Consider the following 72089-nt stretch of genomic DNA (forward strand, 5'->3'; position numbering starts at 1 on the left):
ACAACTTGCGTATTAACTAGATTTATCTTCAAAACTGTCCTGTATCAAATTATACTATATTTCATGTTATATGTAATATAGCGATGTTGTAAGTTTGAAGAATATTTATATGTGATATATTATTATAATCAGTTTTTCATATGGAATTGTAGTAGTTGAATTGTATATTAGCTACTAAGTATGAACTTAACGGGTAGGTAGTACCTGAATTTAAACTTATAAAACGCTAATATGAAGAAAAAGCTTTTATAAATGAGTTCATATTATGCTACGAAATACTATTGATTACTCTTAAATTTTATATGATTAACTCAATTCTTTTGGCTATTTTTGAAGGAAATGGCACCGGCGACTCGTCAGAATTTGAACATGAGCGAGGAAGACTTCCGTGTTTTCCTTGATGCGAACATAGCCGCAGTACAGGCTGCAGTGCAAAATAACAATAACTCTGGATCTAGCAGTGGAACTAATTCCACAAGAAATCATGTAGGATGCTCCTACAAAGAATTCACTGCCTGCAAACCTTTGGAATTTGATGGAACCAAAGGACCAATTGGATTAAAACGGTGGACCGAGAAAGTCGAATCGGTGTTTGCCATAAGTAAGTGTACTGAAGAGGACAAAGTTAAGTACGCTAGAAATATATTACATCGACATATGTTTCTTGAATGCAGTTTTTACACAATATCATACAAACATGGACTCCAAATCTTGTCCTTATTTTAGTATGCAACAACAGAAGCTCTTAGTATTCTCCTGAGAATAAACATGTTTTAGACGTCAACAAAAATGTTGGTGAGTTATAGGTTTAACCTATATATATCAAATCGTAATAATAGACCACAAGATTTCATATTTCAATACACATCCCATACATAGAGATAAAAATCATTCATATGGTGAACACCTGGTAACCGACATTAACAAGATGCATATATAAGAATATCCCCATCATTCCGGGACACCCTTCGGATATGATATAAATTTCGAAGTACTAAAGCATCCGGTACTTTGGATGGGGTTTGTTAGGCCAAATAGATCTATCTTTAGGATTCGCGTCAATTAGGGTGTCTGTTCCCTAATTCTTAGATTACCAGACTTAATAAAAAGGGGCATATTCGATTTCGATAATTCAACCATAGAATGTAGTTTCACGTACTTGTGTCTATTTTGTAAATCATTTATAAAACCTGCATGTATTCTCATCCCAAAAATATTAGATTTTAAAAGTGGGACTATAACTCAATTTCACAGATATTTCCTTCCTCGGAAATAAGACTTGGCCACGGATCGATTCACGAACCTATACAAATATGTACATATATATCAAAGTATGATCAAAATATAATTACAACCATTTTTATTATGTTTTAAATATTTGAGTGTATTAAGTCAGCTGTCCTCGTTAGTAACCTACAACTAGTTATCCACAGTTAGATGTACAAAAATAAATCGATATATATTATCTTGAATCAATCCACGACCCAGTATATACATGTCTCAGTCTAGATCACAACTCAAAGTATATATATTTTTAGAATCAACCTCAACCCTGTATAGCTAACTCCAACATTACTGCATATAGAGTGTCTATGGTTGTTCCAAATAATATATATACATGGGTCGATATGATATGTCAAAACATTTGCATACGTGTATATGGTATCCCAAGATTACATAATATATTAAAATACATGTATAATACAATATAAGTTAGCTAGGATATGATTTGTATAGATTTGTTAAACATTTCTCGTAGTTAAAATAATCAAAAAATATCCAATCTTGTTTTACCCATAACTTCTTCATTTTAAATCCGTTTTGAGTGAATCCAATTGCTATGGTTTCATATTGAACTTAAGTTTATGAATCTATACAGAAAAAGTATAAGTTTGTAGTTAAAATTACAGGTTACAAGTCATTTTTGTAAAGGTAGTCATTTCAGTCGAAAGAACGACGTCTAGATGACAATTTTGGAAAACATACTTCCACTTTGAGTTTAACCATGATTTTTGGATATATTTTCATGTTCATAAGAAAAATCATTTTCCCAGAAGAACAACTTTTAAATAAAAATTTATCATAGTTTTTGATTAACTAACCCAAAACAGCCCGCGGTGTTACTACAACGGCGTATATCCGGTTTTACGGTGTTTTTCGTGTTTTCCGGTTTTAAATCATTAAGTTAGCATATCATATAGATATAGAACATGTGTTTAGTTGATTTTAAATGTCAAGTTAGAAGGATTAACTTTTGTTTGCAAACAAGTTTAGAATTAACTAAACTATGTTCTAGTGATTTCAAGTTTAAACCTTCGAATAAGATAGCTTTATATGTATGAATCGAATGATGTTAAGAACGTCATTACTACCTCAATTTTTGTGGATAAACCTACTGGAAAATAGAAAAATAGATCTAGCTTCAAAGGATCCTTGAATGGCTTGAAAGTTCTTGAAGCAGAATCTTGACACGAAAACAAATTCAAGTAAGATCATCACTCGAAATAAGATTGTTATAGTTATATAAATTGAACCAAAGTTTGAATATGAGTATTACCTTATATTAGAAAGATATCTTGTTGTAAATAACAAAGATTTCTTGAGGTTGGATGATCACTTTACAAGATTGAAAGTAAGCTAGCAAACTTGGAAGTATTCTTGATTTTATGAAACTAGAACTTATAGAATTTATGAAGAACACTTAGAACTTGAAGATAGAACTTGAGAGAGATCACTTAGATGAATAAAATTGAAGAATTAAAGTGTTTTTAGGTGTTTTTGGTCGTTAGTATATGGATTAGATATAAAGGATGTGTAATTTTGTTTTCATGTAAATAAGTCATGAATGATTACTCATATTTTTGTAATTTTATGAGATATTTCATGCTAGTTGCCAAATGATGGTTCCCACATATGTTAGGTGACTCACATGGGCTGATAAGATCTGATCATTGGAGTGTATATACCGATAGTACATACATCTAAAAGCTGTGTATTGTACGAGTACGAATACGGGTGCATACGAGTAGAATTGTTGATGAAACTGAACGAGGATGTAATTGTAAGCATTTTTGTTAAGTAGAAGTACTTTGATATGTGTCTTGAAGTCTTTAAAAAGTGTATGAATACATATTAAAACACTACATGTATATACATTTTAACTGAGTCGTTAAGTCATCGTTAGTTGTTACATGTAAATGTTGATTTGAAACCTTTAAGTTAACGATCTTGTTAAATGTTGTTAACCCAATGTTTATTATATCTAATGAGATGTTAAATTATTATATTATCATGATATTATGATATATTAATATATCTTAATATGATATATATACATTTAAATGTCGTTACAACGATAATCGTTACATATAAGTCTCGTTTCGTAATTCTTGAGTTAGTAGTATTGTTTTTACATATGTAGTTTATTGTTAACACACTTAATGATATATTTAAATATCATTTTATCATGTTAAATATAGTGTATCAATATCTTAATATGATACATATGTATTTAGTAGACGTTATTATAACGATAATCGTTATATATATCATTTCGAGTTTCTTAACTTAGTAATCTCATTTCTTATGTATATCACACATTGTTAATATACTTAGTGAGATACTTACTCATCATAATCTCATGTTAACTATATATATAATCATATATATGTCATCATATAGTTTTTACAAGTTTTAACGTTCGTGAATCACCGGTCAACTTGGGTGGTCAATTGTCTATATGAAACCTATTTTAATTAATCAAGTCTTAACAAGTTTGATTGCTTAACATGTTGGAAACATTTAATCATGTAGATAATAATTTCATTTAATATATATAAACATGGAAAAGTTCGGGTCACTACAGTACCTACCCGTTAAATAAATTTCGTCCCGAAATTTTAAGCAGTTGGAGGTGTTGACGAATCTTCTGGAAATATATGCGGGTATTTCTTCTTCATCTGATCTTCTCATTCCCAGGTGAACTCAGGTCCTCTACGAGCATTCCATCGAACCTTAACAATTGGTATCTTGTTTTGCTTACGTCTTTTAACCTCACGATCCATTATTTCGACGGGTTCTTCGATGAATTGAAGTTTTTCGTTGATTTGGATTTCATCTAACGGAATAGTGAGATCTTCTTTAGCAACACATTTCTTCAAATTCGAGACGTGGAAAGTGTTATGTACAGCCACGAGTTGTTGAGGTAACTTAAGTCGGTAAGCTAGTGGTCCGACACGTTCAATAATCTTGAATGGTCCAATATACCTTGGATTTAGTTTCCCTCATTTACCAAATTGAACAACGCCTTTCCAAGGTGAAACTTTAAGCATGACCATCTCGCTAATTTCAAATTTTATATCTTTTCTTTTAATGTCAGCATAGATCTTTTGTCGACTTTGGGCGGTTTTCAATCGTTGTTGAATTTGGATGATCTTCTCGGTAGTTTCTTGTATTATCTCCGGACCCGTAATCTGTCTATCCCCCACTTCACTCCAACAAATCGGAGACCTGCACTTTCTACCATAAAGTGCTTCAAACGACGCCAACTCAATGCTTGAATGGTAGCTATTGTTGTAGGAAAATTCTGCTAACGGTAGATGTCGATCCCAACTATTTCCGAAATCAATAACACATGCTCGTAGCATGTCTTCAAGCGTTTGTATCGTCCTTTCGCTCTGCCCATCAGTTTGTGGATGATAGGCAGTACTCATGTCTAGACGAGTTCCTAATGCTTGCTGTAATGTCTGCCAGAATCTTGAAATAAATCTGACATCCCTATCAGAGATAATAGAGATTGGTATTCCATGTCTGGAGACGACTTCCTTCAAATACAGTCGTGCTAACTTCTCCATCTTGTCATCTTCTCTTATTGGCAGGAAGTATGCTGATTTGGTGAGACGATCAACTATTACCCAAATAGTATCAAAACCACTTGCAGTCCTTGGCAATTTAGTGATGAAATCCATGGTAATGTTTTCCCATTTCCATTCCGGGATTTCGGGTTGTTGAAGTACACCTGATGGTTTCTGATGCTCTGCTTTGACCTTAGAACACGTCAAACATTTCCCTACGTATTTAGCAACATCGGCTTTCATACCTGGCCACCAAAAATGTTTCTTGAGATCCTTGTACATCTTCCCCGTTCCAGGATGTATTGAGTATCAGGTTTTATGAGCTTCTCTAAGTACCATTTCCCTCATATCTCCAAATTTTGGTACCCAAATTCTTTCAGCCCTATACCGGGTTCCGTCTTCCTGAATATTAAGATGCTTCTCTGATCCTTTGGGTATTTCATCCTTTAAGTTTCCCTCTTTTAAAACTCCTTGTTGCGCCTCCTTTATTTGAGTAGTAAGGTTATTGTGAATTATTATATTCATAGATTTTACTCGAATGGGTTCTTTGTCCTTTCTGCTCAAGGCATCGGCTACCACATTTGCCTTCCCCGAGTGGTAACGAATCTCAAAGTCGTAATCATTCAACAATTCAATCCACCTACACTGCCTCATATTCAGTTGTTTCTGATTAAATATGTGTTGAAGACTTTTGTGGTCGGTATATATAATACTTTTGACCTCATATAAGTAGTGCCTCCAAGTCTTTAATGCAAAAACAACCGCGCCTAATTCCAAATCATGCGTCGTATAATTCTGTTCGTGAATCTTCAATTGTCTAGACGCATAAGCAATTACTTTCATTCGTTGCATTAATACACAACCGAGACCTTGCTTTGAGGCGTCACAATATATCATAAAATCATCATTCCCTTTAGGTAATGACAATATAGGTACCGTAGTTAACTTTTTCTTTAACAATTAAAACGCTTTCTCTTGTTCATCTTTCCATTCAAATTTCTTCCCTTTATGCATTAATGCAGTCAAGGGTTTTGCTATTCTGGAAAAGTCTTGGATGAACCTTCTGTAGTAACCAGCTAGTCCTAAAAACTGGCGTACGTGTTTCGGAGTTTTTGAGGTTTCCCACTTTTCAACGGTTTCGATCTTTGTCGGGTCCACCTGGATACCTTCTTTGTTCACTATGTGACCGAGGAATTGAACTTCTTCCAACTAAAATGCACACTTTGAAAACTTAGCGTACAGTTTTTCTTTCCTCAATACCTCTAGCACTTTTCTCAAATGTTCTTCGTGCTCTTGATCATTCTTTGAGTAAATAAGTATGTCATCGATGAAAACAATGACAAACTTGTCAAGATATGGTCCACACACTCGGTTCATAAGGTCCATGAACACAGCTGGTGCGTTAGTCAATCCAAACGGCATAACCATAAACTCGTAATGACCATAACGCGTCCTAAACGCAGTTTTTGGAATATCATCCTCCTTTACTCGCATTTGATGAAATCCAGAACGTAAATCGATTTTCGAATAAACCGACGAGCCTTGTAGTTGATCAAATAAGTCGTCAATTCTCGGCAATGGATAACGGTTTTTGATGGTAAGTTTGTTCAACTCTCTGTAGTCAATACACAACCTAAATGTACCATCCTTCTTCTTGACAAACAAAACAGGAGCTCCCCATGGTGATGTGCTTGGTCGAATGAAACCACGTTCTAATAGTTCTTGCAGTTGTCTTTGCAGTTCTTTCATCTCGCTGGGTGCGAGTCTGTAAGGAGAACGAGCTATTGGTGCAGCTTCTGGTACAAGATCTATTTGAAATTCAACAGATCGATGTGGAGGTAGTCCCGATAATTCTTTCGGAAATACATCGGGAAATTCTTTTGCGACGGGAACATCATTGATGCTCTTTTATTCAGTTTATACTTTCTCGACGTGTGCTAGAACAGCAAAGCAACCTTTTCTTATTAGTTTTTGTGCCTTCAAATTACTAATAAGATGTAGCTTCGTGTTGCCCTTTTCTCCGTACACCATTAAGGGTTTTCCTTTTTCTCGTATAATGCGAATTACATTTTTGTAACAAACTATCTCTGCTTTTACTTCTTTCAACCAGTCCATACCGATTATCACATCAAAACTCCCTAACTCTACTGGTATCAAGTCAATCTTAAATGTTTCACTAACCAGTTTAATTTCTCGATTCCGACATATATTATCTGCTGAAATTAATTTACCGTTTGATAATTCGAGTAAAAATTTACTATCCAACGGCGTCAATGGACAACTTAATTTAGCACAAAAATCTCTACTCATATAGCTTCTATCCGCACCCGAATCAAATAAAATGTAAGCAGATTTATCGTCAATAAGAAACGTACCCGTAACAAGCTCCGGGTCTTCCTGTGCCTCTGCCGCATTAATATTGAAAACTCTTCTGCGGCCTTGTTCATTCGTGTTCTCCTGGTTCGGGCAATTTCTAATAATGTGGCCCAGTTTTCCACATTTATAACAAACTACATTGGCATAACTTGATCCGACACTACTTGCTCCGCCATTACTCGTTCCGACACCATTTGTTCCTTTCGTTCTGTTAACCCCTGGTCCTTAGACCTCACACTTCGCCGCACTATGACCATTTCTTTTACACTTGTTGCAAAATTTGGTGTAAAACCCCGAGTGATACTTTTCACACCTTTGGCATAGCTGCTTCTGATTGTTATTGTTGTTGCGGTTGTTATTATTGTTGGGATGATTATTGTAGTTGTTGTTGTTGTGCCATTTGTTGTAGTTGCGATTGATGTTGCGATTGTTGGGATAGTTGTTGTTGTTTTGGTGATTCTTATCACCGTTTTCCTCCCACTTTCTTTTGACTAACTTCACGTTGGCCTCTTCGGCCGCCTGTTCTTTAATTCTTCCCTCAATCTGGTTCACTAGTTTGTGAGCCATTCCACATGCCTTTTGTATGGAGGCAGGTTCGTTTGAACTTATATCTTCTTGGATTCTCTCCGGTAACCCTTTCACAAACGCGTCGATCTTCTCTTCCTCATCTTCGAACGCTCTCGGACACAATAGGCACAATTCTGTGAATCGTCTTTCGTACAAAGTAATATCGAATCCCTGTGTTCGTAACCCTCTAAGTTCTGACTTGAGCTTATTGACCTCGGTTCTGGGACGGTACTTCTCGTTCATCAAGTGCTTGAATGCTGACCACGGTAGCGCGTAAGCAGCATCTTGTCCCACTTGCTCTAGATAGGTATTCCACCATGTTAACGCAATACCTGTGAAGGTATGCGTAGCGTACTTAACTTTGTTCCTCTTCAGTACACTTACATATGGCAAACACCGATTCGACTTTCTCGGTCCACCGTTTCAATCTAATTGGTCCTTTGGTCCATCAAATTCCAAAGGTTTGCAGGCAGTGAATTCTTTGTAGGAGTATCCTACACGATTTCTTGTGCCGTTAGCTGTATTGTTAGATTCAGAGTTATTGTTGGTATGTAGCGCAGCCTGTACTGCGGCTATGTTTGAAGCAAGAAAGGCACGAAATTCCTCTTCGCTCATATTCAAGGTGTGTCGAGTAGTCGGTGCCATTTCCTTCAAAATAGTCAAATGAAACAATTTAATCATACAGAATATTAAGAGTAGTCAATAGTATCTCGTAGCATAATATGAACTCATTTATAAAAGCTTTTTCTTCATATTAGCATTTTATAAGTTTAAATTCGGGTACTACCTACCCGTTAAGTTCATACTTAGTAGCTAATATACAATTCAACAACTACAATTCCATATGAAAAACTGATTATAATAATATATCACATACAAATATTCTTCAAACTTACAACTTCGCTATATTACATATAACATGAAATATAGTACACTATGATACATGACAGTTTTGAAGATAAATCGAGTTAATACGCAAGTTGTTCAGCAAAGGAAATAAAGACACGTAATTCATAAGTCCAGAAACAAGTCATGCATTCTGGATTTACTAAGACGACTTCCCATCCTTGGTCTTGTGGAAAATAACTGTTATGACCATTAGCTAGGCAGCATGTTGTAATGTCGTCAAAAGGACGAGGGTTTCGTAATGTCCAACAGCCCCGTAATAATCTAAAAACCTTGTTTCTCACCCCAACTACTGAATCCTTCACTTGTGGGAAAGTTTTATTTAAAAGCTGCAATCTGATGTTCTTTTTCTCACTTTGGTAAGAAGCGAACATCACTAACCCGTAAGCATAACATGCTTCTTTATGTTGCATGTTAGAAGCTCTTTCTAATTCACGAAATCCTATGTTGGTAAATGTTGAGTCAAAATAGGTTCTTAACCCGTAGCGTAAAATTGCATTTGGGTCCCCCGCATTTAACGCTTTAAAGAAAACACGGCGTAACTTAAAGTCTCCCCAATGTAATATACACCACCTATCAAAGGAAAGCCTTTTATAAACTAAAGCATTTCTGGAAAGTCTTTCAAATGTTTGACAAGTTAATTTCGCCATAACTAAATGTGCTGATGAATTCTGACCGACTCTAGACAAGATTTCCTCAATCATATCCTCTGGTAGGTCTTCTAAAATATTCGGTTATCTACCCTTAACGTCCATTTTGTTTTTATACTGTAAAATAGACAAGGATTAGATTCGTAATAACAAACAATACAAGCAATTTTTACATAGAACATAAAAGTACAAGCACACTACAATACATTTAATACACAACATGATTACAACCTTCTAATCTGAATCACTTTTTTCTTCTTCTTCGGACTTGGTTCATTTTCCTAATTTTCTAGGAATGTATGATGTTCCTCTAATACGAGTCATCGTTTTCGACATTGGTTTAGAAAAACCTGATGGTTTAGAGGTTCCCGGGTTATTGTCCCGATATTGAAAATACGGGTGTTGATGGTACATATAAAGTTCATCGGGGTCGGAATCAGATTTATCTATTTTGATGCCTTTTCCCTTATTATTTTCTTTTGCCTCATTAAATTGGGTCGGGGTAATTTCTATAACATCATCGGAATCCTCATCAGGATCCGATTCATCGGAAAATTGGTAATTTTTCCAATATTTTGCTTCCTTAGCGGAAACACCATTGACCATTATTAACTTTGGTCCATTGGTTGAGGATTTTCTTTTATTTGACCGGTTTTCTGTGGTTCCTACTATTCCTCCCTCCGGAACCTCTTCGTCTTCCGGTTCCTCTTCTTCTGGTTCCTCTTCTTCCGGTTCCGTTTCCTCTTCTTCCGGTTCTTCAGGAACTTGTGAATCTTGCCAATATATATTCGACTCTTCGTTATTATTAGGTGAGTCAATGGGATTTGTGCTAGAGGTTGACATCTATCACACAATATCAAACATGTTAAGAGATTAATATATCACATAATATTTACATGTTAATAATATATAGTTTCCAACAAAAATGTTAAGCAATCATTTTTAAAGAAAACATGGTCGAAGTCCAGACTCACTAATGCATCCTAACAAACTCGATAAGACACACTAATGCAAATTTTCTGATTCTCTAAGACCAACGCTCGGATACCAACTGACATACAGTTGGGGACAACCACCGTCCCACCAAGTGTCTTCCCAGCTAATCACCTGGTGACCACTGAGTGTACCTCAGATACTGATTTTAGGGCCTGCCTCTCGGCTACTGCCAACCCTCGTAAGGGATCGCAAGGAGTAAGAGCCAATGCTTCGTCACATGTAACACTGTGAGAACCTCCTTTACGACTAACCCGCCACATATGGACGACGTTATACCAGCTCTGATACCAACTGAAATGTCCCGTTCATATTGATTATAAACGTTCCATATTAATTGATTTCGTTGCGAGGTTTTAACCTCTATATGAGACGTTTTTCAAAGACTTCATTCATTTTTAAAACAACCATAACCTTTATTTTATCAATAAAGGTTTTAAAAACATTACATAGATTATCAAATAATGATAATCTAAAATATACTATTTACACACGACCATTACATAATGGTTTACAATAGAAATATATTACATCGACATATGTTTCTTGAATGCAGTTTTTACACAATATCATACAAACATGGACTCCAAATCTTGTCCTTATTTTACTATGCAACAACGGAAGCTCTTAGTATTCACCTGAGAATAAACATGCTTTAAATGTCAATAAAAATGTTGGTGAGTTATAGGTTTAACCTATATATATCAAATCGTAACAATAGACCACAAGATTTCATATTTCAATAGACATCCCATACATAGAGATAAAAATCATTCATATGGTGAACACCTGGTAACCGACATTAACAAGATGCATATATAAGAATATCCGCATCATTCCAGGACACCCTTCGGATATGATATAAATTTTGAAGTACTAAAGCATCTGGTACTTTGGATGGGGTTTGTTAGGCCCAATAGATCTATCTTTAGGATTCGCGTCAATTAGGGTGTCTGTTCCCTAATTCTTAGATTACCAGACTTAATAAAAAGGGGCATATTCGATTTCGATAATTCAACCATAGAATGTAGTTTCACGTACTTGTGTCTATTTTATAAATCATTTATAAAACCTGCATGTATTCTCATCCCAAAAATATTAGATTTTAAAAGTGGGACTATAACTCACATTCACAGATATTTCCTTCCTCGGAAATAAGACTTGGCCACGGATCGATTCACGAACCTATACAAATATGTACATATATATCAAAGTATGATCAAAATATAATTACAACCATTTTTATTATGTTTTAAAGATTTGAGTGTATTAAGTCAGCTGTCCTCGTTAGTAACCTACAACTAGTTATCCACAGTTAGATGTACAGAAATAAATCGATATATATTATCTTGAATCAATCCACGACCCAGTGTTTACACGTCTCAGGCTAGATAACAACTCAAAGTATATATATTTTTGGAATCAACCTCAACCCTGTATAGCTAACTCCAACATTACTGCATATAGAGTGTCTATGGTTGTTCCAAATAATATATATACATGGGTCGATATGATATGTCAAAACATTTGCATACGTGTCTATGGTATCCCAAGATTACATAATATATTAGAATACATGTATAATACAATATAAGTTAGCTAGGATATAATTTGTATAGATTTGTTAAACATTTCCCGTAGCTAAAATAATCAAAAAAATATCCAATCTTGTTTTACCCATATCTTCTTCATTTTAAATCCGTTTTGAGTGAATCCAATTGCTATGGTTTCATATTGAACTTAAGTTTATGAATCTATACATAAAAAGTATAAGTTTATAGTTGGAATTACAGGTTACAATTCATTTTTGTAAAGGTAGTCATTTCAGTCGAAAGAACGACGTCTAGATGACCATTTTGGAAAACATACTTCCACTTTGAGTTTAACCATGCTTTTTGGATATAGTTTCATGTTCATAAGAAAAATCATTTTCCCAGAAGAATAAATTTTAAATCAAAATTTATCATAGTTTTTAATTAACTAACCCAAAACAGCCCGCGGTGTTACTACAACGGCGTATATCCGGTTTTACGGTGTTTTTCGTGTTTTCCGGTTTTAAATCATTAAGTTAGCATATCATATAGATATAGAACATGTGTTTAGTTAATTTTAAATGTCAAGTTAGAAGGATTAACTTTTGTTTGCGAACAAGTTTAGAATTAACTAAACTATGTTCTAGTGATTTCAAGTTTAAACCTTCGAATAAGATAGCTTTATATGTATGAATCGAATGATGTTAAGAACATCATTACTACCTCAATTTTTGTGGATAAACCTACCAGAAAAGAGACAAATGGATCTAGCTTCAAAAGATCCTTGAATGGCTTGAAAGTTCTTGAAGCAGAATCATGACACGAAAACAAATTCAAGTAAGATCATCACTCGAAATAAGATTGTTATAGTTATAGAAATTGAACCAAAGTTTGAATATGAGTATTACCTTATATTAGAAATATATCTTGCTATAAATAATAAAGATTTCTTGAGGTTGGATGATCACTTTACAATATTGAAAGTAAGCTAGCAAACTTGGAAGTATTCTTGATTTTATGAAACTAGAACTTATAGAATTTATGAAGAACACTTAGAACTTGAAGATAGAACTTGAGAGAGATCACTTAGATGAAGAAAATTGAAGAATTAAAGTGTTTGTAGGTGTTTTTGGTCGTTAGTATATGGATTAGATATAAAGGATGTGTAATTTTATTTTCATGTAAATAAGTCATGAATGATTACTCATATTTTTGTAATTTTATGAGATATTTCATGCTAGTTAACAAATGATGGTTCCAACATGTGTTAGGTGACTCAAATGGGCTGCTAAGATCTCTTCATTGGAGTGTATATACCAATAGTACATACATCTAAAAGCTGTGTATTGTACGAGTACGAATACGGGTGCATACGAGTAGAATTGTTGATGAAACTGAACAGGGATGTAATTGTAAGCATTTTTGTTAAGTAGAATTACTTTGATATGTGTCTTGAAGTCTTTCAAAAGTGTATGAATATATATTAAAACACTACATGTATATACATTTTAACTGAGTCATTAAGTCATCGTTAGTCGTTACATGTAAATGTTGATTTGAAACCTTTAAGTTAACGATCTTGTTAAATGTTGTTAACCCAATGTTTATTATATCTAATGAGATGTTAAATTATTATATTATCATGATATTATGATATATTAATATATCTTAATATGATATATATACATTTAAATGTCGTTACAACGATAATCGTTACATATAAGTCTCGTTTCGTAATTCTTGAGTTAGTAGTCTTGTTTTTACATATGTAGTTCATTGTTAACACACTTAATGATATATTTAAATATCATTTTATCATGTTAAATATAGTGTATCAATATCTTAATATGATACATATGTATTTAGTAGACGTTATTATAACGATAATCGTTATATATATCATTTCGAGTTTCTTAACTTAGTAATCTCATTTCTTATGTATATCACACATTGTTAATATACTTAGTGAGATACTTACTCTTCATAATCTCATGTTAACTATATATATAATCATATATATGTCATCATATAGTTTTTACAAGTTTTAACGTTCGTGAATCACCGGTCAACTTGGGTGGTCAATTGTCTATAGGAAACCTATTTCAATTAATCAAGTCTTAACAAGTTTGATTGCTTAACATGTTGGAATCATTTAATCATGTAGATAACAATTTCATTTAATATATATAAACATGGAAAAGTTCGGGTCACTACAACTAATACAACAACAAAAACAATTACAACCACAACCGCAACAACCTCAATAACAATAATGGCAACAAAAACCTCAATAACAACAACCTCAATAACAACAATGGCAATAAAAACCAAAAATGCCAAAGGTTTGAAGAGTACCACCAGAATGGGTTCTGCACGATTGCACCAAGTGTAAAAGAACTGGCCATGGTGCGAAAAATTGTGAGGTCTACGGACCAAAGTTTAATAGAACTAAAGGAACAAATAGTAGCGAAATAAGTAATGCCACTTTTTTTTGTTATGGATGTGGAAAACCGGACCACATTAGAAGTAATTTCCTGAATCAGGGGAATACTAATGGGCAAGGCCGCGGAAGAGTTTTCAATATTAATACGTCAGAAGCGCAGGAAGACCCGGAGCTTGTTACGGGTACGTTTCTTATTGATAATAAATCTGCATATGTTTTATTTAATTCGGGTGCGGATAGAAGCTATATGAGTAGAGATTTTTGTGCTAAGTTAAGTTGCCCATTGACGCCTTTAGATAGTAAATATTTACTCGAATTAGCAAACGGTAAATTAATTTCAGCAGATAATATATGTCGAGATAGAGAAATTAAACTGGGGGATGAAACGTTTAAAATTGATTTAATACCAGTCGAGTTAGGGAGTTTTGATGTAATAATTGGTATGGACTGGTTGAAAAAGGTGAGAGCAGAGGTCGTTTGTTACAAAAATGCGATTCACATTATGCGTGTAAAGGGAAAACCTTTAATGGTGTACGGAGAAAAGAACAACGCGAAGTTAAATCTTATTAGTAGTTTGAAGGCACAAAAACTAATAAGAAAGGGTTGTTATGTCATTCTAGCACACATCGAGGAAGTTAAACCTGAAGAAAAGAACATCAGTGATGTTCCTGTCGCAAAAGAATTTTCCGATATATTTTTGAAGGAATTACCGGGATTACCCCCACATCGATCCGTTGAATTTCAAATAGACCTTGTACTAGAAGCTTCACCAATAGCTCGTGCTCCATACAGACTCGCAGCCAGTGAAATGAAAGAATTACAAAGTCAGTTAGAGGAACTTTTAGAGCGTGGTTTCATTCGACTAATTACATCACCATGGGGAGCTCCTGTTCTGTTTGTTAAGAAAAAAGATGGTACATTCATGTTGTGTATCAACTACCGAGAGTTGAACAAACTTACCATCAAGAACCGTTACCCATTACCGAGAATCGATGACTTATTTGATCAACTACAAGGCTCGTCGGTTTATTCGAAGATCGATTTACGTTCTGGATATCACCAAATGTGAGTGAAAGAGGATGACATTCTGAAGACTGCTTTTAGGACACGTTACGGTCATTACAAGTTTATGGTTATGCCTTTTGGATTGACTAACGCACCAGCTGTGTTCATGGACCTTATGAACCGAGTGTGTGGGCCAAATCTTGACAAGTTTGTCATTGTTTTCATCGATGACATACTTATTTACTCGAAGAATGATCAAGAGCACGAAGAATATTTGAGAAAAGTGCTAGAGTTGCTGAGAAAAGAAAAACTGTACGCTAAGTTTTCAAAGTGTGCATTTTGGTTAGAAGAAGTTCAATTCCTCGGTCATATAGTGAACAAAGAAGGTATTCAGGTGGATCCAACAAAGATTGAAACCGTTGAAAAGTGGGAAACTCCGAAAACTCCGAAACACATACGCCAATTTTTAGGGCTAGCTGGTTATTACAGGAGATTCATCCAAGATTTTTTCAAAATAGCAAAACCCTTGACTGCATTAACGCATAAAGGGAGGAAATTTGAATGGAATGATGAACAAGAAATAGCGTTTCAATTGTTGAAGAAAAAGTTAACTACGGCACCTATATTGTCATTACCTGAAGGGAATGATGATTTTGTGATATATTGTGACGCCTCAAAGCAAGGTCTCGGCTGTGTATTAATGCAACGAACGAAAGTAATTGCTTATGCGTCTAGACAATTGAAGATTCACCAACAGAATTATACGACGCATGATTTGGAATTAGGCACGATTGTTTTTGCATTAAAGACTTGGAGGCACTACTTATATGGGGTCAAAAGTATTATATACCGACCACAAAAGTCTTCAACACATATTTAATCAGAAACAACTGAACATGAGGCAGCGCAGATGGATTGAATTGTTGAATGATTATGACTTAGAGATTCGTTATCACCCGGGGAAGGAAAATGTGGTAGCCGACGCCTTGAGCAGAAAGGACAGAGAACCCATTCGAGTAAAATCTATGAATATAATGATTCACACTAACCTTACTACTCAAATAAAGGAGGCGCAACAAGGAGTTTTAAAAGAGGGAAATTTAAAGGATGAAATACCCAAAGGATCGGAGAAGCATCTTAATATTCGGGAAGATGGAACCCGATATAGGGCTGAAAGGATTTGGGTACCAAAATTTGGAGATATGAGAGAAATGGTACTTAGAGAAGCTCATAAAACCAGATACTCAATACATCCTGGAACGGGGAAGATGTACAAGGATCTCAAGAAATATTTTTGGTGGCCGGGTATGAAAGCCGATGTTGCTAAATACGTAGGAGAATGTTTGACGTGTTCTAAGGTCAAAGCTGAGCATCAGAAACCATCAGGTCTATTTCAACAACCCGAAATCCCGAAATGGAAATGGGAAAATATTACCATGGATTTCATCACTAAATTGCCAAGGACTGCAAGTGGTTTTGATACTATTTGGGTAATAGTTGATCGTCTTACCAAATCAGCACACTTCCTGCCAATAAGAGAAGATGACAAGATGGAGAAGTTAGCACGACTGTATTTGAAGGAAGTCATCTCCAGACATGGAATACCAATCTCTATTATCTCTGATAGGGATGGCAGATTTATTTCAAGATTCTGGCAGACATTACAGCAAGCATTAGGAACTCGTCTAGACATGAGTACTGCCTATCATCCACAAACTGATGGGCAGAGCGAAAGGACGATACAAACGCTTGAAGACATGCTACGAGCATGTGTTATTGATTTCGGAAACAGTTAGGATCGACACCTACCGTTAGCAGAATTTTCCTACAACAACAGCTACCATTCAAGCATTGAGATGGCGTCGTTTGAAGCACTTTATGGTAGAAAGTGTACGTCTCCGATTTGTTGGAGTGAAGTGGGGGATAGACAGATTACGGGTCCGGAGATAATGCAAGAAACTACCGAGAAGATCATCCAAATTCAACAACGGTTGAAAACCGCCCAAAGTCGACAAAAGAGCTACGCTGACATTAAAAAAAAGATATAGAATTTGAAATTGGAGAGATGGTCATGCTTAAAGTTGCACCTTGGAAAGGCGTTGTTCGATTTGGTAAATGGGGGAAATTAAATCCAAGGTATATTGGGCCATTCAAGATTATTGATCGTGTCAGACCAGTTGCTTACCGACTTGAATTACCTCAACAACTCGCGGCTGTACATAACACTTTCCACGTCTCGAATTTGAAGAAATGTTTTGCTAAAGAAGATATCACTATTCTGTTAGATGAAATCCAAATCAACGAAAAACTTCAATTCATAGAAGAACCCGTCGAAATAATGGATCGTGAGGTTAAAAGACTTAAGCAAAACAAGATACCAATTGTTAAGGTTCGATGTAATGCTCGTAGAGGACCCGAGTTCACCTGGGAACAAGATGATTAGATGAAGAAGAAATACCCGCACTTATTTCCAGAAGATACATCAACACCTCCAACTGCTTAAAATTTCGGGACAAAATTTATTTAACGGGTAGGTACTGTAGTGACCCGAACTTTTCCATGATTATATATATTAAATTAAATTGTTATTTGCATGATTAAGTGTTTCCAACATGTTAAGCAATCAAACTTGTTAAGACTTGATTAATTAAAATAGGTTTCATATAGACAATTGACCACCCAAGTTGACCGGTGATTCACGAACGTTAAAACTTGTAAAAACTATATGATGTCATATATATGGATATATATATATATATATATATATATATATATATATATATATATATATATATATATATATAGTTAACATGGTATTATGATAAGTAAACATATCATTAAGTATATTAACAATGAACTATATATGTAAAAACAAGACTACTAACTTAAGGATTTCGAAACGAGGCATATATGTAACGATTATCATTGTAACGACATTTAATTGTATATATATCATATTAAGATATATTAATACATAATAATATCATGATAAGGTAATAATTTAACATCTCATTATATATAATAAACAATGGGTTAACAAGTTTTAACAAGATCGTTAACTTAAAGGTTTCAAAACAACACTTACATGTAACGACTAACGATGACTTAACGACTCAGTTAAAATGTATATACATGTAGTATTTTAATATGTATTCATACAATTTTGAAAGACTTCAAGACACTTATCAATATACTTCTACTTAACAAAAATTCTTACAATTACATCATGTAACACCCTGCTTTTTTTTTTAAATCACAGCGGAAGTCTTAATTCACATAAATACCTTTAGTTAATTACGAACATGATTATCACAAATCATTAGCTAGTTACTTATTACAAACAACCGGTGTTACGTTAAACAACTAGTTACATATTTATAAAAGTTAAGACATCAGAGTTCGTCTTGTCAAACATATCATCAACCCAACTCCTGTCCCTACCAGCACTAAGATCAAAAACCTGCAAGGGAGGAGGTGAGGGGGGTTAGCACGAGGCTAAGTGAATGGAATCATCTAACAGATCTAGCATACAGTACCAACTTGTACAACTACAGCAACTACAACAATCCATAACAGGCAACTGACAACTAATAACTAGCAACTATCAACTGGCAACAATCAACTAGCAATTAAGCTCCAACTAGAGACTCGGCGGCTTGTACGAGCACACGACCACTAGCTGATCAGTCTAGCGTCTACCGAAAGTCCTTACTACTGAATCTCCAGTATAGTAAATCCACAGTGATGCGTCATTCAGTACTATACTCAACAAACAGTAGCCAACTGGACCCAACCACAACAAGGTTGACCTCTCTGAGCTGAACCTAACAACAATAGGTTCTAACAGGCAACTACAACTTGTGCACACAACTGTTAAGCAACTACCACTATGAACAACTGTCCCTACGACTAGCATGGCAACTATACGATGATCATTATTACAACATATCTAATAAGCATAGCAACTAAAACAGTATAACATAGTAGCACAACTTGCTACTCTATACTACACCCGGAGATAATCCCACTCACCGATTACCAGCTACAGCTCAGTTATCTTACTTCTGAGCTTCTTCCTTGTTCTTATCACCTGAGAACAACACAACGAAGTCAATATACATATCTCAGTCAATAGTATAATCAAATTATACTATAAACTAGGTCATAACACCATATATTCATAATTTTATGAGTCTACATCATGACTCCATTCAATAATGGCATACAGGTGCGTGCAAAACTCGACATACACACTAAAACTCCTTTTCCGACTCAAAAACAGTTTGATCTAGTTTCTTAAAAGTTCACCATTGAAAAGTATTCTTTATTACGATTATAACGATAGTTTATACATCAAAAATGGAGTTACGTTTTGAAAGTTACGCCCGTTTCAATTTCATAAAAGGTACTGTAGCAAATAGTGACACTGTAGCAAATAGTGACACTGCAGCAACCCGGTTATTGTAGCAACTCGGGTACTGTAGCAACTCGGCACTGTAGCAAATAGTGACACTGTAGCAAATAGTGACACTGTAGCAAATAGTGACACTGTAGCAACTCGGTACTGTAGCAACTCGGGGTACTGTAGCAAACTGGGTTTCGAACCAATTTCGCTGATTTTGTGATTTCTTCCCCAAAAACTCGATTTCTAAGTGTTTTTGACCAAATTTTAAGCGCAAGAAAGTTACTAAACATATATACAACCTATTTCTAACATCAATTAAGCATAACAAACATCAAACATGAAGATCCAAGCCCAATTTCACACTTTTAGTCAAGAACACAAAAAAAACCCAATTTCAACAAGAATCAAAGCATGAATCGACGAAGCACTTACCTTGTGATGATCACCAACACACAAGTAACAGATTACTAGCTCGAATTCAACAAACTAACAAGCTTTGATCTTTAGGGTTTGAGAGGATGAAGGAGTTAGGTACGTTCTTAATTAGGAAAAGTCTAGAAAAATGGGTGAAAGAAGCAGATACATACACTTAAGGGGTTTAAAACCCATACCCCACGACACACGGGTATTTACCAGTTATCTAATATCTTTCGTACATCGTTAGGAGGCCCTAACGGAGTCCAAATTCAACAAACGAACCAGTTCTGTGACCCTTGTCACAAACTGGTCTCAACTAAATAACCAAATAATTATAAACATATAATTATTAAAATTACTAATTACATCATACCCTAAGGGTACAATGGTCATTTCATCTAGGCCCAAAACGCGGGTGTTACAAATCTACCCTCCTTAAAAGAGATTCCGTCCTCGGAATCGAGTCAACTATGGTCAACAAACCCAAAAATCGTTACTCGAACCGCCAAAACACACGGTTAACTTTATCAATCTTATCCCCAATACCGACAATATCCACCGCAATTGCATAGGGAAATGAGATTCTTGACGTCAATACACTCCCGGTACAAAATAAGTTGTCATAATCTTCATCGATCAACGTCCGTTAATCCACTTAAGCCCACAAATTACACGATCAAGTCAAATAATCAGAGTCAAATTCGTGTTTCTTCGCCATTCCGCATCATAAATTTCACGATCTGTCATCCAATTCAACTCTTTATACTGTCCACTTTTCCCAATTATCCAAAGCTTAGGCAATAGAATTAGTCATCATGCTAAAATCTATACCTATGTCTACGAAATTGCCTCGTAAGTCAACAGAACTTCACAGGTTATTCATCTCATATCCAGTCACATCACAATCCAATATAGCACAGGCCGCCTAATTTTCCTTCAGCTTCCCAGAAATTCCGTATGATTTATCACAATATACTTCTGTTGGCCATACACAAGCATATTATCCTAAATCATACCTTCATTCTGAGTTGCTCGTAACGGAAAAATTCTACTTGTCTCATTCACTAACTTATGTCCAATCAATCTCCTCAATAAGCATCGGTAATTAATTTAACTACTTTATGACTAATCAATCACAACATCTGTCCAATCATAGTTACTCAAAACATTGTCCATCAAATACTCAAATATAATCTACCAACATTACTACACATCCAACAAGCATAGGAAATCGCAACATATGTTCATCAATGTCAAAAATACGCTCAACTAGCAGTATCATACATCTGTTTAAGCAAAGGAATTATCCAATCAGCACAGTCCTCTTTCTATCATATCTGTTACAACAGTGTTACTATCATATAATCTCATGTCGACAAAAGGTCCACTACATCTGGGTACCCAACACATCTCTATCAAAGTCACAGTTTTCAATCTCAAAATTAACCTAAAGGTCTCCCTTACCCAACCAGGCACACAAGGGTCGCAACTAAGCATACAACAACATAGCACAACAAAATAAATCTTACACTACCAACAAGATTTATCAATTTAAAACACACATATATGTATATATACACAATCATACATATATACAACTAAACAGTACGAGGATTTTGAATCATACCTGCATTCACATCATAATCAACATCTGCATCTGCAACCATTTGATAAGCTCTTGCTGTTGCCGTAGGTGGATTCTTTCTTTTCTGCCCAACTGGAGAACCAGAAGATCCACCTACTGATCCCGACTGCGCTCCTGGCCCCGCCCCAGAACCTGATCCTCTTACATACGGACACTGAGCTGATCTATGCCCCACTTGATGACATTTCCAACATACATCCTCTTGGAATGAACACATTCGAATCTCGTGCCCCACAATACCACATCTCAAACATCTTTTGGTTGAATCTGAACAAGGACCACTATGAGATGATCTGCAACTATAGCACCAAGAATTCTGACTTGATACTGACCCACTATGTTCTGACCCACTCTTCTGTTTCAACTTAACAGACTTCTTTGACCTAGAGTCTGAATGACTCATCACCTGATCTTGTTGTGGCATCTCATAACCTACTATTCTATTCCTTGCTGCTCTGACGTCATCCTCTACCATCTTTGCCATAACAAACGCTTGCGATAACGTCGTCGCCATCCTAACCATTGTTCTGTACTCCGGTAAAATTATATTAACAAAGTGCTGAATTCTGGACTGCTCATCTAGAACCCACTGTTGCACAAACCTTAATTTATCCATATACTGCTCAATCACCTCATCTATCGTCATCTGAGGTGTCATTTTCATTGCCAGAAATTCCGTCTTAATTCGATTGAGGTCATAAGACGAACAATACTGCTCACAAAATTTACTATAAAATTGTTCCCAAGTAATCATGTTCACTTGCTCTTTTGGTATACTAGAAATAACCGTATCCCACCAAACCATTGCCCTATTTTTCAACATACGACTAGCATAAATAACCTGTAATTCTGGTTCGCACTGACTGGCCTCAAAAACCTTTTCTATCTCTCTTAACCAGTTAAGTGTTACCGTTAGGTTAAAACTTCCTGAGTACTCTGGTGGATTACAATTCAGAAACTGTTTGAAGGTACATTTCTTTGGTTGTTGAAACATCGGCGTCTGATATGGACCCCACATCTGATTTGGAAATTGTTGATTAAACTAAGGTGGCATCTGAAACTGTTGAGGAAACTGATATTGAGGTGGTAACCATTGCTGTTGTTGGAAAGCACTTCCAATGTGCTGATAATTATTTGACTGCACCGGATACCCACTAATCGTCTGATTCGGTACACTACCACTTGGATTCACGGTTACCTGGCATTGTTCTAATTCCCTTATTCGATCACGTGCTTCCTTTAACTTACTTTGCAAATCTAAAATTTGTTCCTGCGGATCCTCTTCTGACACATATCCGTCTTCATCTGGGGCTCTGAATGTTCCGGGGGCTGACGGACCAGTTGCGTTTCCTGTATTATCTGCCATATCTGCACTACCACAACATCTCACACAAACTCTTAGTGGAAAACAGGTTAGTACCTATCAACTAACACATGTAATCCCTACATTCACTTAACCCGTTCCCTCATATATGTTTGACACAACACAAGGTTTGGGAACATGACATTCAACACAATGTACATGCGGCCAAACCTATGCTCTGATACCAAGTTGTAACACCCTGCTTTTTTTTTTAAATCACATCGGAAGTCTTAATTCACATAAATACCTTTAGTTAATTACGAACATGATTATCACAAATCATTAGCTAGTTACTTATTACAAACAACCGGTGTTACGTTAAACAACTAGTTACATATTTATAAAAGTTAAGACATCAGAGTTCGTCTTGTCAAACATATCGTCAACCCAACTCCTGTCCCTACCAGCACTAAGATCGAAAACCTGCAAGGGAGGAGGTGAGGGGGGTTAGCACGAGGCTAAGTGAATGGAATCATCTAACAGATCTAGCATACAGTACCAACTTGTACAACTACAGCAACTACAACAATCCATAACAGGCAACTTACAACTAATAACTAGCAACTATCAACTGGCAACAATCAACTAGCAACTAAGCTCCAACTAGAGACTCGGCGGCTTGTACGAGCACACGACCACTAGCTGATCAGTCTAGCATCTACCGAAAGTCCTTACTACTGAATCTCCAGTATAGTAAATCCACACGCAGGTGATGCGTCATTCAGTACTATACTCAACAAACAGTAGCCAACTGGACCCAACCACAACAAGGTTGACCTCTCTGAGCTGAACCTAACAACAATAGGTTCTAACAGGCAACTACAACTTGTGCACACAACTGTTAAGCAACTACCACTACGAACAACTGTCCCTACGACTAGCATGGAAACTCTACGATGATCATTATTACAACATATCTAATAAGCATAGCAACTAAAACAGTATAACATAGTAGCACAACTTGCTACTCTATACTACACCCGGAGATAATCCCACTCATCGATTACCAGCTACAGCTCAGTTATCTTACTTCTGAGCTTCTTCCTTGTTCTTATCACCTGAGAACAACACAACGAAGTCAATATACATATCTCAGTCAATAGTATAATCAAATTATACTATAAACTAGGTCATAACACCATATATTCATAATTTTATGAGTCTACATCATGACTCCATTCAATAATGGCATACAGGTGCGTGCAAAACACGACATACACACTAAAACTCCTTTTTCGACCCAAAAACAGTTTGATCTAGTTTCTTAAAAGTTCACCATTGAAAAGTATTCTTTATTACGATTCTAACGATAGTTTATTCATCAAAAATGGAGTTACGTTTTGAAAGTTACGCCCGTTTCAATTTCATAAAAGGTACTGTAGCAAATAGTAACACTGTAGCAAATAGTGACACTGCAGCAACCCGGTACTGTAGCAACTCAGTACTGTAGCAACTCGGCACTGTAGCAAATAGTGATACTGTAGCAAATAGTGACACTGTAGCAAATAGTGACACTGTAGCAACTAGGTACTGTAGCAACTCGGGGGTACTGTAGCAACTCGGGTACTGTAGCAAACTGGGTTTCAAACCAATTTCGCTGATTTTGTGATTTCTTCCCCAAAAACTCAATTTCTAAGTGTTTTTGACCAAATTTTAAGCACAAGAAAGTTACTAAACATATATACAACCTATTTCTAACATCAATTAAGCATAACAAACATCAAACATGAAGATCCAAGCTCAATTTCACACTTTTAGTCAAGAACACACAAAAAGCCCAATTTCAACAAAAATCAAAGCATGAATCGACGAAGCACTTACCTTGTGATGATCACCAACACACAAGTAACAGATTACTAGCTCGAATTCAACAAACTAACAAGCTTTGATCTTTAGGGTTTGAGAGGATGAAGGAGTTAGGTACGTTCTTAATTAGGAAAAGTCTAGAAAAATGGGTGAAAGAAGCAGATACATACACTTAAGGGGTTTAAAACCCATACCCCACGACACACGGGTATTTACCAGTTATCTAATATCTTTCGTACATCGTTAGGAGGCCCTAACGGAGTCTAAATTCAACAAACGAACCTGTTCTGTGACCCTTGTCACAAACTGGTCTCAACTAAATAACCAAATAATTATAAACATATAATTATTAAAATTACTAATTACACCATACCCTAAGGGTACAATGGTCATTTCATCTAGGCCCAAAACGCGGGTGTTACACATCCTCATTCAGTTTCATCAACAATTCTACTCGTATGCACCCGTATTCGTACTCGTACAATACACAGCTTTTAGATGTATGTAATATTGGTATATTCACTCCAATAATCATCTCTTAGTAGCCCATGTGAGTCACCTAACACATGTGAGAACCATCATTTGACTACTAGCATGAAATAACTCATAAAATTACAAAAATATTAGTAATCATTCATGACTTATTTACATGTAAACAAAATTACACATCCTTTATATCTAATCCATATACCAACGACTAAAAATACCTACAAACACTTTCATTCTTCAATTTTATTCATCTAATTGATCTCTCTCATGGTCTATCTTCAAGTTCTAAGTGTTCTTCATAAATTCTATAAGTTCTAGTTTCATAAAATCAAGAATACTTCCAAGTTTGCTAGCTTACTTCCAATCTTGTAAAGTGATCATCCAACCTCAAGAAAGCTTTCTTATTTATAGTAAGATATCTTTCTAATACAAGGTAATACTCATATTCAAACTTTGATTCAATTTCTATAACTATAACAATCTTATTTCGAGTGAAAATCTTACTTGAACTTGTTTTCGTGTCATGATTCTACTTCAAGAACTTTCAAGCCATCCAAGGATCCTTTGAAGCTAGATCTATTTTTTTCAATTCCAGTAGGTTTATCCACAAAACCTGAGGTAGAAAAATGATGTTCATAACATCATTCGATTCATATATATAAAACTACCTTATTCGAAGGTTTAAACTTGAAATCACTAGAACATAGTTTAGTTAAATCTAAATTTGTTCGCAAACAAAATTTAATCCTTCTAACTTGAATTTTAAAATAAACTAAACACATGTTCTATATCTATATGATATGCAAACTTAATGATTTAAAACCTGGAAACACAAAAAACACCGTAAAACCGGACATACGCCGTCGTAGTAACACCGCGGGCTGTTTTGGGTTTGATAATTAAAAACTATGATAAACTTTGATTTAAAAGTTTCTTCTGGGAAAATAATTTTTCTTATGAACATGAAACTATATCCAAAAATCATGGTTAAACTCAAAGTGGAAGTATGTTTTTCAAAATGGTCATCAAGACGTCGTTCTTTCGACTGAAATGACTACCTCTTACAAAAATGACTTGTAACTTATATTTATGACTATAAACCTATACTTTTTATATTTAGATTCATAAAATAGAGTTCAATATGAAACCATAGCAACTTGAAACACTCAAAACGGATTTAAAACGAAGAAGTTATGGGTAAAACAAGATTGGATAATTTTTCTTGTTGTAGCTACGTGAAAATTGGTAACAAATCTATATTAATCATATCCTAGCTAACTTATATTGTATTATACATGTATTCTTATATATTATGTAATCTTAGGATACCATAGACACGTATGCAAATGTTTTGACATATCATATCGACCCATATATATATATATATATATATATATATATATATATATATATATATATATATATATATATATATATATATATATATATATATATATATATATATATGTATATATTTGTTATAGGTTCGTGAATCGACCAGTGGCCAAGTCTTACTCCCTACGAAGTAAAAATCTGTGAAAGTGAGTTATAGTCCCACTTTTAAAATCTAATATTTTGGGATGAGAATACATGCAATTTTATAAATGATTTACGAAAAGACATAAGTAAATGAACCTATTTTATATGGGTGAATGATCGAAGCCGAATATGCCCCTTTTTAGCTTGGTAGCCTAAGAATTTTGGAACAGACCCCCAAATTGACGCGAATCTTAAAGATAGATCTATCGGGCCCAACAAGCCCCATTCTGGAATTTGGAATGCTTTAGTACTTCGAAATTATCATGTCCGATGGGTGTCCCGGAATGATGGGGATATTCTATATGCATCTTGTTAATGTCGGTTACCAGGTATTCACCGTATGAATGATTTTTATCTCTATGTATGGGATGTATTGAAATATGAAATCTTGTGGTCTATTATTATGATTTGATAATATATAGATTAAACCTATAACTCACCAATATTTTTGTTGACGTTTTAAGCATGTTTATTCTCAGGTGATTATTAAGAGCTTCCGCTGTTGCATACTAAAATAAGGACAAGATTTGGAGTCCATGCTTGTATGATATTATGTAAAAACTGCATTCAAAAAACTTATTTTGATGTAATATATTCTTATTGTAAACCATTATGTAATGATCGTGTGTAAACGGTATATTTTAGATTATCATTATTTGATAATCTACGTAATGCTTTTTAAACCTTTATAGATAAAATAAAGGTTATGGTTGTTTTAAAAATGAATGCAGTCTTTGAAAAACGTCTCATATAGAGGTCAAAACCTCGCAATAAAATCAATTAATATGGAACGTTTATAATCAATATGAACGGGACATTTCAGTATGGACCCATATCATATACATGTGTGGTGTCGTTTCCTATCAAAGATAATTAATTATCATGTGCTCCACTAATACTATAATCCTATTTAATTGCTACTACACCAACGTTAACTTGTAAACATGCCCTACTTCCTTTCATTATCATCGTCATTATAATCATCATGATCATAATTATGCGTTAATCAACATTAAAACATATCAAGGAGTGTACAACAGTAGTATTTAAATGGGGTTTTGGTCTGTTTGTATCGAACTAGAAACATTAGGGAACAGTGATACACGGTTTGGTTTTAGGAGGTGTTCGGTTGAAATATAATTAACACCGAAAGTATATGTAGCATAGTAGTAGTGGCATTAACAATGAGTAGTAAACAAATGGTGGTGGCGTGGTTCGATCGAGACAGAAAAAGAAAGAAAAAAAATGAAGAAGTAACCGTAACAGTATTTGTAGCAGGTGGTTTCGCTTGATCTTGATTGAAAATGACTAAAAGCAGGAGTAATTAACAGTAACGATTAGTAGTGGCACTTGATGATAGTTGCAAGTTGGTGGTGCGATTGGTTGAAGTGATGGGAGTGGGTTTCACGATATAGAAAAGCAAGAAAGAAGGTGGCGGTGTAGGGTGGTGTTCGAAGATGTTTGAGGCTGAGCAAAAACAGACAGAAACACGCAGTAGTAGCTGCAATTCGGTGGTTACATGTGGGTTGCAGTGGTGGTGTTCATAACATCAAAAAAATATAGAATTTTGGTTGTGATTTATGATTAAGAAGATGAGAGAGAGAAGTAATATAGAGAGAAAGGAAAGAGGGTTAGAGAGAGGAGAAAGAGAGAAGGATTGAGATGATGGTTAGTGGTTCGATGGTGGTTCTCGTGTTTAGGTAAGTGAACGGTTGATGACGGGTTGTTTAAATGGGTTTCAAATTGAGTTGAAGGTGGTGACTTATGGTTTGTGGTTTCTTGATGGTAATCCGGTGATTCAACGAAGAAGAAACATGAATAGAAATGGGTGTTGTGATAGTTTTGGTTCAGAGAGACAAAGAGGAGAGTAGTGGGTGTGTGATATTATCATATGCATTTATATATATGAATATTTATAATACTTATATGAAGATTTCAATCAAAAATAGCAAGTGCAAGTTTGATTAGTTGTGATCCAGGAACAAACACGAATAATTGCAAGTGGGGCTTGGTTGTTATGCATCTAATCTCCATAATCTCATAATAGCCAAGTTGATAGAAAAATATCATAAAGTAAATAAACGTGTAACTACTTAAATTATTAAGATATGATTAGCAGCCTAACATTTGTCTTGTTTCAGTCGATATCCAATTTACGGAGTGCTAAAATCGTGCCTCGTTGATAATCAGTGGCGAATAAAAGTACTTCAGAAAAATCCCATATTTTTAAATTAACTATATTTATTTATTTTGGTCATTATGGTATAAATTTTGATCCTTAATTTATTAAATAAAAATTACATCAATTGTCCTTCTCAATTCTGGGTAAAATATAAAAAGTGTTAAAACTTAACAAATACTTCCTAAATACATTTTTAATAAGCCTAAAATTTATAGAACTCATTTTCGTATCACCGTTTATTTTAAAATTACATAAGTTTGAATTTAACTTGCTTAATATCCATCGAAACATCAAACGAGTATTACAATCATTTAATATTTATTTTTAATATACTTTATTTATATATAGAGATATATTTTAAATAATAATTATTATAATATCTTATTTTTAATTTATTAATTTTTAATAACAACAACATATAATGCTTCAAATTATATTTCGAATTATTATTTATATATACATACACACATATCTATTTACAATTAATTGTTCATGAATCGTCGAGAGCAGTCGAAGGTCAATTGAATATATGAACATCATTTCAAAATTTTCTAGACTCAACATTACATACTTTGCTTATCTATCGAAATCATATAAAGATTAAGTTTAAATTTAGTCGGAAATTCCCGGGTCGTCACATCTTTTAAGCACTTGCATTTTTTAGTTTGCTTGAAATGTTGCTTTATTTACTTGTAAGACAATAAGTATTTCTTTTATGGATGCAATAAGTTGTCATTTAGATATGACTTGTGAATTTTATTTATTTTGGAATGAATTAATTTAATTTTTGAAATAGAAGTGTTTGTTTACACTTTGACGGACATTATTGAAGCAATTACGTGCCCTTGCCTCCTTAAGGGATGATCTCTAGCTTCCGCGTGGCAAAAGCCTATTTGGTTACAAGGCTAAATTTTAGGGTGGGTAACAGACATTGGTTTCTCTAGACCAATACACTCTCGCAGACTAGAAGACTGCAAGTCATGACTACAAATGACTAGCATTGGGGTTACTTGCCCACTAACCTAAGTGTTGGTTCACTTGGAAGACTTTAGATGTTCTACTTAGTAATTCAATGAAAAGCGTTGACTATGTGCACGATAGTATGGCGTCGGTTAGCATTATTAAATTTGGAGTATAAACGAGTATGCATTGGCTTGTATGGAAATAATTATTTAAGTTTTGAGAACTTGAAACGCCTATTTACGCGAACAATACAATAAGAAAAGATATTGGATTACTTTGCTTATAAACTACTTGCGTAAACAAATGATATAATGCTTAATATTGACAAGATTGTACGATTACAAAAGAGATGTGCAATGCACAAATATTCATTGGCACGCAGGCCATTACAATAAAGCAAACTTAAACTACGAACAAGAAAATAAAGGGGTGGCTTATCAGTAACGGTGCCCTACACTAATGGTAACAATCCTTCGAACCCTCGCTTGCGGTGATCAGGAGGATTGCCCTATGGAAACGGAAAAAAAATACTAAAAGGTGGTGAGCGCTCCCTTAATGTTAGAAGCACCTCACCAAGCGCACTAATAACGAGTGCGCCCCCCAGGAGTAGTGAGCGCAAGGGGCCAAAAGCATCTAATAAAGCCTGCTCATAGCGCACCCAGGACCCCCACACTCCAAGAAAAAAAGGTCAAAGGATGCCTAATGAAGCGCATCATATGATCCTGCACTGCGAGCACTCGCTCGCACACTTACAGTTTCATTTCGATGACATCTTGCACAAAAAACACAGTATCAGAGATTGCATCAACGAGGGATTGGATGGTGATATTTTCCAGCACCTTGCTGGAATCAACGAATTTTTTGAATGCATTATCTTCAAGTTGGTCAGTAATGATTTGAGGAACAGTTGGGGGAACTTCAATATTTTTCAAGATCAAATCCCAAAAGCTTACCCTTTCTAATTATTTAGTCTCTTTAAGAGCTTGAGTATAAAGCTCAATGATTATAGAAGCACTACGAACATGGGTCGCAATGGTTGGAAGCACAGTCCTGAGATCATTGTAGTTCTTTCTCATGGCATCACGGTCGGCGCTAACCTCATCAACATGAGCAGTGAGATCACTTCTCTCGAAAGTAAGAAAGTCAAGATTAGAAATGGCAATAGCAATATCCTCCCTAAGTACCCTGTTCTCCTCTTCATAATCAACTTGTGAAGACAACAAATCAACTTTTTCCTTCTTCGACGTTTCAACAGTGGCCTCGACTATCTCTAGCGCTTCATTGGCCACTTTAAGCTGGGTCTCCAATAGCTGCAGCCTTTTTTGTAAATGCCCGGTCATGTGAAGACTGCCGCGATGTGTGCGCTCAGCATTCAACCTATCGCAGTCCCTGGTCCAAGTCAAGAATGACAGTTGCGAATCAAAATATAACTTCTGCTCCGGAGTCATCTTTTCTAACTCTTGTCTGATACCGTCAGGAGTGCACCCATGCATATACGAATTTTGCTCATGCGCGGCGCGCCTTGAGGTATTCAGAATCGAAGCTAAGTTGTCCACTCGAATATATCGACATAACGGTTAGTATTCAGTTTTGGAGCCCATGCAGAGGGTCCGGTTTCAGCTCGGCAAGTAGCAGGAGTTGGCGGTAACAGAGCGATGACAGTAAGCGGAGTTGGGGTTACAGGTTGCACAGTAACCGCTTGAGGTGTAGAAACAACAGGGGTGCAGTGGTAACAGGGGGTGTAGGTGCGATAGGAGGCTCTACATCTTCATCAATTTGAACAACTGGCAACATGACGTCATAATCAGGCGCACAAGATATGTAAGGATAAACTTTGATAATTAAAACAAAGTGCAACAGTAATTTCATACCTTCAGATGAACATGCAGTCTTGTTTTTCTTAATCAAAGGATTGAGGTGTATGGATGATCTGCACTTCATAGAAGCTTCATCCACCTTCTCACCCTCTTGAGGAACTTCAACAGCATTCACACAAACATTTTGATCAAGCACTTCCTTTTTGATCGTATAACCCTTAAAATCATCCTCAACAAGAATTCCTCGAATATTCATCTCTGCAAAAATGACACATATAGGTTAGCATGCTTAACAGGTAACCATTTATTTTAAGTGATTTAGGCAATAAAGATCATACGCTTTCCTCTAAGAAGGATGACCGAGCTAGTACCAATAAATGGCCAGTAAGATGAAATTCTTGTGAGATAAAGAACTTAGTTGGGATAAACGTGTAATTTGAGGCAAGGGGCATATTCGGTTTAATAATCCAGCCATAGAATATATTTTTAAGTACTTGTGTCTATTTCGTCAAACATTTATAAAAGCGCATGTATTCTCAGTCCCAAAAATATATATTGCAAAAGCATTTAAAAAGGGAGCAGATGAAACTCACTATACGATATTTTGTAGTAAAAATATGCATACGACAGAACTGAACAATGCAGGGTTGGCCTTGGATTCACGAACCTATATATATATATATATATATATATATATATATATATATATATATATATATATATATATATATATATATATATATATATATATATATATATATATATATATATATATATAATTGTAATCGAACAATTTATATATCATTAGTGATATAATTGTTATTTTAATTATGTTTTTCATTAATAACCTAATTAATTACATTTATTAATATTTATCATAAAAATATTAATATAGTTATTAGATATGATTTTATATAATTAATAGTTATTTGATAAAATAATATTGATAATAATAATAAATAAAAAGTTGTTTTATTTTATAATAATAATAGTAATAATAATAAAAATGATAATTTTTATAAAAATAATACTTTTAATAATAATGATAGAAATAATAATAATAATAATAATAATAATAGTAGTAGTAGTAATAAGATACAACCTTTGAAGACAAGCTTTAAAAAATGCCATAGCCTGGGCTCGAACACACAACCTCTCGATTAAACCAACATACCGCAAGACCACTAAAGCATTCGCGATTTCTTGAATTTATTTAGACACTTAATATTTTAACCCATAATGCCTGTGGTCTTCTTTATATATAATTTCTATCAATATCTCACCATATCATCATCTTTCTTAATTGTGATCAACACACTTTCGTAATCAACATCATCGTGATTTTTCCAACATCGCAGAATTATCATCATTTATATAAAGCTCGATTAATATTCATCATCAGTCTTTATTTTCGTTTATGTACTCATCTTATATTCTCAAGTATCACAATTGGAGTCCATTAAAAGCCCGAAAAAGAAATAGCCCAAATAAATGGATAATCATAAGTTGGGCCTTCATTTCCAAATAAAACATATTGGACTGTTCTTTAAATATAGCCCGTTAAACCATATCCGTTTTCATTAGAAAAGAAAAAAAAACATGGTACTCCGTAAACTGAGATGTTAATTGGGTGTGGGGTCGCCAACTAGTGTCCACTAATAATCTCCTTTAATTTAGGCTGTCTATATTACGGAGTATTACTTTTGCATTTCTTTTTTTATTTTTTATCACAACAGTCAAATGAAGGTGTAGCAGCACGATTTTGATTATTGTGGCTGGAATAGTATAATCGTCGTAACAGTATCTGGAATAAGAAGGTGATGGTTAAATGGGTGATTCAAAATGATGGTGAGTGTGTGATGGTGTGGGTCGATCAAAAGAAGAGATCATTACCAGTTTCAATTATTGTGGTTGACTACACAAGTTAATGATATTTGTGGGTTTGCAGGTTCTTGTAACAGGAACAACGTAATAACAGCTACACCAATCCACAACGTTCGTGTTGCAGAAAAATTTTTTACGGTAGCAGCAGATTTATCAATGGGTGTCGTGGTTATAGTGATCATGGTGGTGGCGAGTAGTAGTGGTGGTGTGGTGCTAGGAGATGAGAGGTGACGGTTGAGAAAACGAGAGGAAGATAGATGGTTATGGGTTGTTGATCATGGTGTCGGGTTTTACTAATAGTAGGTAGTATAGGATAGAGAGGAAGGTGGTGGATCAATGGTTTCAAGATGGTGATGATCGTTGAAGAAGAGTGAAGATGGTAGTTGATTGTTGTAGTTGATTCTCGGTTCCAAAACAGAAACAAAGAGGAGAAATGGGTGTGTGTAGGTGTAACTCATGTAATGTATACATATGTATATATAAATATAGAGAGAGTGATTCGATTGTTATGTGTTATTGTTAAAAGCCAAAACATAAGAAACAGAAAAGAACAAGTGGTCACAGAATTATTCCAGGCCAAAAGGAGAAAACAAAAAAAATTGAAAGTGGATATGGATTCTTAACAGATTTTTGTTATATGTCTAAATCATCTTTATTTTTAGTTAATAATAATTAATTATTACATAATAATAATACAAATAATAGTAATAATTATATTCAATAATAATAAATAATAATAAAATAAACAATGATTAATAATTATAATAACCACAAGTTGAAATGGTAATAGTACAAGAATCAAAAGTGCACAGTAAGCAAATAGATAAGCCATCGGTTCAATTGTCTTTTGTACTGACTGTAGTGACCTGAACTTTTCTATGTTTATATATATTAAATGAAATTGATATTTATATGATTAAGGGTTTCCAACATGTTAAGCAATCAAACTTGTTAAGACTTGATTAATTGAAATAGGTTTTATATAGACAATTGACCACCCAAGTTGACCGGTGATTCACGAACGTTAAAACTTGTAAAAACTATATGATGTCATATATATGGATATATATATAGTTAACATGGTATTATGATAAGTAAACATATCATTAAGTATATTAACAATGAACTACATATGTAAAGATAAGACTACTAACTTAATGATTTCGAAACGAGACATATATGTAACGATTATCGTTGTAACGACATTTAATTGTACATATATCATATTAAGATATATTAATATATCATAATATCATAATAATGTAATAATTTAACATCTCATTTGATATAATAAACAATGGGTTAACAACACTTAACAGGATCGTTAACCTAAAGGCTTCAAAACAACATTTACATGTAACGACTAACGATGACTTAACGACTCAGTTAAAATGTATATACATGTAGTGTTTTAATATGTATTTATACACTTTTGAAAGACTTCAAGAAACTTATCAAAATACTTCTACTTAACGAAAATGCTTACAATTACATCCCCGTTCAGTTTCATCAACAATTCTACTCGTATGCACCCGTATTCGTACTCGTACAATACACAGCTTTTAGATGTATGTACTATTGGTATATACACTCCAATGATCAGCTCTTAGCAGCCCATGTGAGTCACCTAACACATGTGGGAACCATCATTTGGCAACTAGCATGAAATATCTCATAAAATTACAAAAATATTAGTAATCATTCATGACTTGTTTACATGTAAACAAAATTGCACATCCTTTATATCTAATCCATATACCAACGACCAAAAACACCTACAAACACTTTCATTCATCAATTTTCTTCATCAAATTGATCTCTCTCAAGTTCTATCTTCAAGTTCTAAGTGTTCTTCATAAATTCTATAAGTTCTAGTTTCATAAAATCAAGAATACTTCCAAGTTTGCTAGCTTACTTCCAATCTTGTAAAGTGATCATCCAACCTCAAGAAATCTTTCTTATTTACAGTAAGATATCTTTCTAATACAAGGTAATACTTATATTCAAACTTTGATTCAATATCTATAACTATAACAATCTTATTTCGAGTGGAAATCTTACTTGAACTTGTTTTCGTGTCATGATTCTGCTTCAAGAACTTTCAAGCCATCCAAAGATCCTTTGATGCTAGATCCATTTTTCTCTTTTCCAGTAGGTTTATCCACAAAACTTGAGGTACTAATGATGTTCATAACATTATTCGATTCATACATATAAAGCTATCTTATTCGAAAGTTTAAACTTTTAATCACTAGAACATAGTTTAGTTAATTCTAAACTTGTTCGCAAACAGAAGTTAATCCTTCTAACTTGACTTTTAAAATCAACTAAACAAATATTCTATATCTATATTATATGCTAACTTAACGATTTAAAACCTGAAAACACGAAAAACACCGTAAAACTGGACATACGCCGTCGTAGTAACACCGCGGGCTGTTTTGGGTTAGTTAATTAAAAACTATGATAAACTTTGATTTAAAAGTTGTTCTTCTGGGAAAATGATTTTTCTTATGAACATGAAACTATATCCAAAACTCATGATTAAACTCAAAGTGGAAGTATGTTTTCCAAAATGGTCATCTAGACGTCGTTCTTTCGACTGAAATGACTACCTTTACAAAAACGACTTGTAACCTGTATTTCTGACAATAAACATATACTTTTTCTGTATAGATTCATAAACTTAAGTTTAATATGCAACCATAGCAATTGGATTCACTCAAAACGGATTTAAAACGAAGAAGTTATGGGTAAAACAAGATTGGATATTTTTACTTGTTGTAGCTACGTGAAAATTGGTAACAAATCTATACAAATCATATCCTAGCTAACTTATATTGTATTATACATGTATTCTAATATATTATGTAATCTTGAGATATCATAGACACGTATGCAAATGTTTTGACATATCATATCGACCCATCTATATATATTATTTGGAACAACCATAGACACTCTATATGCAGTAATGTTGGAGTTAGCTATACAGGGTTGAGGTTGATTCCAAAAATATATATACTTTGAGTTGTGATCTAGCCTGAGACGTGTATACACTGGGTCGTGGATTGATTCAAGATAATATATATATCAATTTATTTCTGCACATCTAACTATGGACAACTAGTTGTAGGTTACTAACGAGGACAGCTGACTGAAAATATTTAAAACATCAAAACGATTTAAAAAATGTTGTAAATATATTTTGAACATACTTTGATATATATGTACATATTTGTTATAGGTTCGTGAATCGACCAGTGGCCAAGTCTTACTTCCCGACGAAGTAAAAATCTGTGAAAGTGAGTTATAGTCCCACTTTTAAAATCTAATATTTTGGGATGAGAATACATGCAACTTTATAAATGTTTTACAAAATAGACACAAGTACGCAAAACTACATTCTATGGTTGGATTATTAAACTGAATATCGCCCTTCAAGTCTGGTAGCCTAAGAATTAGGGAAATAGCCCCTAATTTACGCGAATCCTAAAGATAGATCTATTGGGCTTAACAACCCCCATTCAGGTTATGGATGGTTTAGTACTTCGAGATTATTATACAGACGAGAGGTTCTGTTATGGGAATATTCTATGCATTAAGTTAACGTCGGTTACCAGGTGTTCAACATATGAATGATTTTTATCTCTATGCAGTTTGCGAAATGCCTAATAAGAGATGTGTTATAAAAATGAAATCTTGTGTTCTATTATTATGATTTAATAATATGTAGGTTAAACCTATAACTCACCAACAATTTTGTTGACGTTTTAAGCATGTTTATTCTCAGGTGATTATTAAGAGCTTCCGCAGTTGTATACTAAATTAAGGACAAGATTTGGAGACCATGCTTGTATAATATTGACTCACCTAATAATAATGAAGAGTTCAATATATATTAGGAAGATTAACAAATTCCCGAAGAACCAGAAGAAGAAGAATCGGAAGAAGAAGAACCGGAAGAAGAAGAAGAACCGGAAGAAGAGGAACCAGAAGAAGAGGAACCGGAAGAAGAAGAGGTTCCGGAGGGGGAAGTATTAGGAACCACAGAAAAACGGCCAAATAAAAGAAAATCCTCAACCAATGGACCAAAGTTAATAATGGTCAATGGTGTTTCCGCTAAGGAAGCAAAATATTGGGAAGATTACCAATTCTCCGATGAATCGGATCCCGATGAGGATTCCGATGATGTTATAGAAATTACCTCGACCTAATTTAATAAAGCGAAAGAAAATAATAAGGGAAAAGGTATAAAAATAGAGAAACCCGATTCCAACCCCGATGAACTTTATATGTATCGGCAACATCCGTATTTCCTAAAATGTAACAATGACCCGAGAACCTCTAAACCACCAGGTTTTTCTAAACCATTGAGGAAAACGACAGCTCGTATTAGGGGAGCATCATATATCCCTAGGAAATTAGCAAAATGAACCAAGTCCGAAGAAGAAGAAACGAGTGAGTCGGATTAAAGAGTTGTAATCATCTTGTGTAATATATGTAATATAGTGTGCTTGTACTTTTATGTTATATGTATAAACTGCTTGTATAGTTTGTTAATTATCTTTTACGAATCTAATCCTTGTCTATTTTACAGTATAAAAACAAAATGGACGTTAAGGGTAGACAACCGAATATTTTAGAAGACCTACCAGAGGATATGATTGAGGAAATCTTGTCTAGAGTCGGTCAAAATTCATCAGCACATTTAGTTATGACGAAATTAACTTGTCAAACATTTGAAAGACTTTCCAGAAATGCCTTAGTTTATAAAAGGCTTTCCTTTGATAGGTGGGGTATATCACATTGGGAAAACCGTAAGTTACGCCGTGTTTTCTTTAAAACGTTAAATGCGGGGAACCCAAATGCAATTTTACGCTACGGGTTAAGAACTTATTTTGACTCAACATATCCCAACATAGGATTTCGTGAGTTAGAAAGAGCTTCTAACATGCAACATAAAGAAGCATGTTATGCTTACGGGTTAATAATGTTCGCTTCTCATCAAATTGAGAAAAAGAACATTGGGTTGCAACTTTTAAATAAAACATTCCCACAAGTGATGGACTCGGTAGTTGAGATGAGAAACAAGGTTTTTAGATTATTACGGGGCTGTTGGACATTACGAAACCCTCATCCTTTTGACGACATTAAACATGATGTCTTGTCAACGGTCACAACAGTTATGTTCCACAAGACCAACGATGGGAAGTAGTCATAGTAAAACCAGAATGCATGACTTGTTTCTGGACGTATGAATTACGTGTCTTTATTGCCTTTGTTGAACGACTTGCGTATTAACTAGAATTGTCTTCGCAACTATTTTGTATCAGAGTTTTTATGTGCTATATTTCATGCTATATGTAAAATAGTGGTATTTGTAAGTTTGCAAAATATTGTATAAAAGTTTGAATGTGAAATATTATTATAATCAGTTTTCATATAGAATTGTAGTAGTTGAATTGTATGTTAGCTACTAAGTATGAACTTAACGGGTAGGTATTACCCGAATTAAAACTTATAAAACGCTAATATGAAGAAAAAACTTTTATAAATGAGTTCATATTATGCTACGAAATACTATTGACTACTCTTAATATTCTATATGATTAACTTAATTCTTTTGGCTATTTTTGAAGAAAATGGCACCGACTACTCGTCAGAACTTGAACATGAGTGAGGAAGACTTCCGTGCTTTCCTTGCAGCAAATATAGCCGCAGTACAGGCTGCAATGCAAAACAACAATAACTCAGAGTCTAGCACTGGAGTTAACTCCACAGGAAACCGTGTAGGATGCTCCTACAAGGCTTTCACTGCCTGTAAACCTCTGGAATTCGATGGAACTGAAGGACCAGTCGGACTGAAATGATGGACCGAAAAGGTCGAATCTGTGTTTGCTATAAACAAATGTGCTGAGGAAGATAAGGTAAAGTACGCCACGCATACCTTCACAGGTACTGCGTTAACATGGTGTAAAATACCTATCTCGAACAAGTGGGACAAGATGCTGCTTATGCACTACCGTGGTCAGCATTTAAACACTTAATGAACGAGCAGTACCATCCCAAAAATGAGGTCAATAAGCTCAAGGTAGAGCTTAGAGGGTTACGAACACAAGGGTTTGATATTACCACGTACGAACGACGATTCACAGAGTTGTGCCTATTGTGTCCGGGAGCGTTTGAAGATGAAGAAGAAAAAATCGACGCATTTGTAAAAGGGTTACCGGAAAGGATCCAAGAGGATATAAGTTCACACAAGCCCACCTCCATACAAAAGGCAAGTCGAATGGCTCATAAACTTATAAATCAAATTGAGGAAAGGATTAAATACAGGTGACCGAAGAAGCCAATACGAAACAAGTCAAGAGGAAATGGGAAGAAACCAGTGATAAGGGTTACAATTTCAATAATCAACCCAACAATCATAACTACAATCACACCAATTTTCGCAACAACAAATGCAACAACAACAACCACCCCAGCAACAACTACAACAACCGTTTCAACAACAATAACAACTGCAACAACAACAATCCCAACAACAACAACAAGAGGCAGAAATTCTGCCAGAGATGTGAAGGATACCATCCAACTGGGCTTTGTATAGCAGTGTGTACTCAGTGTAATAGAAAGGGCCATGGTGCGACAAAGTGCGAAATCTACGGATCAATGGCTAAGGGAACAAATAATGCCGGAACAAGTTATGCAGACATTACCTGTTTCAGATGCGGGAAGAAGGGCCATTACAAAAATATGTGTCCAAATCAGGGGGATAATAATGGGCAAGGACGAGGAAGAGTCTTCAACATTAATGCGGTTGAAGCGTAGGAAGACCCGGAGCTTGTTACGGGTACGTTTCTTATTGACAATACATCTGCTTATGTTTTATTTGATTCGGGTGCGGATAGAAGCTATATGAGTAAGGATTTTTGTGCTAAATTAAGTTGTCCATTGATACCTTTGGATAATAAGTTTATACTAGAATTAGCAAACGGTAAATTAATTGCAGCAGATAATATATGTCGCAATCGAGAAATTAAACTGGTTAGCGAAACATTTAAGATTGATTTGATACCAGTAGAGTTAGGGAATTTTGATTTGATAATCGGCATGGACTGGTTGAAAGAGGTGAAAGCAGAGATCGTATGTTACAAAAATGCAATTTGCATTGTACGAGAAGAAGGAAACCCCTTAATGGTGTACGGAGAAAAGAGCAACGCGAAGCTAAATCTTATTAGTAATTTGAAGGCACAAAAGCTAATAAGAAAGGGTTGCTATGCTGTTCTAGCACACGTTGAGAAAGTACAAACTGAAGAAAAGAGCATCAATGATGTTCCCGTCGCAAAAGAAATTTCCGATGTATTTCTGAAAGAATTACCGGGATTACCTCCACACCGATCCGTTGAATTTCAAATAGATCTTGTACTGGGAGCTGCACCAATAGGTCGTGCTCCATAGAGACTCGCACCCAGCGAAATGAAGGAACTTCAAAGCCAATTACAAGAACTTCTAGAGCGTAGTTTCATACGACCAAGTACATCACCATGGGGAGCTCCTGTTTTGTTTGTCAAAAAGAAGGATGGTACATTCAGGTTGTGTATCGACTACCGAGAGTTGAACAAACTTACCATCAAGAACCATTACCCACTACCGAGAATCGACGACTTATTTGATCAATTACAAGGCTCGTCAGTTTATTTGAAGATTGATTTACGTTCTGGGTATCATCAAATGCGGGTGAAGGAGGACGATATTCCGAAGACTGCTTTCAGAACGCGTTACGGTCATTACGAGTTTATGGTTATGCCGTTTGGATTGACTAACGCACCAGCTGTGTTCATGGACCTCATGAACAGAGTGTGTGGACCATATCTCGACAAGTTTGTCATTGTCTTCATCGATGACATACTTATTTACTCAAAGAATGATCAAGAGCATGAAGAACATTTGAGGAAAGTACTGGAATTGTTGAGGAAAGAAAAATTATACGCTAAGTTTTCAAAGTGTGCATTTTGGTTGAAAGAAGTTCAATTCCTCAGACATGTTGTGAGCAAAGAAGGTATTCAGGTTGATCCGGCAAAGATTGAAACCGTTGTAAACTGGGAAACCCCAAAAACTCCGAAGCATATACGTCAATTTTTAGGATTGGATGGTTACTACAGAAGATTCATCCAAGATTTTTCCAAAATAGCAAAACCCTTGACTGCGTTAACGCATAAAGGAAATAAATTTGAATGGAAGGATGAACAGGAGGAAGCGTTCCAATTGTTGAAGAAAAAGCTAACTAAGGCACCTATATTGTCATTTCCTAAAGGGAATGATGATTTTGTGATATATTGTGACGCCTCAAAGCAAGGTCTCGGTTGTGTATTAATGCAACGAACGAAAGTAATTGCTTATGCGTCTAGACAATTGAAGATTCACGAGCAAAATTATACGACTCACGATTTGGAATTGGGCGCGGTTGTTTTTGCATTAAAGACTTGGAGGCATTACTTATATGGGGTCAAAAGTATTATATATACCGACCACAAAAGTCTCCAACATATATTTGATCAGAAACAACTAAACATGAGGCAACATAGGTGGATTGAATTATTAAATGACTACGACTTTGAGATTCGTTACCACCCGGGGAAAGCGAATGTGGTAGCCAACGCTTTGAGTAGAAAGGACAGAGAACCTATACGGGTAAAAGCTATGAACATAATTATTCGTACTAACCTTACTACTCAAATAAAGGAGGCGCAACAAGGGGTTGTAAAAGAAGGAAAGTTGAAGAATGAGATACCCAAAGGATCAGAGAAACATCTTAAAATTCGGGAAGACGGAACCCGATATAGGGCTGATAGAATTTGGGTACCAAAGTTTGGAGATGTGAGAGAAATGGTACTTAAGGAAGCACATAAAACCAGATACTCAATACATCCCGGAGCAGGAAAAATGTACAAAGATCTCAAGAAGCACTTTTGGTGGCCGGGTATGAAAGCCGATATTGCTAAATATGTAGGAGAATGTTTGACGTGTTCAAAGGTCAAAGTTGAACATCAAAAACCATCAGGTCTACTCCAACAACCTAAAATCCTAGAATGGAAATGGGAAAACATTACCATGGATTTCATTACTAAATTGCCAAGGGCTGCAAATGGTTATGATACTATTTGGGTAATAGTCGATCGTCTCACCGAGTCAGCACACTTCCTGCCAATGAGAGAAGATGACAAAATGGAGAAGTTAGCACGTCTATACTTGAAGGAAGTTGTCTCCAGACATGGAATACCAGTCTCTATAATCTCTGATAGGGATGGCAGATTTGTTTCAAGGTTTTGGCAGACACTGCAACAAGCATTGGGGACTCGTCTAGACATGAGTACTGCTTATCATCCATAAACTGATGGGCAGAGTGAAAGGACGATACAAATGCTTGAAGACATGCTACGAGCATGTGTTATCGATTTCGGAAACAGTTAGATTCGACACCTACCGTTAGCAGAATTTTCCTACAACAACAGTTATCATTCAAGTATTGAGATGGCGTCGTTTGAGGCACTTTATGGTAGAAAGTGCAGGTCTCCAATTTGTTGGAGTGAAGTGGGGGATAGACAGATTACGGGTCCGGAGATAATACAAGAAACTACCGAGAAAATCATCCAAATTCAACAACGATTGAAAACCGCCCAGAGTCGACAAAAGAGCTATGCGGACAGTAAAAGAAAAGATATAGAATTTGAGATTGGAGAGATGGTCATGCTTAAGGTTTCACCTTGGAAAGGCGTTGTTCGATTTGGTAAACGGGGGAAACTAAATCCAAGATACATTGGACCATTCAAGATTATAGATCGTGTCGGACCAGTAGCTTGTAGTGACCCGAACTTTTCCATGTTTATATATATTAATTGAGATTGAAATTTACATGATTAAATGTTTCCAACATGTTAAGCAATCAAACTTGTTAAGACTTGATTAATTGAAATATGTTTCATATAGACAATTGACCACCCAAGTTGACCGGTGATTCACGAACGTTAAAACTTGTAAAAACTATATGATGACATATATATGGATATATATATATATAGTTAACATGATACTATGATAAGTAAACATATCATTAAGTATATTAACAATGAACTACATATGTAAAAACAAGACTACTAACTTAATGATTTTTAAACGAGACATATATGTAACGATTATCGTTGTAAAGACATTTAATGTATATATATCATATTAAGAGATATTCATACATGATAATATCATGATAATATAATAATTTAAAATTTCATTTGATATTATAAACATTGGGTTAACAACATTTAACAAGATCGTTAACCTAAAGGTTTCAAAACAACACTTACATGTAACGACTAACGATGACTTAACGACTCAGTTAAAATGTATATACATGTAGTGTTTTAATATGTATTTATACACTTTTGAAAGACTTCAATACACTTATCAAAATACTTCTACTTAACAAAAATACTTACAATTACATCCTCGTTCAGTTTCATCAACAATTCTACTCGTATGCACCCGTATTCGTACTCGTACAATACACAGCTTTTAGATGTATGTACTATTGGTATATACACTCCAATTATCAGCTCTTAGCAGCCTATGTGAGTCACCTAACACATGTGGGAACCATCATTTGGCAACTAGCATGAAATATCTCATAAAATTACAAAAATATGAGTAATCATTCATGACTTATTTACATGAAAACAAAATTACATATCCTTTATATCTAATCCTTACACCAATGACCAAAAACACCTACAAACACTTTCATTCTTCCATTTTCTTCATCTAATTGATCTCTCTCAAGTTCTATCTTCAAGTTCTAAGTGTTCTTCATATATTCTACAAGTTCTAGTTACATAAAATCAAGAATACTTTCAAGTTTGCTAGCTCACTTCCAATCTTGTAAGGTGATCATCCAACCTCAAGAAATCTTTGTTTATTAAAGTAGGTTATCATTCTAATACAAGGTAATAATCATATTCAAACTTTGGTTCAATTTCTATAACTATAACAATCTTATTTCAAGTGATGATCTTACTTGAACTTGTTTTCGTGTCATGATTCTGCTTCAAGAACTTCGAAGCCATCCAAGGATCCATTGAAGCTAGATCCATTTTTCTCTTTTCCAGTAGGTTTATCCAAGGAACTTAAGGTAGTAATGATGTTCATAACATCATTCGATTCATACATATAAAGCTATCTTATTCGAAGGTTTAAACTTGTAATCACTAGAACATAGTTTAGTTAATTCTAAACTTGTTCGCAAACAAAAGTTAATCCTTCTAACTTTACTTTTAAAATCAACTAAACACATGTTCTATATCTATATGATATGCTAACTTAATGATTTAAAACCTGGAAACACGAAAAACACCGTAAAACCGGATTTACGCCGTCGTAATAACACCGCGGGCTGTTTTGGGTTAGTTAATTAAAAACTATGATAAACTTTGATTTAAAAGTTGTTATTCTGAAAAAAATGATTTTTATTATGAACATGAAACTATATCCAAAAATTATGGTTAAACTCAAAGTGGAAGTATGTTTTCTAAAATGGTCATCTAGACGTCGTTCTTTCGACTGAAATGACTACCTTTACAAAAATGACTTGTAACTTAATTTTTCGACTATAAACCTATAATTTTTCTGTTTAGATTCATAAAATAGAGTTCAATATGAAACCATAGCAATTTGATTCACTCAAAACGGATTTAAAATGAAAAAGTTATGGGTAAAACAAGATTGGATAATTTTTCTCATTTTAGCTACGTGAAAATTGGTAACAAATCTATTCCAACCATAACTTAATCAACTTGTATTGTATATTATGTAATCTTGAGATACCATAGACACGTATACAATGTTTCGACCTATCATGTCGACGCATCTATATATATTTCGGAACAACCATAGACACTCTATATGTGAATGTTGGAGTTAGCTATACAGGGTTGAGGTTGATTCCAAAATATATATAGTTTGAGTTGTGATCAATACTGAGATACGTATACACTGGGTCGTGGATTGATTCAAGATAATATTTATCGATTTATTTCTGTACATCTAACTGTGGACAACTAGTTGTAGGTTACTAACGAGGACAGCTGATTTAATAAACTTAAAACATCAAAATATATTAAAAGTGTTATAAATATATTTTGAACATACTTTGATATATATGTATATATTGTTATAGGTTCGTGAATCAACCAGTGGCCAAGTCTTACTTCCCGACGAAGTAAAAATCTGTGAAAGTGAGTTATAGTCCCACTTTTAAAATCTAATATTTTTGGGATGAGAATACATGCAGGTTTTATAAATGATTTACAAAATAGACACAAGTACGTGAAACTACATTCTATGGTTGAATTATCGAAATTGAATATGCCCCTTTTTATTAAGTCTGGTAATCTAAGAATTAAGGAACAGACACCCTAATTGACGCGAATCCTAAAGATAGATCTATTGGGCCTAACAAACCCCATCCAAAGTACCGGATGCTTTAGTACTTCGAAATTTATATCATATCCGAAGGGTGTCCCGGAATGATGGGGATATTCTTATATATGCATCTTGTTAATGTCGGTTACCAGGTGTTCATCTTATGAATGATTTTTATCTCTATGTATGGGATGTGTATTGAAATATGAAATCTTGTGGTCTATTATTATGATTTGATATATATAGGTTAAACCTATAACTCACCAACATTTTTGTTGACGTTTTAAGCATGTTTATTCTCAGGTGATTATTAAGAGCTTTCGCTGTCGCATACTTAAATAAGGACGAGATTTGGAGTCCATGCTTGTATGATATTGTGTAAAAACTGCATTCAAGAAACTTATTTTGTTGTAACATATTTGTATTGTAAACCATTATGTAATGGTCGTGTGTAAACAGGATATTTTAGATTATCATTATTTGATAATCTACGTAAAGCTTTTTAAACCTTTATTGATGAAATAAAGGTTATGGTTTGTTTTAAAATGAATGCAGTCTTTGAAAAACGTCTCATATAGAGGTCAAAACCTCGCAACGAAATCAATTAATATGGAACGTTTTTAATCAATAAGAACGGGACATTTCAGTTGGTATCCGAGCGTTGGTCTTAGAGAACCAGAATTTTGCATTAGTGTGTCTTATCGAGTTTGTTAGGATGCATTAGTGAGTCTGGACTTCGACCGTGTTTACTTGAAAAATGATTGCTTAACAAATTTTGTTGGAAACTATATATTTTTAACATGTGAATATTATGTGATATATTAATCTCTTAACGCGTTTGATATTATGTGATAGATGTCTACCTCTAGAACAAGTCCCATTGACTCACCTAATAATAATGAAGAGTCAAATGTAAATTGGAATGATTCGTGGACTGATTCACAAGTTCCCGAAGAGGAACTGGAAGAAGAGTCGGAACCGGAAGAAGAATCGGAACCGGATGAAGAAATAGAACCGGTGGGGGAAATAATAAAATGGTTAAGTAAAAGAAAATCCTCAACCAACCAACCAAGGTTAATTATGGTCAATGGTGTTTCCGCGAAGGAAGCAAAATATTGGGATGATTACCAATTCTCCGATGAATCGGATTCCGACGAGAATTCCGATGATGTTATAGAAATTACCCCAACTGAATTTAAAAAGGCAAAAGAAAATAATAAGGGAAAGGGCATAAAAATAGAGAAATCTAATTCCAACCCCGATGAACTTTATATGTATCGTCAACCCCCGAAGTCCTTAAGTTGTAACAATGACCCGGGAACCTCTAAACCACCAGGTTTTTCTAAACCAATGTGGAAAACGACGGCTCGTATTAGGGGAACATCATATATCCCTAGAAACTTGGCAAAACGAACCAAAACCGAAGAAGAAGAAACAAGCGAGTCGGAATAAGATAGTTGTATTCGTGTGGTGTAATATATGTAATATAGTGTGCTTATGCTTTATGATATATGTAAAAATTGCTTGTATTAATAAGTAATTTTTTTTTTATGAATCTAACTCTTGTCTATTTTACAGTATAAAAACACAAAATGGATAGACAACCCAATATTTTAAGAGACCTACCCGGAGACATGATTGATGAAATCTTGTCTAGAGTCTGTCAGAATTCTTCGGCACAACTATTTAAGGCGAGATCAGTTTGTAAGACATTCGAAGAACGTTCCAAGAATGCCTTGGTTTATAAAAGGCTTTCGTTCGAAAGATGGGGGATATCACATTGGGAAATCCATAAGTTACGATGTGTTTACTTTGACGCATATATTGCGGGGAACCCAAATGCTATTTTACGCAATGGGTTAAGAAATTATTTTGACTCAATATATCCGAATATTGGACTTCGTGATTTAGAAAAAGCGGCTAACATGCAACATAAAGAAGCATATTATGCTTACGGATTAGTAATGTTCGCTTCTCACCAAAGTGAGAACAAGAACATCGGGCTACAACTATTAAACAAAACGTTCCCACAAGTGACGGAGTCGGTAATTGGGGTAAGAAATGAGGTTTTTAGATTGTTACGGGACTGTTGGACATTACGTAACCCTCGTCCCTTTGACGACGTTACAACAAGCTTGTCTTATCAACGGCCATAACGGTTATGTTCCACAAGACCAAGGATGGGAAGTAATCCTAGTAAAACCAGAATGCATGACTTGTTTCTGGACGTATGAATTACGTGTCTTTATTGCCTTTGCTGAATGACTTGTGTACTAGCTAGAATTATCTTCACAACCATCTTGTATCAAATTTATTGTGTGCTATATTTCATGCTATATGTAAAATAAGCGGTATTGTAAGTTTGTAAAATATTGTGTAAAAGTTTGAACGCAAAATATTATTATAATCAGTTTTTCATATAGAATTGTAGTAGTTGAATTGTATATTAGCTACTAAGTATGAACTTAACGGGTAGGTACTACCCGAATTTAAACTTATAAAACGCTAATATGAAGAAAAAGCTTTTATAAATGAGTTCATATTATGCTACGAAATACTATTAACTACTCTTAATATTCTGTATGATTAACTTGTTCCATTTGACTATTTTGAAGGAAATGGCACCGACTACTCGACACACCGTGAATATGAATGAAGAGGAATTCCGTACTTTTCTAGCTTCAAACATAGCCGCAGTACAGGCTGCGCTACATACCAACAATAACCTTGGATCTAGCAGTACAGGAAATCGTGTAGGATGCACCTACAAAGAATTCACTGCCTGCAAACCTTTGGAATTTGATGGAACCGAAGGACCAATCGGATTGAAACGGTGGACCGAGAAGGTCGAATCGGTGTTTGCCATAAGTAAGTGTACTGAAGAGGACAAAGTAAAGTACGCTACGCATACCTTCACAAGTTCTGCGTTAACATGGTGGAATACCTATCTAGAGCAAGTGGGACAAGACGATGCGTACGCACTACCATGGTCAGCATTCAAGCACTTGATGAACGAGAAGTACCGTCCCAGAACCGAGGTCAATAAGCTCAAGACAGAACTTAGAGGGTTACGAACCCAAGGATTTTATATTACCACGTACGAAAGACGATTCACAGAATTGTGCCTATTGTGTCCGGGAGCGTTCGAAGATGAGGAAGAGAAGATCGACGCGTTTGTGAAAGGATTACCGGAAAGAATCCAAGAAGATATAAGTTCACACGAGCCCGCCTCCATACAACAGGCATGTAGAATGGCTCACAAACTAGTGAACCAGATTGAAGAAAGAATTAAAGAACAGACTGCTAAAGAGGCCAATGTGAAGCAAGTCAAAAGAAAGTGGGAGGAAAACGGTGATAAGAATCACCAATACAACAACAACAGCAATTACAACAATAATCGCAACAATTATCCCAACAATCGCAACATCAATCGCAAACAACAACAACAACAACATCAACTACAACAATCATCCCAACAACAATAATAACCGCAACAATAACAACAATCAGAAGCAGCTATGCCAAAGGTGTGAAAAGTATCACTCGGGGTTCTGCACCAAATTTTGCAACAAGTGTAAAAGAAATGGTCATAGCGCGACGAAGTGTGAGGTCTACGGACCAGGGGTTAATAGAATGAAAGGAACAAATGGTGTCAGAACGAGTAATGGCGGAGCAAGTAGTGTCGGAGCAAGTTATGCCAATGTAGTTTGCTATAAATGTGAAAAACCGGGCCACATTATTAGAAATTGCCCGAACCAGGAGAACACGAATGGATAAGGCCACGGAAGAGTTTTCAATATTAATGCGGCAGAGGCACAGGAAGACCCGGAGCTTGTTACGGGTACGTTTCTTATTGACAATAAATCTGCTTACGTTTTATTTGATTCGGGTGCGGATAGAAGCTATATGAGTAGAGATTTTTGTGCTAAATTAAGTAGTCCATTGACGCCTTTGGATAGTAAATTTTTACTCGAATTAGCAAATGGTAAATTAATTTCAGCAGATAATATATGTCGGAATCGAGAAATTAAACTGGTTAGCAAAACATTTAAGATTGATTTGATACCAGTAGAGTTAGGGAGTTTTGATGTGATAATCGGTATGGACTGGTTGAAAGAAGTGAAAGCAGAGATCGTTTGTTACAAAAATGCAATTCGCATTATACGAGAAAAAGGAAAACCCTTAATGGTGTACGGAGAAAAGGGCAACACGAAGCTACATCTTATTAGTAATTTGAAGGCACAAAAACTAATAAGAAAAGGTTGCTATGCTGTTCTAGCACACGTCGAGAAAGTACAAACTGAAAAAAAGAGCATCAATGATGTTCCCATTGCAAAAGAATTTCCTGATGTATTTCCGAAAGAATTACCTGGATTACCCCCACATCGATCCGTTGAATTTCAAATAGATCTTGTACCAGGAGCTGCACCAATAGCTCGTGCTCCTTACAGACTCGCACCCAGTGATATGAAAGAACTGCAAAGCCAATTACAAGAACTTTTAGAGCGCGGTTTCATTCGACCAAGCACATCACCGTGGGGAGCTCCTGTTTTGTTTGTCAAGAAGAAAGATGGTACATTCAGGTTGTGTATCGACTACCGAGAGTTGAACAAACTTACCATCAAGAACCATTATCCACTGCCGAGAATTGACGACTTTTTTGATCAACTACAAGGCTCGTCTGTTTATTCAAAGATTGACTTACGTTCCGGGTATCATCAAATGCGTGTGAAAGAAGTTGATATTCCAAAGACTGCTTTCAGAACACGTTACGGTCATTACGAGTTTATGGTCATGCCGTTTGGTTTAAATAATGAACCAGCTGTGTTCATGGACCTTATGAACCGAGTGTGTGGACCATACCTTGACAAGTTTGTCATTGTTTTCATTGATGACATACTTATTTACTCAAAGAATGATCAAGAACACGGTGAACATTTGAGAAAGGTGTTAGAAGTATTGAGGAACGAAGAATTGTACGCTAAGTTTTCAAAGTGTGCATTTTGGTTGGAAGAAGTTCAATTCCTCGGTCACATAGTGAACAAAGAAGGTATTAAGGTGGATCCGGCAAAGATAGAAACTGTTGAAAAGTGGGAAACCCCAAAAACTCCGAAGCATATACGTCAATTTTTAGGACTAGCTGGTTACTACAGAAGGTTCATCCAAGACTTTTCCAGAATAGCAAAACCCTTGACTGCATTAACGCATAAAGGGAAGAAATTTGAATGGAATGATGAACAAGAGAAAGCGTTTCAGTTATTGAAGAAAAAGCTAACTACGGCACCTATATTGTCATTACCTGAAGGGAATGATGATTTTGTGATTTATTGTGACGCATCAAAGCAAGGTCTCGATTGTGTATTAATGCAAAGGACGAAGGTGATTGCTTATGCGTCTAGACAATTGAAGATTCACGAGCAAAATTATACGACGCATGATTTGGAATTAGGCGCGGTTGTTTTTGCATTAAAGACTTGGAGGCACTACTTATATGGGGTCAAAAGTATTATATATACCGACCACAAAAGTCTTCAACACATATTTAATCAGAAACAACTGAATATGAGGTAGCGTAGGTGGATTGAATTGTTGAATGATTATGACTTTGAGATTCGTTACCACCCGGGGAAGGCAAATGTGGTAGCCGATGCCTTGAGCAGGAAGGACAGAGAACCCATTCGAGTAAAATCTATGAATATAATGATTCATAATAACCTTACTACTCAAATAAAGGAGGCGCAACAAGGAGTTTTAAAAGAGGGAAATTTAAAGGATGAAATACCCAAAGGATCGGAGAAGCATCTTAATATTCGGGAAGACGGAACCCGGTATAGGGCTGAAAGGATTTGGGTACCAAAATTTGGAGATATGAGAGAAATGGTACTTAGAGAAGCTCATAAAACCAGATACTCAATACATCCTGGAACGGGGAAGATGTACAAGGATCTTAAGAAACATTTTTGGTGGCCAGGTATGAAAGTCGATATTGCTAAATACGTAGGAGAATGTTTGACGTGTTCTAAGGTCAAAGCTGAACATCAGAAACCATCAGGTCTACTTCAACAACCCGAAATTCCGGAATAGAAATGGGAAAACATTACCATGGATTTCATCACAAAATTGCCAAGGACTGCAAGTGGTTTTGATACTATTTGGGTAATAGTTGATCGTCTCACCAAATCAGCACACTTCCTGCCAATAAGAGAAGATGACAAGATGGAGAAGTTAGCACGACTGTATTTGAAGGAAGTCGTCTCCAGACATGGAATACCAATCTCTATTATCTCTGATAGAGATGGCAGATTTATTTCAAGATTCTGGCAGACATTACAGCAAGCATTAGGAACTCGTCTAGACATGAGTACTGCCTATCATCCACAAACTGATGGGCAGAGTGAAAGGACGATACAAACGCTTGAAGACATGCTACGAGCATGTGTTATTGATTTCGGAAACAGTTGGGATCGACATCTACCGTTAGCAGAATTTTCCTACAACAACAGCTACCATTCAAGCATTGAGATGGCGCCGTTTGAAGCACTTTATGGTAGAAAGTGCAGGTCTCCGATTTGTTGGAGTGAAGTGGGGGATAGACAGATTACAGGTCCAGAGATTATACAAGAAACTACCGAGAAGATCATCCAAATTCAACAACGGTTGAAAACCGCCCAAAGTCGACAAAAGAGCTACACTGACATTAAAAGAAAAGATATAGAATTTGAAATTGGAGAGATGGTCATGCTTAAAGTTGCACCTTGGAAAGGCGTTGTTCGATTTGGTAAACGGGGGAAATTAAATCCAAGGTATATTGGACCATTCAAGATTATTGATCGTGTCGGACCAGTAGCTTACCGACTAGAGTTACCTCAACAACTCTTGGCTGTACATAACACTTTCAACGTATCGAATTTGAAGAAATGTTTTGCTAAAGAAGATCTCACTATTCCGTTAGATGAAATCCAAATCAACGAAAAACTCCAATTCATCGAAGAACCCGTCGAAATAATGGATCGTGAGGTTAAAAGACTTAAGCAAAACAAGATACCAATTGTTAAGGTTCGATGGAATGCTCGTAGAGGACCCGAGTTCACCTGGGAGCATGAAGATCAGATGAAGAAGAAATACCCGCATCTATTTCCAGAAGATTCGTCAACACCTTCAACAGCTTAAAATTTCGGGACGAAATTTATTTAACGGGTAGGTACTGTAGTGACCCGAACTTTTCCATGTTTATATATATTAATTGAGATTGATATTTACATGATTAAATGTTTCCAACATGTTAAGCAATCAAACTTGTTAAGACTTGATTAATTGAAATATGTTTCATATAGACAATTGACCACCCAAGTTGACCGGTGATTCACGAACGTTAAAACTTGTAAAAACTATATGATGACATATATATGGATATATATATAGTTAACATGATACTATGATAAGTAAACATATCATTAAGTATATTAACAATGAACTACATATGTAAAAACAAGACTACTAACTTAATGATTTTTAAACGAGACATATATTTAACGATTATCGTTGTAAAGACATTTAATGTATATATATCATATTAAGAGATATTCATACATGATAATATCATGATAATATAATAATTTAAAATCTCATTTGATATTATAAACATTGGGTTAACAACATTTAACAAGATCGTTAACCTAAAGGTTTCAAAACAACACTTACATGTAACGACTAACGATGACTTAACGACTCAGTTAAAATGTATATACATGTAGTGTTTTAATATGTATTTATACACTTTTTAAAGACTTCAATACACTTATCAAAATACTTCTACTTAACAAAAATACTTACAATTACATCCTCGTTCAGTTTCATCAACAATTCTACTCGTATGCACCCGTATTCGTACTCATACAATACACAGCTTTTAGATGTATGTACTATTGGTATATACACTCCAATGATCAGCTCTTAGCAGACTATGTGAGTCACCTAACACATGTGGGAACCATCATTTGGCAACTAGCATGAAATATCTCATAAAATTACAAAAATATGAGTAATCATTCAAGACTTATTTACATGAAAACAAAATTACATATCCTTTATATCTAATCCATACACCAATGACCAAAAACACCTACAAACACTTTCATTCTTCCATTTTCTTCATCTAATTGATCTCTCTCAAGTTCTATCTTCAAGTTCTAAGTGTTCTTCATATATTCTACAAGTTCTAGTTACATAAAATCAAGAATACTTTCAAGTTTGCTAGCTCACTTCCAATCTTGTAAGGTGATCATCTAACCTCAAGAAATCTTTGTTTATTACAGTAGGTTATCATTCTAATACAAGGTAATAATCATATTCAAACTTTGGTTCAATTTCTATAACTATAACAATCTTATTTCAAGTGATGATCTTACTTGAACTTGTTTTCGTGTCATGATTCTGCTTCAAGAACTTCGAGCCATCCAAGGATCCATTGAAGCTAGATCCATTTTTCTCTTTTCCAGTAGATTTATCCAAGGAACTTAAGGTAGTAATGATGTTCATAACATCATTCGATTCATACATATAAAGCTATCTTATTCGAATGTTTAAACTTGTAATCACTAGAACATAGTTTAGTTAATTCTAAACTTGTTCGCAAACAAAAGTTAATCCTTCTAACTTGACTTTTAAAATCAACTAAACACATGTTCTATATCTATATGATATGCTAACTTAATGATTTAAAACCTGGAAACACGAAAAACACCGTAAAACCGGATTTACGCCGTCGTAGTAACACCGCGGGCTGTTTTGGGTTAGTTAATTAAAAACTATGATAAACTTTGATTTAAAAGTTTTTATTCTGAAAAAAATGATTTTTATTATGAACATGAAACTATATCCAAAAATTATGGTTAAACTCAAAGTGGAAGTATGTTTTCTAAAATGGTCATCTAGACGTCGTTCTTTCGACTGAAATGACTACCTTTACAAAAACGACTTGTAACTTAATTTTTCGACTATAAACCTATACTTTTTCTGTATAGATTCATAAAATAGAGTTCAATATGAAACCATAGCAATTTGATTCACTCAAAACGGATTTAAAATGAAGAAGTTATGGGTAAAACAAGATTGGATAATTTTTCTCATTTTAGCTACGTGAAAATTGGTAACAAATCTATTCCAGCCATAACTTAATCAACTTGTATTGTATATTATGTAATCTTGAGATACCATAGACACGTATACAATGTTTCGACCTATCATGTCGACACATCTATATATATTTCGGAACAACCATAGACACTCTATATGTGAATGTTGGAGTTAGCTATACAGGGTTGAGGTTGATTCCAAAATATATATAGTTTGAGTTGTGATCAATACTGAGATACGTATACACTGGGTCATGGATTGATTCAAGATAATATTTATCGATTTATTTCTGTACATCTAACTGTGGACAACTAGTTGTAGGTTACTAACGAGGACAGCTGACTTAATAAACTTAAAACATCAAAATATATTAAAAGTGTTATAAATATATTTGAACATACTTTCATATATATGTATATATTGTTATAGGTTCGTGAATCAACCAGTGGCCAAGTCTTACTTCCCGACGAAGTAAAAATCTGTGAAAGTGAGTTATAGTCCCACTTTTAAAATCTAATATTTTTGGGATGAGAATACATGCAGGTTTTATAAATGATTTACAAAATAGACACAAGTACGTGAAACTACATTCTATGGTTGAATTATCGAAATCGAATATGCCCCTTTTTATTAAGTCTGGTAATCTAAGAATTAGGGAACAGACACCCTAATTGACGCGAATCCTAAAGATAGATCTATTGGGCCTAACAAACCCCATCCAAAGTACCGGATGCTTTAGTACTTCGAAATTTATATCATATCCGAAGGGTGTCCCGGAATGATGGGGATATTCTTATATATGCATCTTGTTAATGTCGGTTACTAGGTGTTCATCATATGAATGATTTTTATATCTATGTATGGGATGTGTATTGAAATATGAAATCTTGTGGTCTATTATTATGATTTGATATATATAGGTTAAACCTATAACTCACCAACATTTTTGTTGACGTTTTAAGCATGTTTATTCTCAGGTGATTATTAAGAGCTTCCGCTGTCGCATACTTAAATAAGGACGAGATTTGGAGTCCATGCTTGTATGATATTGTGTAAAAACTGCATTCAAGAAACTTATTTTGTTGTAACATATTTGTATTGTAAACCATTATGTAATGGTCGTGTGTAAACAGGATATTTTAGATTATCATTATTTGATAATCTACGTAAAGCTTTTTAAACCTTTATTGATGAAATAAAGGTTATGGTTTGTTTTAAAATGAATGCAGTCTTTGAAAAACGTCTCATATAGAGGTCAAAACCTCGCAACGAAATCAATTAATATGGAACGTTTTTAATCAATAAGAACGGGACATTTCATAGCTTACCAACTGGAGTTACCTCAACAACTTGCAGTTGTACATAACACTTTTCATGTCTCGAATCTGAAGACGTGTTTTATTAAAGAAATTCTCACTATTTCGTTAGACGAAATCCAAATCAACAAAAAACTTCAATTTATTGAAGAACCTGACGAGATAATGGATCGTGAGGTTAAAAGGCTCAATTAAAACAAGATACCAATTGTTAAGGTTCGATGGAATGCTCGTAGAGGACTCGAGTTCACCTGGGAACGAGAAGATCAGATGAAGAAGAAATACCCGTACTTATTTCCAGAAGATACGTCAACATCTCCAACTACTTAAAATTTCGGGACGAAATTTATTTAACGGGTAGGTACTGTAGTGACCTGAACTTTTCCATGTTTATATATATTAAATGAAATTGATATTTATATGATTAAGTGTTTCCAACATGTTAAGCAATCAAACTTGTTAAGACTTGATTAATTGAAATAGGTTTTATATAGACAATTGACCACCCAAGTTGACCGGTGATTCACGAACGTTAAAACTTGTAAAAACTATATGATGTCATATATATGGATATATATATAGTTAACATGGTATTATAATAAGTAAACATATCATTAAGTATATTAACAATGAACTACATATGTAAAAACAAGACTACTAACTTAATGATTTCGAAACGAGACAAATATGTAACGATTATCGTTGTAACGACATTTAATTGTATATATATCATATTAAGATATATTAATATATAATAATATCATGATAATGTAATAATTTAACATCTCATTTGATATAATAAACAATGGGTTAACAACACTTAACATGATCGTTAACCTCAAGGCTTCAAAACAACATTTACATGTAACGACTAACGATGACTTAACGACTCAGTTAAAATGTATATACATGTAGTGTTTTAATATGTATTTATACACTTTTGAAAGACTTCAAGAAACTTATCAAAATACTTCTACTTAACAAAAATGCTTACAATTACATCCTCATTCAGTTTCATCAACAATTCTACTCGTATGCACCCGTATTCGTACTCGTACAATACACAGCTTTTAGATGTATGTACTATTGGTATATACACTCCAATTATCAGCTCTTAGCAGCAAATGTGAGTCACCTAACACATGTGGGAATCATCATTTGGCAACTAGCATGAAATATCTCATAAAATTACAAAAATATTAGTAATCATTCATGACTTATTTACATGTAAATAAAATTACACATCCTTTATATCTAATCCATATACCAACGACTAAAAACACCTAAAAACACTTTCATTCAACAATTTTCTTCATCAAATTGATCTCTCTCAAGTTCTATCTTCAAGTTCTAAGTGTTCTTCATAAATTCTATAAGTTCTAGTTTCATAAAATCAAGAATACTTCCAAGTTTGCTAGCTTACTTCCAATCTTGTAAAGTGATCGTCCAATCTCAAGAAATCTTTCTTATTTATAGTAAGATATCTTTCTAATACAAGGTAATACTCATATTCAAACTTTTATTCAATTTCTATAACTATAACAATCTTATTTCGAGTGGAAATCTTACTTGAACTTGTTTTCGTGTCATGATTCTGCTTCAAGAACTTTCAAGCCATCCAAGGATCCTTTGAAGCTAGATCCATTTTTTCACTTTTCCAGTAGGTTTATCCACAAAACTTGAGGTGGTAATAATATTTATAACATCATTCTATTCATACATATAAAGCTATCTTATTCGAAGGTTTAAACTTGTAATCACTAGAACATAGTTTAGTTAATTCTAAACTTGTTCGCAAACAGAAGTTAATCCTTCTAACTTGACTTTTAAAATCAACTAAACACATGTTCTATATCTATATGATATGCTAACTTAATGATTTAAAACCTGAAAACACGAAAAACGCCGTAAAACTGGATATACGCCGTCGTAGTAACACCACGGGCTGTTTTGGGTTAGTTAATTAAAAACTATGATAAACTTTGATTTAAAAGTTGTTCTTATGGGAAAATGATTTTTCTTATGAACATGAAACTATATCCAAAAATCATGATTAAACTCAAAGTGGAAGTATGTTTTCCAAAATGGTCATATAGACGTCGTTCTTTCGACTGAAATGACTACCTTTACAAAAATGACTTGTAACCTGTATTTCCGACTATAAACTTATACGTTTTATGTATAGATTCATAAACCTAAGTTCAATATGAAACCATAGCAATTGGATTCACTTAAAACAGATTTAAAACGAAGAAGTTATGGGTAAAACAAGATTGGATATTTTTACTTGTTGTAGCTACGTGAAAATTGGTAACAAATCTATACAAATCATATCCTAGCTAACTTATATTGTATTATAAATGTATTCTAATATATTATGTAATCTTGGGATACCATAGACACGTATGCAAATGTTTTGACATATCATATTGACCCATCTATATATATATTATTTGGAACAACCATACACTCTATATGCAGTAATGTTGGAGTTAGCTATACAGGGTTGAGATTGATTCCAAAAATATATATACTTTGAGTTGTGATCTAACCTGAGACATGTATACACTGAGTCATGGATTGGGTCTTCAACATTTACACATCCCCCAATATTTGAAGCATAGCCATCAGGAAATTTCACCTTCTTTAACCATTCACAAACTTTCTTTAATTGTGGTTTGGTTAGAGTGTATGATGCTTTTGATTTCATAACTCTATTATTATTGTTTTTAAAAAGATGAAAGCTCGCCCGATCACAATACAATTCAATATCCTTCCTCGCCTTGATATTGTCCTTTGTTTTCGGAGTGTCCATGATAGTGTTAAACAGATTCTCAAAAACATTCTTCTCGATGTGCATCACATCAAGGTTATGTCGGATTAACAAAGAATGCCAATATGGCAACTCCCAAAATATACTTTTCTTTACCCAATTATGGGTTTTACCAAAGTTTGGGTCTTTTGGATTCTTTGCTGAGTATGGTTCACCTTCATAAACAGTTGGAAAGTTTGACACTTGGTTCAAAATTTCTTCACCGGTTAATTCTGGTGATATAGTATTTGACAACTGGGAATTTCCTTTCTTGAATCCTTTCTTGTCACGCCGAAATGGGTGTCGTTCCGGTAATAATATTCGATGGCAATCGAACCAACATGGCTTCCCTCCCTCAGTTAACCGAAATGCATTTGTGTCACCCATGCAATAAGGACAAGCCAATCTACCATGTGTGCTCCAACCCGAGAGCATTGCATAAGCGGGAAAGTCACTGACTGTCCACAAAAGGATAGCTCTCATAGTAAAATTTTGTTTACGATAAGCATCATATACTTCAATACCATCATCCCACAACTCTTTCAGCTCATCTATTAATGGTTGAAGAAAGACATCTAAGTTTTGGCTGGGACTCTTTCTTCCAGGAATAACCAAAAATAGTTGAACGTACGAGTCTTTCACGCACATCCAAGGAGGTAAGTTATAAATTGTGAGGAACATGGGCCATAATGAATAAGGATTAGAATTTGAGTTATTAGGGCTAAAACCAACAGTGCACAACCCAAGCCGAACATTTCGAATCTCATCTGCAAAGAATGGATGAGTTTCATCAAAATGTTTCCACGCCTTACCATCACTTGGATGTGACATGCTACCCTCCTTTGTATTGTGATCGGAGTGCCACGTCAACTCTTTAGCCATCTTTTCTGACATATATAACCTCTTAAGTCTCTCCCCAATTGGCATGTACGTCAATACTAAATGAGGGACCTTATTAAATTTATAACGAGGTTCATTGCAGTATCGACAGTGGGTTAATGCAAAATCTTTTAGTTTATAGAATAACATGCAATGGTTTTTACAAGCATCATACCTCTTTTTCGGAAGACTGAGTTCCTTCAGTATCGCTTTAGTCTCATACAAGTTTGACGGTAGCTTATTACCAACAGGTAACATACTTTTAAAAATAGGAAGTATGTGGTTAAAGGTAGACTCGGGTACATTGCAAGTTGATTTCCAATTCAACAAAGTCGTGGCAGCTTGTAATGTTGACCATTCTTCACATCCTCTATATAAAGGCTCCTTGTCATTTTCTAACATGTCATAGAATCTCTTTGCTCTTGCATTCGGTACATGTTCTTCGTTCAAATTTAATTCTGGATTTGATTGAAAACCAGCAGCTTGTATGTTCTCCCACACCATTTGTCTCATACCATCGTCATGATCAACATCAACATCAACTTCCATTGGAGTAGAAGGTTCTCCTGCATCTTGGATTTCTATTTCACCATGTTTAACCCATCTTGTGTAGTTACGAATGAATCCTTTAGTAAGCAAGTGTTCCTTAACAACATCTCTTGGCTTATAGTGATTATTTTTGCAAATAGTACACGGACATTTAATTTGAAGAACTATTTCTCCCATCGGTCTTACGTTGGTTTCAACAATTTTATCATTAGAATAGGCAAAGTCCAAGAACATGTCGACTTTGAGAATATAATTTAAAGAAAGAAAATTGCTGTTATCAGTCATATTATACATCCATTTTCGATCACTACCCGACATTGTAAATAAGTAACCTAAGAGTCAACAAGTAACAAACATGTAAAAAATCATTACAAAACATATACTTATGCCATAACAATGGAGATGCATTATTAATTATTCAATTATTCAATTTTATACATGAAACTGTCAGCACTTAATTTGCAAGTAAACTTAGAAAACAAAAAAGACTCATTACGAATATTTTCTCAACTCCTTATGTATTGAAAATTAGATCCATTAAGTGCTTAAAAAAATCACATTTTTTTTCGACTGATATTTGTAGTAAGGTTTCACCTATTAAGCTTTTCTAAACACTTCGAGAAGACTTTGGAATTTAAAAAATACATTGAGCTGAGAATAATCTTATTCTAAGATGGCATATGAGTTAGTCTTCTCGTTCTTAAAAAAAATATATATATATATATATATATATATATATATATATATATATATATATATATATATATATATATATATATATATATATATATATATATATATATATATATATATATATATATATCACTTGCTTTCAAAATATGAATACACCATAACCAAATCAAAAGCTATATGTTTGTATAAGAAATTAAAACAAAAGAGTACAAGATTTACCACTAATTTACAAAGGATGTTCCAAAATATAGTGAGTCAAACCTGAAATTTAACCAACATTTGTAAATAATAATTTTTATTTAACATCTCGTTCTTGAAAAACAAATGACAACCCAAAATCAAAATTGAGCTTGAATATAGTAGAAAGAGATAGAGATATAGAATACCTGTATAAATTACAAGAGTTGGAGGTGGTTTGCGATGTAGATCGAGAGAGACGATGTAAGCGGCTTTAGTTTTGTTTCTCTATTTCTACTTCTATTCTATTCAATTAGGGCATCGATATAGATAAATGGATAGGCTAGAGATATTTCCAACTTTTATTTTTATAAATCTACTCATTTTTCATCACACTTCCCAAATACCCTTACCTTTTTGTCACTTTAATTTATAAGGAGTAATAATAATTAATTTATACTTCGGAGTATAAACCCATTACACTTCTTCCTCATCCCCTGTATTTCTTCCTCATCTTTTTTTATGAGAAGCTAACGTTTCTTTGAAAGCTAATTAAAGAAAAAGGCTATCAAGCCAAAGACAGAACTAGATTGGAAGAATGATGTAGAATAGAAGAAAAAGAGAGAACTAGATTGGAAGTGGAAGAAAAGAAACAAAATACGGAGTAATTATTGAATTGGTAAAATAATAATTATGATAGAAGGGTATTTTAGGGACTAGCATGAAAAGGTGTTGGATTTATAAAAAAAAAGTGTTTGGGAATATACTCTCAAATGGATACCATACTTACATTTTTTAAGAAGCATTCATCATATTATATTATATTTATATTTAATATTTAAGCATACAACATATTATAATAAATTTTTAATAATATATTAATTAGCACTCCGTTAGGGATGGCACCCGCGGGTAACGAGCACGGGTTCTATATACCCGTGACCCGCTCGTCGAGTTAATTTTTTGCACGTTGAGACCCGTTACCCGTCTACGGGTAAAAACTTTTCGCCCATGCCCGTGACCCGCGGATACCCGTGACCACCCGCAGGTAATAATAATATACTACTTTTTATTAGAAAATCCAAATAACTTTATTAATTATAAAAACATATGTATAATCTATATGTATAATGACGTGAAAATTAAGTTTTTTACTTATATATAATATTAAATTTTTAATCATTATTCAAATACTAGTAAAATAACTTTTAAATTTAATAATTGTAAGTATTAATTCGTAAGTAAATTAAGAAAAGTCTCATGTATTCACGGGTCGGGTTTTACCCGTGATGGGTAGTATATACCCGCGACCCGTCGACGGGTATAAATGTTTACCCGTAGCCGTGCTCGCGGGTAAGACTTAATGATTTTACCCGCCCATTACGGATTGGGTACCCACGGGTCACGGATTTTTTCTCGCCCGTTGCCATCCCTAGACTCTGTATTAAATAATTATAACGATAACGATGGGAAGGTCAACTTGTTTGCTACATTATATAAAATGAATTTCTTTTTTACTTTTTTATAATAAAATACGATATAGATGTTTGCATTGGTGCTTGAAAACTCGAAAAAATGCTAATACAAAACAGTCCCTCCCAAATCCGTCCCTAATTCCAGGTTTACCGATGGATTAGGGACGGTGTTTAACTTACATATTTTTTAAAAATATATTTTAGACGAAATCGCATGGAAACTCAGTCCTAGATGCATCTATTTTACTAAACAAAAATTTAAAAAATATTAGAAAGTGTATAAAAGCAAATGCACGTATACATACGCCTTACATTCACTAACATCAACAATAAAATCTATATACACACAACAAACATATAATATATTAATGTATATATGTTATATTATATAGTAAAAGTGTATTTTAAGACATTTTGGTATCTATACGCGTTTCTTCATGCTCGTAAACTCAATAAATCTCAACTATAAAAAAATCCGTCCCAAATCCGTCCCTAATTACCGACGGATTAGAGACGGCCATACATTTATATATTTTTTTAAAATTACGATTTAAACGAAAACGTATAGACATTCATTCCTAAATGCATCTATGTTAGTTAACAACCATTTTTAAAATACTAAGTAACTTATAAATATAAACACACGTACGAGTATACATATATTCACTAACAACGATTATGAAACGTATATATGAAAACACTAGATCAAAGGTATACGTCCGACAAACATATAATACATTGACGAATATATGTTTTATTTTATAGTAAAAGTGTATTCTAAGACATTTTGGCACTTATACGTGTTCGTTTGTGCTCGTAAACTCCATTAAATATCAATTCTAAAAAATATCCGTCCCAAATCCATCGCTAATTACCGACGGATTAGGGACGGCCATACATTTTTATATTTTTTTAAATCACGATTTTGACGAAAAATTATAGACACTCATTCCTAAATGCATCTATATTAGTTAACAAACATTTTAAAAATACTAAGTAGCGTATAAACACAAACACGCGTACGAGTATACATATATTCACTAACAACGATTATGAAACTTATGTATAAATACATTATATCGAAGGTATACATCCGACAAACATATAATGTATTGATGAATATATGTTTTATTTGATAGTAAAAGTGTATCCTAAGATATTTTGGTACTTATACGTGTTCGTTTGTCCTCGTAAACTCCATAAAATATCAATTATAAAAAATATCCGTCCCAAATCTGTCCCTAATTACCGACGGATTATGGACGACCATTTATATACAAACACTAGAATGCATGACCATTGGAAATCCGTCGCAAAACCATATACTTAGGGACGGATTAGGCACGTATTTATGGGCATATCTAATCCGTCGGTAATCTGTCGCAAAATTTATATCTAGGGACAGATTACCGACGGAAGAGTGGCCGTAGTTAATCCGTCGCTAAGCCGTCGCAAATGTGTGTTAATATTATCTTTTATCAGTTTGTTGGCAAGTCGTCGGAAATCCGTCAATATTTAGGGACAGAATTATTTGCCGTCGGAAATTTGTAGCTAACTCGAGATTTTCTAGTAGTGAATTACTAGAACATAGTTTAGTTAATTCTAAACTTGTTCGCAAATAAAAGTTAATCCTTCTAACTTGACTTTTAAAATCAACTAAACACATGTTCTATATCTATATGATATGCTAACTTAATGATTTAAAACCTGAAAACACGAAAAACACCGTAAAACCGAATTTACGCCGTCGTAGTAACACCGCGGGCTGTTTTGGGTTAGTTAATTAAAAACTATGATAAACTTTGATTTAAAATTTGTTATTCTGGGAAAATGATTTTTATTATGAACATGAAACTATATCCAAAAATCATGGTTAAACTCAAAGTGGAAGTATGTTTTCTAAAATGGTCATCTAGACGTCGTTCTTTCGACTGAAATGACTACCTTTACAAAAACGACTTGTAACTTATTTTTCTGACTATAAACCTATACTTTTTCTGTTTAGATTCATAAAATAGAGTTCAATATGAAACCATAGCAATTTGATTCACTTAAAACGGATTTAAAATGAAGAAGTTATGGGTAAAACAAGATTGGATAATTTTTCTCATTTTAGCTACGTGAAAATTGGTAACAAATCTATTCCAACCATAACTTAATCAACTTGTATTGTATATTATGTAATCTTGAGATACCATAGACACGTATACAATGTTTCGACCTATCATGTCGACACATCTATATATATTTCGGAACAACCATAGACACTCTATATGTGAATGTTGGAGTTAGCTATACAGGGTTGAGGTTGATTTCAAAATATATATAGTTTGAGTTGTGATCAATACTGAGATACGTATACACTGGGTCGTGGATTGATTCAAGATAATATTTATCGATTTATTTCTGTACATCTAACTGTGGACAACTAGTTGTAGGTTACTAACGAGGACAGCTGACTTAATAAACTTAAAACATCAAAATGTATTAAAAGTGTTGTAAATATATTTTGAACATACTTTGATATATATGTATATATTGTTATAGGTTCGTGAATCAACCAGTGGCCAAGTCTTACTTCCCGACGAAGTAAAAATATGTGAAACTGAGTTATAGTCCCAATTTTAAAATCTAATATTTTTGGGATGAGAATACATGCAGGTTTTATAAATGATTTACAAAATAGACACAAGTACGTGAAACTACATTCTATGGTTGAATTATCGAAATCGAATATGCCCCTTTTTATTAAGTCTAGTAATCTAAGAATTAGGGAACAGACACTCTAATTGACGCGAATCCTAAAGATAGATCTATTGGGCCTAACAAATCCCATCCAAAGTACCGGATGCTTTAGTACTTCGAAATTTATATCATATCCGAAGGGTGTCCCGGAATGATGGGGATATTCTTATATATGCATCTTGTTAATGTCGGTTACCAGGTGTTCACCATATGAATGATTTTTATCTCTATGTATGGGATGTGTATTGAAATATGAAATCTTGTGGTCTATTGTTACGATTTGATATATATATATATATATATATATATATATATATATATATATATATATATATATATATATATATATATATATATATATATATATATATATATATATATATATATATATATATATATATATATATATATATATATATATATATATATATATATATATATATATATATATATATATAGGTTAAACCTATAACTCACCAACATTTTTGTTGACGTTTAAAGCATGTTTATTCTCAGGTGAATACTAAAAGCTTCCGCTGTTGCATACTAAAATAAGGACAAGATTTGGAGTCCATGTTTTTATGATATTGTGTAAAAACTGCATTCAAGAAACTGATTTCGATGTAACATATTTGTATTGTAAACCATTATGTAATGGTCGTGTGTAAACAGGATATTTTAGATTATCATTATTTGATAATCTACGTAAAGCTTTTTAAACCTTTATTTATGAAATAAAGGTTATGGTTTGTTTTAAAAATGAATGCAGTCTTTGAAAAACGTCTCATATAGAGGTCAAAACCTCGCAACGAAATCAATTAATATGGAACGTTTTTAATCAATAAGAACGGGACATTTCAAATAATAGTTAGATTACTGAAATATAATTCAAATGTAAGTGAAGTTAATAATAGTTAGATTACTGAAATATAATTCAGGCGGTATAACCGACCATATATAACATAAATATAAACGTTAGTGAAGTTAATAAAAGTTAGATTACAGAAATATAATTCAGGCGGTATAACCGACCATATATAACTTAAATAACATAAATATAAATGTTAGTTATGATGATAATAATATTTATCTTACTAATAAATAATAGAAGATATCGTTAAAGAATTTTTTTATTATTACCTTGATTAGTGACTTGTGTTTGCTTAGATAAACCTTGATTATACGGAGCACTTCGTGCTGATAACGTGTTATAATTCAGTAGGCTTATAACTACCTTTAGTGGTTTGATTATGTTATAATTCAGTAGGCTTATAACTACATTTAGTGATTTGATTCTTGATTAAGAATACTAATAATGAAGTGTAAGAACAAAGATGATAATTGAGAGAAAGAAAGAAACACTTTGTAAGTGTGAAAAATGGTGCAAGTTTAATGCTTGCATTCATGGGTATTTATAGCTTAAAATCTCAATATAAAAATACATAGTTTATGTATCAAAATTGACTATATGTATACACCAAAATTGACTATCCATATCTATATTATTATTATTATTATTATTATATTATTATTATTATTATTATTATTATTATTATTATTATAACAGTGTTTTATTTATTTATTTTTAGAAACCCATTTATGAAATAGCTAGAATTGGGAAAGACTGACGGTCAGTAATCAACATTGATTTGTTTCGTTTAACAAAAATCAAGCATTCAAATCCCCAATCTTTGCTAGTTTTTTTTTTTTTTTTTTTTCAATTAACCTAAAATTAAGATCAATTACTTAGTTATACTATTGATCCTCCATTATAAATATGATATCTCATATTCACAATATTCACAAGTCTAATTTCAAAATCGTTTGTTTTTGCTTCGTTTTAACTCTTCAAGTAATCATCCGTTCATCGCTAATTCGCTATGGTATGTTCTATTGTTTTTATTCAACTCGTGTTAATACAGTAATTTTATTGTAATTGATTTATTTAATTAATGTTCATCCTTTACTAATTAGAGTTCTTGACAAGTGTATTTTATAGAATTTAGTTCGTCAATGTCAATTACGAGGTCTGAATATGTTATATGTCTCTTGTCAAATTATATGTTCCATACTTCCAAATGTTATATCAAATAGTATGTAGATGACTAGATAAATCTGTGTAAACGTGCTGTACTTATCCTTTTTAAAATATTTACTTGAACCTCCCAAAGTCAAATATCCATGTATGTAACTTGTGTATGTCTGATCTGCCTTATTTTCTTTATAGTTGGTTTGTTATATAGATATGTGATATGTGATTAAGATACTTGTTTTGAAGGATAGTGATAATGTTAATATACAACTCTTTAATATCCTAGCTACAAGTAGTATTATATTTAAATCCTTACATGTATTTGGCAGTGAATTAAATATAGTGTTTATCACTATGTCAGTAATCTTAATGTCATTTTGTTAGATATATTTTATATATATACTTAGTTTACATTTCAATATGTATTTTTTTTGTAGGAGAATACTCAAGAAAAAAATGTGAATTCAGCTAATGTGGAATCTAAAAGCAATGAAGGAGAGACATCAGCGAGGCGTAGGATAACCCCCAAAAGGTCACTGGTTTGGGGTCATTATAATTCTTTCATTAATGATCAAGATACAACTTGGGTAACTATCTTATTTTATGAGGGTAAACTAGAATCTTATATCTCCCTGACCATTAATATGCTTAAGCCAATAAAAGTAGCAATGCAACATCATCTCATTTATGTTCATTAGTGAGTGATTTAAATGCTTATTATGTATAATGTAAAGACTAAATTCGTTGTGTATTGTTTTTTAACATACTTTTTTTAATCATGTAATTGTAGAGCTTGTGAATGAGGGAGCTATTTGAGATGGAGCTCATATATTTGAGATGAAGTTCCAGGATTGAGATTGAAGCATTGGGAGTTTGGCACTTCTCATTATGTGTAACCTTTGGCTTTTATTTTAATTTTTAAGAATAAAAGAATAAATTATTTCTTGGGTTGATTTTTTATTTTTATTTTTTGTTTAGAACCAGTCTGTTGGTTTTAATTTTATTTTAATGGTTTGTTTTAAGAATTTTGCATAATGTATTGATGACTTTGTTTTATCAATAATAATTAGTTATCGAGTTTTTTATTTGGTTTAATGGTTAACCGAACCAAATAAACCGACTTCGTATTTAGTTGGATTGGTTTGGTTTTAACATATTTGTTTGGTTATTGGTGCAAATTTTTTTTTTTGAAAAACCGATTAATCCAAACCGATTACACCAACTAACCCGAAAACCGACCGAACGTACACCCCTAGGGGGATATATGTTATTGACTCTTGTAATTAAATATTTTTGAAAATTTTACGAACAAATTTTTATTTTCAACTTTTCACTTTTGTAATTAAATATTTTTTAATTTTTTTAACGATAACCATATTAGATGTTGTAAACGTACATAAATGGGTAGTATACAACATTATTATTAATTTTTTTAGAAACTATTCTTTTGTACAAACATTTTAATCAACTATATTATGTAAGATTTATTGGTTAAATTATAGAAAATTATAATATACATGTTTAGTAGGTTTAACTTAGTTTTTTTTAGTTTCGTTCAATACCGTATGGGTAATATATTTTAACAGGAAACATATAAATGTTTATAAACATAATCACCCCGCTCGAAATTTTGAATATAATTGCAATCTAACTTGGAGCTATAAAATGTAACTTTCTAAATTAATATAATAATTATTAAATAAAACTCACCCAATATTTTAACGGTATTTATTTCTTTTTTCACCGCGGGTTAGGTTTATCCGTTATCACCGTTCAATTCGAAATAATTTTACAAACAAACCGCAATTAATTATATTCGAAACAGAGTTATTTTTTTAAGGAACACATATATATAAATAAATAAACACAAGTTATACTAACGAGTGGATTGCTACAACAAGTTGTAAGTTCAAGATTTGGTAAGAGAAACGACATGGGTTCGAGTCCTTTTGCCCCGTTTTATCCTTTTTCTTCGCAATTGTTTTCTTAGTTCTCGCTCAACCTTAGTTTTATAAAAAAAAATGTTAGAATGTTTCGTCGCAATGCGAGGAGTATCATAATATTTGTATATCAAACATCCTGCTGTAGAAAATCGCAGAGTGCAGCGAAGCTCGCACCTCCTATTTCTAGTTAAAATAAAATCTCTTCTATACATTAAAATAAAGTCTTAATTGAGATATCATTTTTAACAACTCTTAATCTAGACCATTAGATCACACTAATGACAACCACTACCCTTACCTCTAAACCATTGATTTAATTATAACTCAATAAGTCAATCTTAAGCAAGTTTTTATCCTTAATTACCCCCCAAAAAAAAACACGCGGACTTAAAAATTTTAAATTGGATCCTCACAATCGGATCCCCACATCAAAAACACGCATTAGGTTTAGATCTCTAATCACGCATACTTCTACATTCATCAATCGTCGTTTTCAAAACCGCAGGCAATTAACAAAGTTAGCGGATTGATTTCCTTTAAATTAATCGTTTATGTAGCATAATTAGTATAGAACGATGTTAGGGTTTTATTGTAGTCTGCTAACAAGCTTTACTGATTTAATTATGCAATATCGATTAGTGATTTTGCCGATTAAGATCCGTCGATTAGTGATTTCGCCAATTAAGAACCGTCGATGTTAGTGTTCCAGTCATTACTAATTATCCTTCTGGAACTATTGGAAGGGATGCGTTCACCAATGAATTTAAAGAGGTTTACTATCTTTATTTACTTACAAGTTATCTTTAATATTACTAAAATTGATTGTTATGATTTGATGTTTATAAATATTATAAATACTTAACAGATTCAGTGGGAAGTTACCTTGGAGGATGATCCTGGTGTTCCTATAGCTTCATCCAAGAGTACAAATAGATCAATAATGTTAATTGTTGGATTTCTTCCAGGGATAAGAGTCGAAGTAATCCTGCTTTTAAAGCAAACTGAGGTAAAATTTCTCTTCTTTGTTGAATAATGGATTGTGCTTATGATTTTTACGTCGACATTGAATAAAAAGGCGGCTCTCCTCGACAGGTTAATAAACTGCATCCCCTATATATGTCATTGTAGTATCCATTGGCATTTGTTTATGGTCAACCTGGGTACGACCCTTCCATGACGCTTAGAAACTCTCCTGGAAGTAGATCTAGAAAGGGTAAGAGGCTAACCATGAATATTATTTACACGAGCGATCTGTGATTTACAACACTCTTATAACGGGTCGTCTTCTTCAACAATACATTGTTTCTGCGTACTGTAGCATTGAATTGGACCACATTGATTTTATCAGAAGCCACCAAGCCATCAACAGGATATAAGGAACGATTATCTTAGTGGCTTATATGATGCTGTTAGTCATGGCGATTATAGTGGTTCTTAAGTTGGTTCACGTGTAATATTTCCTTCTTCTTTTACCAGTGGTCCAATATACATGTACATCCATTATTTAGATACGCTAGCTATATGTAGGGTATATGGAAATCCACTAAGATTTCTAACACTTTTACGTGCAACCCTATATGGCCCGAGATCAGAAGGTTTATGCAAAACTATCCTTTGTTGACTGCCGCAGACAAGGCTGATATTGTATCTCAGATATTTCACATGAGAGTTACACGATTCGTCAAATACCTAAAAATGGAAAAGCCTTTCAGCCATGTTAGAGGAGGTATTTTTATCTAGCATACATTTTCATCCTTTTATCACTCTCAAAAATTTAGATATGTTGCAACTAACTTTAATACTGTGTTATTTATCATTTATTTCTATATTATTTATCATTTATCATTTATTTCTATATGGGAGTTATTTGTGCCATGAATTGCAGCTTAGTCTTTTGTCCTCAGATTAGATGATCATTTTTTTAAGGCGGCTCTCGTGGTTCTTGATTTTAAGGACACTCAATTGTGCTTAGAGAAAGTATACTTTTCATAACCACTAGATCTATCAAGATTTAGATATTAGGT

General features: G+C 34.0%; 1 protein-coding gene and 1 long non-coding RNA gene across 4 annotated transcripts; one reads left to right on the top strand and one right to left on the bottom strand.

Annotated features, from left to right (window-relative positions):
* Positions 1-30453: 30453 nt before the first annotated feature.
* On the bottom strand, positions 30454-34349 carry LOC139897973 (uncharacterized). Of its 3 annotated transcripts, none has more exons than XM_071880691.1 (3): positions 33845-34349; positions 32006-32209; positions 30454-31918 (listed from the first exon to the last, which is right to left on the bottom strand). In XM_071880691.1, the coding sequence occupies exon 3, from the start codon at positions 31625-31627 to the stop codon at positions 31097-31099; it is 531 nt and encodes a 176-aa protein (XP_071736792.1). In that variant the 5' UTR covers positions 31628-31918; positions 32006-32209; positions 33845-34349; the 3' UTR covers positions 30454-31096. The 3 variants fall into 3 exon arrangements, with proteins under 3 accessions (XP_071736792.1, XP_071736791.1, XP_071736793.1); XM_071880690.1 differs by having other exon boundaries at positions 33054-34348; XM_071880692.1 differs by lacking the exon at positions 33845-34349 and adding an exon at positions 32290-32422.
* A 33359-nt stretch (positions 34350-67708) lies between these two features.
* LOC139897974 (uncharacterized) lies at positions 67709-69202 on the top strand. The gene is made up of 3 exons (XR_011776833.1): positions 67709-67973; positions 68560-68709; positions 68913-69202. It is a non-coding gene; the product is annotated as an uncharacterized lncRNA (long non-coding RNA).
* Positions 69203-72089: the final 2887 nt, after the last annotated feature.

Source organism: Rutidosis leptorrhynchoides, chromosome 3 (assembly GCF_046630445.1).
Source record: "Rutidosis leptorrhynchoides isolate AG116_Rl617_1_P2 chromosome 3, CSIRO_AGI_Rlap_v1, whole genome shotgun sequence".
Taxonomy (NCBI): Eukaryota; Viridiplantae; Streptophyta; class Magnoliopsida; order Asterales; family Asteraceae; genus Rutidosis; species Rutidosis leptorrhynchoides.

Bases quoted from the DNA above. Each gene is read 5' to 3' on its own strand.
- LOC139897973 (XM_071880691.1), bottom strand. From the start codon at position 31,627: ATGCATGGGTGCACTCCTGACGGTATCAGACAAGAGTTAGAAAAGATG.